General features: G+C 41.7%; 2 protein-coding genes across 5 annotated transcripts in view; one reads left to right on the top strand and one right to left on the bottom strand.

Annotated features, from left to right (window-relative positions):
- Window positions 1–12270: 12270 nt before the first annotated feature.
- ttc1 (tetratricopeptide repeat domain 1) lies at window positions 12271–55049 on the top strand. Of its 4 annotated transcripts, none has more exons than XM_033029659.1 (8): window positions 12271–12338; window positions 13758–14171; window positions 15273–15333; window positions 17306–17418; window positions 29032–29068; window positions 31034–31182; window positions 48121–48175; window positions 54421–55049. In XM_033029659.1, the coding sequence occupies exons 2-8, from the start codon at window positions 13773–13775 to the stop codon at window positions 54555–54557; spliced, it is 951 nt and encodes a 316-aa protein (XP_032885550.1). In that variant the 5' UTR covers window positions 12271–12338; window positions 13758–13772; the 3' UTR covers window positions 54558–55049. The 4 variants fall into 4 exon arrangements, with proteins under 4 accessions (XP_032885550.1, XP_032885549.1, XP_032885552.1 ...); XM_033029658.1 differs by having other exon boundaries at window positions 13682–14171; XM_033029661.1 differs by having other exon boundaries at window positions 12332–12348.
- Window positions 55050–65387: 10338 nt separating this feature from the next.
- The window catches only part of pwwp2a (PWWP domain containing 2A), a 13223-nt gene continuing 9085 nt past the window's right edge, over window positions 65388–69525 (bottom strand). The window contains exon 3 of the mRNA XM_033029656.1: window positions 65388–66101. The gene's annotated coding sequence lies outside the window, so the exon portion shown is untranslated. The remainder of the gene's footprint in view (window positions 66102–69525) is intronic.

Raw genomic sequence — 69525 nt, 5'->3', positions numbered from 1 at the left:
TAGTTTCTGTACAAATTATTTACATACACAAACGATAAAAGTTAACCACCCACTTTTACTAGAGTACATACTGTATGTCTGCATGTCCAACCCTTCTTTAGTTTAAGGAACACCAGTTTATTCTAATTCATATTTCCTGTCCCTCCTCAAACTTGAACTGAAGCTACACTCTTAATCAGATACCTGCTTTTTTTTAACAGGCATGTCCTGAAATTCAATCCAATCTAATTAGCTGCCTTTACCAAAAATATCCCATATTATGAATTATATGTTTTTTAAGAAAAATGGTTTGTTGCCCTAAATAAATCCATCCATTTCTAAACAATTGACATTTTATCCAAAATTTGTTGTCTGCAAATGAATCTTCACTTATGAAAATTGTACATTCATAGCTATGTTTTCTAGAAGGGAAAACAGGATTCTTATCTACCCACACAGAAGCAGAGAAACAATATAAAGGACATCACCCATATGGATCACTGGTGCCTTTAAACTTTTCCAATAAATTTATTGTTTCTAAGGGTAGTCTGTGTCAATTCTGTGCACATTGCACGAATAACTAACACTAAAAGCTAATTTTCAAAAACAAATTAAGAAGTACCTTATTTAAAGATCTTCTGTTTGTCATTTTGGAAACCACACTAGCAGTCAGCCACCTGCAACAAGGTACAGGTGCTCCAATGATCCTATTCAAAGGGAAGAGGTAGCAATGTCAAGAAATTGATTTGCAGTAGCTTTCTGGATTACTGTGCAAATGCTAAAGCAGCAAAATAAATAACACAACAGCTCTACAAATAGTTATGAGGCAAATATTCATAGAGCTCTTCCCTAAATTTGTGGAAATAATTGAGAACTTCTCCAAGAAGTTGTTGTGGCTGTGGTCTTGTAATTTGCACTTTGCTTTCGCTGGTCATGTAAAATAGTAAGATTAAACGAGAACTTACCAGTTTGAAGTTTGATCTTTATTTTATGAGGAGTAATGTTGAGGGATTACGTGAAGATCCCGCCAGTACGCATGCGTGTCAATCTTCAAAGCAACGGTGTGAAATCACAGACAACAGTTATTGAACTGAACATAGTAAGATAAGAGAACCATAATACCAGTTGATCTTTATGATAGAGGGCTGGGAGCGGAGGGCACGTAATCCCTCAACGTTACTCCTCATAAAATAAAGATCAAACTTCAAACTGGTAAGTTCTCGATTAATCTTACTATTTTACTTCGGAGTCATGTGAGTGACTACGTGAAGATTTTAAAGCTCTGTGATTTCATGCCGTGGAAAACGAGTCCAGGCGTCATACACTGCATCAGTAGGCCAATGATGAGTGAACATTAATATTGCATTCAGACATGACATTGATATAGACATGTTGATGCTATTAATGAACAATAGCGCAATAATAACCTCCCTCAACCGGGAGGAAACATACCTAACATAGAGTTGGCAAATACCCCCAATCTGGCAATGAGTTTGATCTGAATATTTGGACAGATCAATAGTTTGACCATCCTGCAGCCGCTAGGATGTGGTCTATAACCCTGCTGCTGAGGTATAGCGGTCCTGGTGGAGTGAGACTCAAAATGTCAATGTTCACTCCAGTATATGCCAGACCCATTTAATCCTCTGGAGAAGGTTTGTAGTGATTCCTTCTAATGAGGTTTATGTAACTAACAATATAGCTAGTCAGAGTCTATAAGACTCTTAAGGACCTTGACATACTGGTGTAGATGCGTGATTACACGCAACCCAAGGTCCATGGGATATGCAACATCTAGTTTGGTCTTATGTCCCTGTCTACTCTGCTTGACTAATCATGAACAAAACATGTTTATTATAGCCCACAGATATGATCATCCTATCCAGTGCAGCAATGACTGGACCCGTAGCGCTGTACTCAGCACCATGGCATAACCACTAGTAAGTGAGTTTGACCAAGGACAGGGATGTTGCTGGTGCCCATCGGCGAAGTGACGTAGCACAATGTTAACAACCCATATCTCTGCGTCCCTAGACCTGGGAGGTTTTAAGTTGATGATACCATTCATAATCTAGATGTCAGAGAGTGAGACCGAACAGAGTGGTTTATGTTCACCACAGCCCAATGATGAGGAGGTGCTTCAGGCGCAGTAAATGGAATATTAACTTAATGTTATAATCCCATAAGACTGAATTTCAAGATGTCAGTCGTTCGTGCCGAGTTAAACATAAAGAAGCATAAACAATACTTCCCATCTCCTATGAGGAATGTTGCTCTTTGATGCTATTCCTGCAATCTGCCGTGAGCACTCCCAATCTTTAGGTTTGACAACCCGAGCCGCAGGAACGGTCTCTCAGAGTCTGTAAGTCAATGAATTGATTATATCATGCAGAGGATGGTTTCAACACCACAACTGAACCAGCGTCTTTGTGTCCAGAAATAACTATGTAAGGTTTTATGCTCATTCCCCACATTAGCAGGAACCATGGGTAAATCACCCAGGCAGGCACAATGAAAAGCCGGAAGCGGGAATTTTGCATGACCCGTCCTATGAGGCCAAATGGAGGAAGACATAAAAGACCATTCCTCACTTGTGTAGCGAGAATGCACCCTTCGTCACTGATATGCCTCGTATTTTTGCTACTGGTGATTGAGCCTGGATGCAAGCATTTCGATCGTTAGTGTTCCATCGCTTCACAATGTCATTAAATACCTTGTGATTGCACATTCATTCTGTGTTGTCATTGATTTGTATGATAATACACCAGTGCTAAATGCGGTTAGGTAAAACTATCACCGGATACTTTGATTTGATTGTACCTTAGTGCTTAACATATTCCACCACCAAAGTGTATCACCTAGGACTTGTGCATGCAGATTATGCATATTCACACACCCTTTAATGCACAGAACGCACCTGGTGTCCATTGGCAGTTGATACCATGACTGAACAATTGATAACTCGTGCTAATCCCATCTGCCTCCGTAACTAGAGATGGTATTAGTAAATTCCTCATCTTTGTGGAATAGCATCAGTTTGTGAATGACTGAAGATTTACGGATGAGAGGTTTAGTGGAGCAACGCTGAATACTGTTCGTCCACCATTGTGACTTTGATAGTTTCAGCTGCGAATAGCAGATGTCTAATCTTTTGTCTCAGAGCCGAATCCCAGACAAATAGATGGATTGATTGTATTCCAATAATCAATAGTTTCAGTTGGTATCAGCTTGATTTAAATTTAACTGAACGGTTAGAACCCCAATTTATCAAATATAGCTATGTGGCTGATAGGCTAATTTAGTAAAATTCAGTATGTTCAATATCATCCAGATTGGCCATAACATTTATTTGTTAGCTCTGTGCAGTCAAAGCACTGATTGTAGTGATTTGGTAAATAATCTGGAAACTGAAGTTAGCCCATTTTGCAACGCTACTGAGTGTCTCATTGCCTCATCCAGTTAAATTTCAATTATCTCCGAACCCTGTGAGCGGAAATGATCACATGGAAGTTACTCAGAAATGTCTATACTGCACTTGCGGTTTGAGGCTGTTGACAATGATCAGTCCACATCTCCATAATTGTGAGCCTGCCTTGAAAGGCTACTCCAACCATACCTGTTGTGCAGTATAAACTAATCTTATGTTATCCCAAACCAGGGTAAATATTCAAACCAGTGTTAATATTACCAACTTGTATCCGTGACAGGAGACATCATGATGTGCCTCCTACCTTCACACCGCCGGATGGGGAACTTCCAGGAGTTGCCTCAATCAGCTTCATCCTTCCACATCCGAATGGGAGGACTTATCCAACCCGACCCAGGAGCTGCCTCAACCATGTGTGCATGATTTTTCACTTCTGCTCCTGGGAGATAGAGGAGCTCGAGTACGGGGTTGGCGCATCTTCCAGGAAGGCCGTTCTGGGCTGTGGCCTAAAAAGACCTTTGTCCTGGTTGTACGGCCTTCAAGCTTTCACCAGCTTCAGTGTATCGTGGTTTGCTAGTGGGTGCTTAGGGGTGCTGCTGCTGGAGATGTGAGGTCTTGCGTGATGATGTGGCCTTCATGAACCCAACGGCCCTTGTCAAGCTTCTTGACTTGTTTCATCAGGTTGCCCAAATGGCAGTATCCCCCTGATAGCTGTTCACTGCAGGGACACTGAGCGAAATACAGTTCCCTGGTGCTGGGTATTTGGTAGTTGTTATTCACAGCCTTCTCCTACTGCTGGTTGTGTTGTTCCTGCACCCCGAGCACACTTGTGGTATCTTCAGCCAAACCCCTGTCTTCAGAGTCAGCCCAGAAGTGACTCCTAATGCTCCCCTCTGTCGAGGGAGATGCATTATGCAGCCCTCGATAAGGTGCTGCCATGGGCGTCCTAGGACCCCCATGGTGACTAGAACTCCATATACCGGAGCATGTCACATTGGAGCATCAGCTCCATCAACCGCTCCATGCGGGATATGCGATCATAGTCACTCCCGCCGGCAGTGAGTCTTCACAGCCCGACTCGTCCGAGTCTTCGGGCCTGTCCGACTTCTGCTTGGCCTTCCTGCCAGTCTGTGGCGTCGATTCCGACTGTGCAGATGCCAGGTCAGAGACTGCTGATCAATAGCGATCCAGGTGCAGCCTACCACTGCTGACTGCCCGCAATTCCGCGGTCCTCCTCAGTCAGTCTGGATGCGGTCCATTCCTGTAACATTCTCATAAAATAGCACAAAACAACCTTTGAGTTAGGATTTTACCTGCATGTCCTGTTTTAAACCTTCTGCTGCAGGGGCAACACTCCTCCCGAGCCTGGTCTCCTGGTCTTAGTTGTTGCAGCTGGGGTTCCCTCTGTGGTCCTTGTTGAAAGGCTTCCATTGTCGGGTATTTCTCCCCCGAGCTTTACCTCCGTGGTCCCTATAGCAGGGCTTTTCCGCGATGTTCTCCTGTCGGGGTTTACCCCCCCGGCACCAATATGAAGCCGCTGGTTCCACCGCCAGCGGCTCGGTAGGCGAATCCACCGCCGCCCGCTCCCCGCGTTCCGCGGTCTCCCGAGCGGGTTCTCCACCTATATGAAGCTGCTGGCTCCACCACCAGCGGCTCGAAAGGCGAATCCACCTTCACTCGCTACCCGCATTCTGCGGTCTCCCGAGCGACTTGGTCCGTGGGCAGGCATCCCCGTGACCGAGGTTCCCTGGAAGTTCGTGACTGGGGTCCCCCCTAGTCCCGACTTTGCCCCGGACTTTTAGCAGGACCTCTAAGTGGAGGTCCCTGCAAGAAGATGAAAAACCTGAAAAAGTTTTTTAAAAACTTACCTCAGGTCTGTTGCTGGCAGGAGAACCACGTCCATCCTGCCAGTCGTCACGCAATGCGATAGACGATATGACACGCATGCGTACTGGCGGGGTCTTCACGTAGTCACTCACGTGACTCCGAAGTAAAATGATATTTAAGTCGACTATATGGAAGTTTCTGTTGGACTTGATTTTGGTAAATGCTGTGTGGATGGTAACAAGTTTATTTACGCAGCTGAATCTCAAGACTTGGCACATGCAATACGGAAAAGAAATCTGATGACTGGTAGGGATTGCACAGCCTTAATTGCAAACCTCACCAGAAAAAAATACAACCAAATGTAGATATGTGGAGGTTTCGGGGTTCCATTGAACTGCTGATGAGCCTGTTTTAATGGCAACATAATCTGTACCTATTTTTTGATGGCTCAATAAAATTAAAAGAACAAATAAATAAATAAATAAATAAATAGATAAACAGATAAATAAATAACTGAATAAAGTTTTTTTTTTTAAAGCTAAATATTGGAAATTCCAGGTGTTGAACGTTTGTTTTTTTTTATAACCTTCTTATGATCTATATCGGCTCATGAAACTCTTCACAATGGTGGTTCACATACCAAAATCTTTCCTCTATTGCCCATTATTCTTTGTGAGTATTGGAACTCCAAATAGCTGTAAGTGAAATGGCATTAGATTTGCAATATTCCTACATATTTATTTCTTCCTTCATTTCATTTGTGTTCCATAGCCTGAATGTGAACCAACTTACTGTTACACACTTACTGTCAACTTCCTGTTGTACCGGCACATGCTTCCTTCCGTTGCTTGTCACAAACACATATACAGTATTTTTAAGGTAGACAAAAATGCTGGAGAAACTCAGCTGGTGAGACAGCATCTATGGAGCGAAGGAAATTGGCAACGTTTCAGGTCGAAACCCTTCTTCAGACTGATGTGAGGGTTTGGGGGGGGGGGGGGCGGGAAGAAGAAAGGAAGAGGTGGAGCCAGTGGGCTGAGGGAGAGCTGAGGAGGGGAGGAGAAAGTAGGGACTACCTGAAATTAGAGAAGTCAATGTTCACACCTCTGGGGTGCAAACTGCCCAAGCGAAATATGAGGTGCTGCTCCTCCAATTTATGGTGGTCCTCCCTCTGGCCATGGATGAGGCCCAGGACAGAAAGGTCGGATTCGTAATGGGAGGGGGAGTTGAAGTGCTGAGCCACCGGGAAGCTTGACATGAGTGTTACTATGCTTTCTTGATTGACTGGGGAAAGCATCGCATTTGTGCATGATCCATCTTTGGCTAAAGTACTAGTTTCTTGCGCACTTCTCTCAGATATTGCTTACTAACAATTTAAGGAGAGAGTCCTGGAATATCTGCCTTGTTCAATAGAGGAATCCTAACCACCCATACCATTGAATCCACGCTGAATGAGAACTGCCATCTCACAAAGATTAGATACAAATTCGAGGAAGTTTTCTGCATTGACAATTCAGTCAAATTTACTCCACAACCATAGTACCTGATTAATTTCAACTGCCCTGGAGCACTGAAACACCATAGAATTTGTGTGCGTATTTTTCAATCTTCCTTTCATATCGTAGGATAATGGGGTGTGAAGGAAAATATATTTTTGTTGGTCAGAAAATGTTGTGGTTCTCACAGGTGAGGGATGATTGAACTGGACTTTCTGCTCTCATCTCTTTGAAGCAGCTGCTAACTTTCATGAGTTTTGATGTTTCCACATGCAATATTTAAGATTATGTAATATACAGTAGCTTAATTTTTGTACACGTTAGACTCGTGTCACAATTGGATTTCCAAGTTAATACTTTGTGAGAATATAAATTAATAAAACCAAAACAGATCTTTGAACTCAAACAAAGAAACATTTAAAACATAATCGTGAAATTGACATGCACTTCAAACTGAAATTAGTTTGCTCAGTGGGTTTGTACCATGCTGTCAAATGATTTATTACTTGTCATTTATGATCTAACAGAGGTTCAAGAATGAACTCAATGGCATATCAATGCTGTGATGCCAGATGTTTCAACCATTGCCAACAAAAGGACTTCAACCTTAATTACATCATCAAAAAATCTCTCTTCTGGTAAGGATGAAACTAAACTAATGAGAAGGCAGTTTAAATGGTGACTGAACTTCTTGTGATGGCATCGAATAGCATTAGCAGTCACCCGTTGACAAAATTGCTGGCTCTCTGGCTGGGATATTGCACAAAATAAGATTTTTTGAAATGTTAAACTATAAAGTTATAAAGCATTAAGATGTTTCAAGATGAACTACATCTTATTTGTTGTTGAGAAAACTTCCTAACCCACATCCCAAAGTTCTAGTGTTCCCAATAACAATGACAATGAATAGAATGTTAAGTTTTTCCCCACAGCTTGTAAGATTCACTAATTTTCAATCTATCCTCAGGTACCTGCTCACTGCAGCCCATCAGCAGCTGTTGCAGAAGTCTCTATTCAATGTTGTTTTCCACGGAGATATGAGCACATGCTGTGGTGGAGAGGAGGAGGTTAAAGAAGGCCTGAAATAAGGTTTTTGAGATTATGCTGCGGGCAATTATTGTTCCTTTTTCGAGCTACCATTGCCCATGGGTAATCTTTTTGTTCTTGGAAAATGTTGAACAGATGAAGGTGTAAGAAGCTTGAGTATAGAAGCTGGGATGTAATGTTAAAATTGTACAAGGCATTGATGAGACCAAATCTGGAGCATGGTGTACAATTTTGGTCGCCCAATTATAGGAAGGATGTCAACAAAATAGAGAGAGTGCAGAGGAGATTTACTAGAATGTTGCCTGGGTTTTAACAACTAAGTTACAGAGATAGGTTGAATAAGTTAGGTCTTTATTCTCTGGAGCGCAGAAGGTTAAGGGGAGCCTTGATAGAGGTCTTTAAAATGATGAGCGGGATAGACAGAGTTGATGTGATCAAGCTTTTCCCTTTGAGAATAGGGAAGATTCAAACAAGAGGACATGACTTCAGAATTAAGGGACAGAAGTTTAGGGGTAACATGAGGGGGAACTTCTTTACTCAGAGAGTGGTAGCGGTGTGGAATGAGCTTCCAGTGGAAGTGGTGGCGGCAGGTTCGTTGGTATCATTTAAAAATAAATTGGATAGGCATATGGATGAGAAGGGAATGGAGGGTTATGGTATGAGTGCAGGCAGGTGTGACTAAGGGAAAAAAGTTGTTCGGCACGGACTTGTAGGGCCGAGATGGCCTGTTTCCAGTGCTGTAATTGTTATATGGTTATATGGTTATATGGTAAACTACTTGCAAAAGTGGTCAATTGAAAGGACTTAAATTTTCAATTTCTCGAACATATAATTTCAGAAACACAGAAGTGTCATCATTCCCAGCACATAATTTAATGTCAAGGAAACATCGAAAGATAGAAAATAGGTGCAGCAGTAGGCCATTCAGCCATTCAGCCATTCGAGCCATTCAATATGATCATGGCTGATCATCCAAAATCAGTACCCCGTTCCTGCATTTTCCCCATATCCCTTTATTCCGTTAGCCCCTAAGAGCTATATCTAATTCTCTCTTGAAAATATCCAGTGAATTGGCCTCCACTGCCTTCAGTGGCAGAGAATTCTACAGATTCACAACTGTGTTCGCAAAAGTGTTCAATTGCAAGGCCCTTGATTTTCAATAACTTCTAGAACATATAATTTCAGAAACATAGAAGTGTCATCATTCCCACCTTCCCTCATAATTTAATGTCAAGGAATATCACTTTTTCAAATACTTTAGTGAAATCCCACTACATTCTCATGCTTTCAGTCTCTGCATACGTTGACTGAACTCTGCAAGTTTTCTCTGAGATGAGAAAAATCATTATTCAATTCTCTTCCTTGATGACCCAAACTGCACACTACTCTTCTGACATGTTTCATCAAACTCCATCAGTATCGTTGCATCTTGACTGGACAACAATTGTGACATTTACTTCCATGGAAAGTTCTTTCTCCCAGCCACCTTTTTTCCTCCCAGATATCCCTTCTGTGTGTGGTCATGAGCCAGAGATTTCCATAAGTCAGTTGGGATCCTATGTTTCATAAAGGAGGCTTTGAGCACATCCTTGAATCTTTTGTTTGTATTCTTGGTAATATCTTCCCATAACAGAGATCAGAATAGAGTACCTGCATTTGTAATCTAAGTTTGGATATGCAAACAATGTGAAGTGCCCAATGGAACCAATTCCATGCACCTAGGGCCTTAAAATTAGAGATGTCGGCCTGAGATAGTTTGCTTACCCTTTTTGTGAATTTATAAGATTTCGCAGAAATAATGTTTTTCAATTGTTGAGATAGGTAGCCCAGGTCTCAGAAGATTAAAGAAAGGAAGGGAACACTGCTGCCCATAGACTAATAAGTTTGAGCCATGTCATTGGTTTTAATCTTTTTTCTCTAACAACCAAATGCCACAAAGACAGTTGAAAATTGGTAACTCTACCAACCTGTTGATAGCATGTCACTTTTTGCATATTGATTAAGTCTATTACAGAAGAAGTTACTTCCTCTGCAGGTGTATTGCAAATTGCATTGAATATGCTCAATTGCATGTTGTTTGCATGGAGTATATGGATGATTCTACTCTCTTGTCCCCATTTTGAGAGGTAGCTGCTGAGCAGTTTAGCAGTCTGAGAAACGACTACTGGAGTTTTCAACAAAACTTTATTCGAAAGCTCAAGTTGCAGCATACAGGTTAATCAGACACGTCTGCCCACATCAGTGATCAGCGCTGAACTAACGCACGCAAAGGAAAAACGCGCGAAAACAACAGCCCCTCCCGAGTCACTTGACTGCGGCTTCCGAACGCCGGGTTCGATATCTGCGTGCGCTACAGCAGTCTCTTTTTGGACTTTGATTATAAGAAATTGCATTATGCAACACGAATAGAGTGGTGGAGGACATTTTTTATTTTGTGGATGTCTAGTATGCAGTCTCTTCTCTCGTACATTTAGTAAAATGAGTCGACAGTGCTTTGGAGTATGGCCTCTGCGGGTACAGAAACTAAATAGCTGTCTTTATGACTGAGGTTGGAATGTCTCCTATTCCAGTTTGGAGGAAAAGAAAGTTGAAAGATTTCTCATTTTCCTGTAGATTAACATCAATCCAATAGGGGAATTCGAATGTGAGGATATTGCGGGGGAAATAACGATTGAGAAGAGGGTTGGAGTGATGACACTGTCTTGCTTGTGCCCACTCTGGTTTAGGATTGAGTGAAATTATTATGTAGCATAAAACTGAGACAAATTTCTGAAGGAAACCAAATTTGAGGATTCTCCACAATCCCTCTCAATTGAAGTCAATGGCTTTTGTATAGTGGATAGTTTATAGCTTTTTGCATTTGTTGTAATCCTTGCTTCCCCTTTCTCTCCGTCCTTCTCCCACCCTAGTTCGCCGACTAGTTTCATTGTCCTTCTGATTAATGTTACCGATTGTATGCCTCGTCACCTTCCCCTCAGCTAACAATGAACCATTCTACATTTCCTAACCATTGTCTGCTTTGATCCCTCCCTATCTCTAGATTCCCCAGCCCCTCAGTCTGAAGAAGGGTCTCGACCCATGCCTTTTCTCCACAGATGCTGCCTCCAGCATTCCTTCCACTGCCAATTTACAACGGTTTGCAGACAATAGACCCGAGACTCAGCGCTCCCGCGCAAACCTTCGGAAGCACCTTGAAGGTAAGGCAGTGATATTACTGCCTAAATACTGTGACGAGTAATATCTATCTTCGTTGTGGTTCTGGATCCTGGTGAAGGGTCAGGAACCAAAGATCTTATAGCGGAGCAAGATAGGCTACTCCTGCGAAATGCAATGGACTGACGTGTAGTACGCTATGGAGGGGATCATGGGCATTTTTCCACGCCCATTTTAGTAACCTGAGCCTACCTGACCCGACCCGACTCGCAGTGTAATCAATGTTGTGGGGCAACAGTTTGTGTGGGTTAGATTCATAAATCTGTCAGTTCATACTTCTTGTCAACAATAACATTTGATTCTGGTAATTGTCTTTTTTTAATGTTTTTTAAATCATTTCTTTTTAAATGGTTCACAAGCAGTGTTTGAGTTGATTTTGTAGTAACCGGAACCGACCCGCAAGGTGATTGACATTGCGGAACTTTTTGTGCGTGATATAGGGTTAGATTCATAATTCTGTTAGTTCATAATTCTGTTAATTCTTGTTAAAGAATAAAATGTTTATAAACACACATACATGAAAATTATATAAATGTATATAATCATATAACACACACAATTATATTTCTTCTGATCCAATAATGAACTTTATTTCAGACTAGACAAGGGACATTAAATAAGAAACATTGTAAATAAGAAACATTGTAAACCTCCCCGCAACTTCACACACACTAGGCCTTATCCCCCCCGGCACTCCCTCGCTGCCCCCTCACTACAATGTCTCCCCCCCCCCCCCCCCCCCCCCCCCTCCCCCCCTCCTATGCCCCTCTCCCCGCACTCTCTCTCCCCGCTGCCCCGGGCCGCGCACTCCCTCTCCCCGCACTCTCTCTCCCCGCTACCCCAGGCCCCACACTCCCAGGCCCCACTCCCAGGCCCCACACTCCCTCTCCCCGCACTCTCTCTCCCCGCTGCCCCGGGCCCCGCACTCCTTCTCCCCGCTGCCCCGGGCCCCGCACTCCCTTCTCCCCCGGGCCCCGCACTCTCTCTCCTCGCTGCCCCGGGCCCCACACTCCTTCTCCTCGCTGCCCCGGGCCCCGCACTCCTTCTCCCCGCTGCGGATCCAATCTTTGGCCGGAAGCAAGGGGGCGGAGCAAAATGGCGGAACAAGATGGCGGGGGCAGGTTGCTAAAATGAGTCATAAAATCGCCCATGAATCCGCCCATGAGCGTACTACACGTTTGCGTGAGAGTAACCCATCTTGCTCCGCTATAGGATCTTTGTCAAGAACTGCAATTCCCGGCATGCCACAGCTTTTTGCGTCGACTGGCTGAATGGGCGGAAGCGAAGGGAGGATTTCCGTCGAGCGGTTTGTGCGCAATCACTGGGAGGATTCGGGGGTGAAGGAGCAGGTGAGTTGTGGTGAGCGGCTGTTGGGGGCTCAGGGCGATTGTGGCGCTCGCTGCGTTCCGGCACCTTGACCGTTCGGTTCAGGCCTCTGGGGGGAATGTCGCCTACGACTGGACGCGGTGGTGACAGGCGGCCCCCGCATGTCAAGTGTGGTCAGTCTCGGTGTTTTCCCTTCACAACCGGGCCGGGAACTCTGAAGAAGGGTCTCGACCTGGAACGTCACCCATTCCTTCTCTCCAGAGATGCTGCCTGTCCCGCTGAGTTACTCCAGCATTTTGTGTCTACCTCCGGCAGCTCATAACCCCTGGCTTGAACACTACCTCGACCCCCGCCCGAACCTGCAGCGCAGTTCCAGAATCTTCTATTTTTATCTCGCTGTCTTGGCTGGATTGTCACCACTTCTCCCAACAGGGTCGTAGGTCTCCTTTAACATTTAAAGCTGATAGCAACCGAAGTCTCGCTTCTTCCTGGATGCTTCCCTAGAATAACAGTCCAAACACAGTGATTTGGATTAGGCCTGGGAACAAATGCCAGTTTACCAGGCGAGGCACGAAATACAGTGAAATGAACCGCTACACTTTTGTAACCTCTGTACAGTGACGACCTCGCAAGTGCGTGATCGATTTTTGTTTACAAGTTACCATATTGTTGTTTGGGACTATTAGTTTATGGCAGCAAATTTAACGCCCAGTAGAATCAAAATCTTGTAGATGCTGGAAATCTGAAACGAATAAGGAAAGTGAAACTACTTGGCTGGTGAAGCAGCTACGGGAGTGAGACTCTGTGGAGTGTTTCAGCATTGTGCAATCATAAAATAGAAAGATAAATGGAATCTTCTCAAAATATTTTCAGTAATAGTTTTTACATCTCTTGTAGGCTTCATACAAAAACTTTACAATTTAAAGTGTAGTCAGGGTTTCAGTGCATTTAACACATCTTCCTAAATTGTGCTACCAGTAATGCAATGTTGATTGGATCTGGTTAATAATTTCATTTGGGAGATAGGTTTTAGCTATTACTTTTTAAAATAATATACTTTGACATGATGCCATCACAGACCTGTGATAGCAGTTGATAACTTAGTTTAATGCACATTATAAAACATGACCTTTTAATAGCTCTTGAACAAAAGTTGATATCTATATGCACCCCTGCAAAACTGACTTTTTCAAAAATGATTTCTGTGTATTTCAACAATTATAGGAGACAGTATGAGTTAACAGAAAGAAAGATTCACTTGCTGTTGAAATGTTTTTTTGCTTGTTGAAAAATGATATTGTGAACAGTTTCAAGAATGTTTCTATTATTTGAGTGTAGTTACATTTTCAATTATTCTACCTTTCAGGTTCAGAGCTACATTGAATATGTTATTGAGCAATATAATTGGTTATTGTGACCTTCGTTTTCCTTTCTAATTTAAGAAATTTGACTTGCAAATGGATAGAGAATCAGAAGAGAGAAAGATTCTTGAAAAACTGGGGACTTGTTTAAACATTTCAGTTGATGAGACAGAGAAGCAGAATGTATTTGCTGACCAATTAAGTTGCAAAACAACTTCGTGCATGCTATCCACGGTGGATAGTGATGTTTCGGGAGCCGATGGTAATGTTGAGAAGCCACAATTAGATAATAGTGCTAATGATCAAGAGTTAGCAGAAGAACATTTCTTTGAATGCAAAGAATCACTTGAGACTGATGGATTTGCAGACGTGGAAGAAGATGAGACAAATGGGGAACAAGAGAATGATTCTGAAATAAAGGAAACCAAGAAGCTTGAATTTGATGAAGAATATTTGCGAGAATTGGAAAAAGATCTGCCTGAAGAAGAGAAAAAGGTAAGCAATGTGACTTTCCTTATATCATGGCAAGATTTGTTTTGGATTTGAATTTGTTTTTTAAAGCCTGTGATTGTCTTCTGCATTTTGCATTGAAGTACTGAATCAAAATCTAACTGATAACTAAGCTTTCGTTTCTGAGTATCAAATAGGCCAATTAATAACCTAAAAAACCCGCACGTCTTTGGAGTGTGGGAGGACATCAGAGCACCCAGAGGCAACCCATGCAGCCATGGGAAGAACATGCAAACTACACACAGCACCCGAGGTCAAGATTGAGCCCGTAACCCTGGTGCTGTGAGACAGCAGCTACCAGTTGCACCACTGTTGCTGGAAGCGCTGCTACTTGGGAGGAAATCTTTTTTTAGTCTTCCATTTGGAGTTTTGAGCCCTCAATTGTACTGTTAATCATTAATTTTATTACGAATATGTACAAGTCTTGGCTAAGAATCGAATCTCCACAATGTTTATTCTCAGGGCATTAATCAATAATTTAAACAAGAACTTATTTGAACAAAAATATTTGTCCAACAGTTTTGTTATACCTGTAAGCTTTGACATGATCTTGTCCATTCTTCCATAAATCCATTCCAGCATGCCTTGGTGCTTTTGACATAATAGTAATAGTAATAATAATAATAATAATATGTACATATTTCAGGCTACTTTAATATTAAAATTTGCCGTTACCTACTGGGTAACCATTATCGTGTCACTGACCAGAGCATCATTCAAATGTTATGGAATTTATTCGTAGTCTACATGCACTGTGACATCCATAAAGCAAAGTGAATGAAGTGTAAATTTTAGTTAATATATTTTATTGGTAGAGGACAAAGACCAATCAAGTAGGCCTTGCAGTATTTTTTTGAGTTTGCATGAGGAAAGTTCTGGAAATTGGAGCGCTGAAGCCACATTTCATGATTTGACATTTTATATTTGGGGGTGATCACATGCATTGATCTCTCAGATGTCTGTCTTAACAATTTACGCAATGTCTGGTAAAGTTTGTCAAAAATCAACGGCCAGTCTGAATTTGTTGAATCTTACAATAACTTGAGAAATGATTTTTTATAGTTTGACAACATTTCTGTTTTGCAGCGAAGAGAAATTGAGAGTTTGACGCTAAAAGAAGTCGGCAATGGGCAATTTAAAAAAGCAGGTAGGTGTTTCAGAATTTAATCCAAGTCTGATGGCATTAGACAAATATTAAAGGATCATTCATGTTCTTCGGCATGATAATTTCGAAAAATAGGGCACTGCAGATGCTGGTTTACAAAAGAGATACAAAGTGCTGGAATAGCTCAGCTGGTCGGGCAGCATCTCTTAAGGAACGTGGATAGGTGACGTTTAGGTTCGTGCCGGATCCCCTTCTACGTACATTCCTTCCTCTAGCATCACAATTTGCAACTTCATTCCTTTTGACTCATACCTTCTGTCTTTTCATCTCTGGCCTTTATTCTGGCCAATCAAAAAAACATATTTTCTGTAATCACCCGTTATTTGCCAGCGTTCTTCCCCCTTCTCTCGTCTAGCTTTCTTTCCTTACCACCCCCGCCCCACTGCAATCAGACTGAAGAAGGGTCCCGACCCAAAATGTCACCTGCCCATGCTCTCCACAGATGTTACCTGACCTGCTGAGTTACTCCTGCACTCTGTGTCTTTTTATGGTAACTTGAAATAGTTTTTAACTTAATCATCTATGCATTAGCCAATCCTGCGTTGCTGGTCTTGCCTTTTGTAGGTAGTAGCTATTCTGTTCTGAAATGTTAGCCATGTGCATGTAAAAACAGAAAATGCTGTAAATATTGAGCAGGTCCAGTAACACGTGGAGAGTGAAAGAATTAAAATTTAAGGTTGATTGTTCTTCATCTAAATTGGGTAAAGAGTGAAACCAAGCATGTTTTGATGTGCAGAGAATGTCATAGGGACATAGTCTGTCCATTCACTCAACATTCCACTAACACTGTTTTGCTGAAGTACAGAGAGACCTTGCTGTTGTTGTGCATGAATCTCTATAACTATCGGGACGGTGCAGCAGGTAGATAGATAGGAAAATTGTATATTGGCCTTTATTACATGCAGGTTAGAGTTTAAAAATGCGGAAATATTGTTAGAATTGTAAATTAGGCTACATCTGGAGAGCTGTGCAGTTTTGGTCCTCTTATTTAAGAAAGAATGTACTAGCTTTGGAGACGGTCCAAAAGTAATTTGTGGAATTGGCTACTAAAGAAGTTGTTCTTTGGGGTTCAGAAGAATGTGTGGTATTGTTATGCAAGCTCGTAAAAGGCCAGACAGTATAAATGATCAGACGTTTACACTAGTGGAAGAGTCTCGAATGAGGAGAGAAGGGAACAGCCATTTAAACCGGAGATACATATGAATCACTGCATAAAATATGGTGAATCTCGGGAATTCTCTAGCCTGGAGGTTTGTGAAAGGGTTAGTTAGGTATTTGGAGAGGAGATAAATGAATGTTTAAAATAATTAGGGGATGGCACAGAGTAAGATTTAAAACCTAGGGCAGATCAATTATGACGTTAAATTTTTGTGTAGGATACGGTGGGGACGCCAAGTGTCTGCATTTGATTTGCGCTCTTATTCATTCTTTGTAGAGGGGACCACATGTTGAACACTGAATGCAATATACGACAGGTCCACCACCGATTTTCCGGCATCTCTGGTTCCAGAGCCGTGCCAAATTTTCCGTTTTGCTGGACAAATAGAGGTCACGTAATAATGATAAAACAACACACCTCTGACCTACTAATTATGCTGTCTGTACATAGTCTGCCCATTCTTCCTGTGACCGCATGGGTTTTCTCCGGGTACTCCAGTTTCGTCCCTCACTCCAAAGACGTACAGGTTTGTAGATTAATTGGTTTTGGTAAATTTAAATTGTCCCAAGTGTGTAGGATAGTGCTAGTGTATGGGGTGATTGCTGGTCTTGGTGGGCCGAAGGGCCTGATTTTGGGCTGTATCTCTAAAGTCTAGTGGATGCAAGAGAGCCAGAGAAAGTTGGGAAATGATCAACGTGATGCAAGACTGCAAAACATTCGTTATTTTTTTTCTACACATTCATTATGCAGAAAGATTAGTCGTACCTAATCTTTGATCTGTTTTCATTTACTTAGAGTATCCAGAGGCTGAGAGCTCATACACAGAAGCTCTTGGTATTTGCCCGGCCTGCAACCAGAAGGATAGATCTATTCTCTATTCCAATAGAGCTGCTGCTAGAATTAAACTGGTAAGCATTTCTCACTTGTGGCTTCAAGTCTTCAAATGGATTTTTAAACGAATGGGTCAGCATAGATTAACTGTTTAAAAGATAACCAAAAAGACAATACGGGGAGAAAAGATGAGGTACGAAGGTAAGCTAGCCAAGAATATAAAGCAGGATAGTAAAAGCTTCTTTAGGTATGTGAAGAGGAAAAAATTAGTTAAGACCAAAGTTGGACCCTTGAAGACCGAAAAAGTTGAATTTATTATGGGGAACAAGGAAATGGCAGATGAGTTGAACAGGTACTTTGGATCTGTCCTCACTAAGGAGGACACAAACAATCTTCCTGATATAGCAGTGGCCAGAGGAACTGAAGGAAATCCACATTAGGCAGGAAATGGTATTAGATAGACTGATGGGACTGAAGGCTGATAAATCCCCAGGGCCTGATGGTCTGCATCCCAGGGTACTTAAGGAAGTGGCTCGAGAAATCGTGGATGTATTGGTGATAATTTTCCAATGTTCTATAGACTCGGGATCAGTTCCTGTGGATTGGAGGGTAGCTAATATTATCCCACCTTTTAAGAAAGGCAGGAGAGAGAAAGCAGGGAATTATAGACCAGTTAGCCTGACATCGGTGGTGGGGAAGGTGCTGGAGTCAATTATAAAAGATGAGATAGCCGCATATTTGGATAGCAGTAACAGGATCGGTCTGAGTCAGCATGGATTTACGAAGGGGACATCACGCTTGACTAATCTTCTGGAATTTTTTGAAGATGTAACTAGGAAAATGGACAAGGGAGAGCCAGTGGATGTAGTGTATCTGGACTTTCAGAAAGCATTTGATAAGGTCCCACACAGTAGATTAGTGGGCAAAATTAGGGCACATGGTATTGGGGGTAGAGTGCTGACATGAATAGAGAAGTGGTTGGCAGACAGGAAACAAAGAGTAGGGATTAACGGGTCCCTTTCAGAATGGCAGGCAGTGACTAGTGGGGTACCGCAAGGCTCGGTGCTGGGACCACAGCTATTTACAATATACATCAATGATTTTGATGAAGGGATCAAAGTAACATTAGCAAATTTGCAGCTGACACAAAGCTGGGTGGCATTGTGAACTGTGAGAAGGATGCTATGAGAATGCAGGGTGACTTGGACAGGTTGGGGGAGTGGGCAGATGCATGGCAGATGAAGTTTAATGCAGATAAATGTGAGGTTATCCACTTTGGTAGCAAAAACAGGAAGGCAGATTACTATCTAAATGGCGTCAAGTTGGGAAAAGGGGAAGTACAACGGGATCTGGGGGTCCTTGTACATCAGTCTATGAAGGTAAGCATGCAAGTCAGGGCTCGCTTAACCTTTTTTCCCTGTTGCCAGCCGGGCAACCTTGACAGCTTTTTAGGTTGCCAAATGACAGTTTAGGTGGTCATTTAAGACGGTTTGCATGACGCGTGCAATAATGTGCTCGGACGAAGTGCGTAGTTACCAGTCGGAATTCTGCTCAATGAAGCATTCACATATTATGTTCAAGAAAGAACTGCAGATGCTGGAAAATCGAAGGTAGACAAAAGTGCTGGAGAAACTCAGCGGGTGCAGCAGCATCTATGGAGCGAAGGAAATAGGCAACGTTTCAGGCCGAAACCCATCAGTCTGAAGAAGGGTTTTGGCCTGAAACTTTGCCTATTTCCTTTGCTCCATAGATGCTGCCGCAACCGCTGAGTTTCTCCAGCACTTTTGTCTACATTCACATATTATTTCTGCTTCAAATAACTCGCAAACTAAACATATTCACCAATCAAGACATGATATATACCACAATGACATGCAGCAAAATTAGAAATTAATATCTCAACTCTTTTTACACATTGCAATTAATGTAATTTCTATTAGTTCTTTCCACTACCAAACAAAAATGTGGTTGGATTATTCAGCATATGATCAACCTGTGTCAATAAATCCTGGACCATGGTAACATATATGCTTAACCATACACACAACAGATTGATGCAAGCATGTTTTCTGTGAAGGACCGAAAATTACCATGACATGGCCAAAGCATGGGTCTTTATTGCTATTGGCACAGAAACACTCTCGCTTCCCACATAATTTATCCATAACAAAATATACAGGTTGCAAGGAAATTTCTAAAGGCATTTTATGATAATAGCTGTTAAAACCGACTATACCCATCTGACAGTTTAAACATGACACTAACTGACAAGAGATGGCCAAATGTTCTTTTGGTAATATGTTTAAAAGTGTCAAAACAAATAATAAAATTGGGAATTAAAACACATTTGATTGCATTCCGTTATCAAACATAGTCAATGTTCGCTCTGAAGACCATGAAGCACAATAGGGTCAGGGGATGTGTGAATCAGTGCAGGGTGGATAGATGGCGGGGGGTTAAGAAGGCAATCGGTGCGGGATGGATGGATTGAGGCAGGTGAATTAGTACGTGTTGGTTGGAGTATGTAAAATTGTGAGGGGAGAGCACGGAGGATGTCAGTGGTGTTGAATGGGGGGATCAGTACGGGATGGATGGGGGGGGGGATCAGTACAGGATGAATGGGGGGGTTCAGTACAGGATGAATGGAGGTAGACAAAAATGCTGGAGAAATTCAGCGGGTGAGGCAGCATCTATGGAGCTAAGGAAATAGGCAACGTTTCGGGTCGAGACCCTTCAGATTGTTCCCCCCATTCTTCTTGAATGGGGGGTTCAGTACAGGATGGATGGGGGGGGGGGGGGGTCAGCACAGGATGAATGGGGGGGATCAGTACAGGATGAATGGGGGGAGGGGGGGGTCAGGACAGTGGATCGGAGGGCCTGTGCAGGATGAATGGGAGATCACTATAGAATGAATGGGGGATCAGTACGGGATGAATGAGGGGATCAGTACAGGATGCATGAGGGGATCAGTACAGGATGCATGAGGGGATCAGTACAGGATGCATGAGGGGATCAGTACAGGATGCATGAGGGGATCAGTACAGGATGAATGGTGAATCAGTAAAAGATGAATGGGAAGATCACTACAGGATTGGTGCAGGGTAAATGGAGGGTGGGTCAGTACGAATGAATGGGAGGATCAGTGCAGTATGAATGGGGGGAGAAGTGCAGGATGGATGGGGGGGGGGGGGGGGCTGGCAGGAAAATCAATGCGAGGTGGGTAAGGTGATGAATAGATTGGGGGGGGGGGGTAGATGGGGAGGGGAGCACAGGGGATGTCAGTGAGGACTGAATAGAAGAGGGAATGGGGATCAGTGCGGGATGGAGAGGAGGGGTCCCAGGATAAGAGGGGTGGAGGTGGGCGCACTAGAGAGAGCAAGAGAGAGAGGGGGTTGGGGTAAGGGGCAGAGGAGGTGGGGAGGAAGGAAGGTCAGCGCTCCTTGGACAACATTGCCCCGCTGCCTTGGCCGTTCCTGTCCAATGCCAAAGTGCCGCCGCCTCCACGCCACCGCCTCCCCTCCGCCAGCCGACAGGAAGGTGCGGGGCCGAGCGGTGCAGCTCAAAGATCCTATAGCCATATGCTTCAGACGGTGGAATGAGACCCTCTCCCTCTCCCTCTCCCTCTCCCTCTCCCTCTCCCCCTCCCTCTCCCTCTCCCCCTCCCGGCCTCGGCGTGCGAGAGGGGTTGTTTTGAAAGCGCCGTTGGTGGATTTGCAGGCAGCGGCCGTTATCAGGGCGATAGCGGCCGCTGCTTGCAAATCCGACAACGGCGCTTTCAAAACAACCCCTCTCGCATGCCGAGGCCGGGAGGAGGGAGAGAGAGAGAGGGAGGGAGGCCTCCTTCCGCTGGGCGGGGTGCGGGAGGAGGAGGCGGTGGAGCCGCTGTCGCGGCCACTGTTGCCGCTGTTCGGGGCCCGTCATTCGCCCCGACCCTTCATCACCCTGCACCCAGTATCTTTGCCCCGCAATCAAAGATGCTAGAGGAATACAGCCGCCGACACGAAACGTCACGTTCCTATTCTCCAGAGATGCTGCCTGACCCACGGAGTTACTCCAGTTTTTGTGTCTATCGGTATAAACCAGTATTTTCTTGCCAAGCCGGGCAAAATGAGTCTGCGTTTAGGTTGCCCGGCAGCACTTTGGGTGGTCAATGGCACCCGGGCAACCGCTAATTTCGAGCCCTGCAGGTACAGCAGGCAGTGAAGAAAGCGAATGGCATGTTGGCCTTTATAACAAGAGGAATCGAATATAGAAGCAAAGAGGTCCTTCTGCAGTTGTACAGAGCCCTAGTGAGACCACACCTGGAGTATTGTGTGCAGTTTTGGTCCCCTAATTTGAGGAAGGACATTCTTGCTATTGAGGGAGTGCAGCGTGGGTTTATAAGGTTAATTCCCAGGATGGCGGGACTGTCATATGCTGAGAGAATGGAGCAGCTGGGCTTGTACACTCTGGAGTTCAATTCCCCTCAATTCAATTCAATTCAATTTATTGTCATTTGGACCCCTTGAGGTCCAAACGAAATGTCGTTTCTGCAGCCATACATTACAAACAAATAGACCCAAGACACAACATAATTTACATAAACATCCATCACATTGCTGTGATGGAAGGCCAAAAAAACGTATCTCCACTGCACTCTCCCCCCCGATGTCAGAGTCAAAGCCAAAGCCCCCGGCGGGCGATGCGATTGTCCCGTGTCCATTAAAGCCACGCCGGGTCTTGGTGTTAGAGCCCCCGGCGGGCGCTCGCAGTCCCGCGGCCTTTCCAAGCCGCGCGGGGCGGTGCTGTAAGGCCCCGCTCCAGGAGCTCTTCAACCCCGCAACTCGGGCGGGAGAAGTCGCCGTTGCGGAAGCCCCGAAAAGCGGTCTCCCCCCAGGGACCCGCGGGCTCCCGGTGTCACTGTCCGCCAAACCCGCAGTTGCAGCCACCGAAGCTCCGGAGGTCGGGCCGCAGCAGCGTCCACCACAGCTCCACCCGCTCTGGACTCGGCCAGCTTCGCGACGGTGAGGTGAGTAGTCGGCACCAGAGCCCCCGGTCTTCCTGTTGGAGGCCGCTCCTCGTTGCAGCCCCAACGACAACGGAGACCCGACAAAGAAAAGGTCGGGTCTCCCGTGCAGGGAGAGATTTAAAAGTTACCCCCTCCCCCCCACACCACCCCCACCCCCCCACACACATACCCCAACAAAAAATAACAAAAACTACATAAAAACATAGACATAAAATAATAAAAACGCAGTTGGACTGCAGAGGCCGCTGCTGACGAAAGTCGCGCCGCCCACCGAGTTTAGAAGGATGAGAGGATCTCATTGAAACATGTAAGATTGTTAAGGGCTTGGACATGCTAGAGGCAGGAAACATGTTCCCGATGTTGGGGGAGTCCAGAACCAGGGGCCACAGTTTAAGAATAAGGAGTAAGCCATTTAGAACGGAGACGAGGAAACATTTATTCTCACAGAGAGTGGTGAGTGTGGAATTCTCTGGAGGCAGGTTCTCTGGATGCTTTCAAGAGAGAGCTAGATAGGGCTCTTAAAAATAGAGGAGTCAGGGGATATGGGGAGAAGGCAGGAACGGGGTACTGATTGGGGATGATCAGCCATGATCACATTGAATGGCGGTGCTGGATCGAAGGGCCAAATGGCCTACTCCTGCACCTATTGTCTATTGTTTCTTATGAAGGATTTATCTGATGGTAACAGGTTGAATGATTGAATAAATTGCTTTAACAGCCAACAACAATGAGCAAATAAATGATTAGGCAAGATTTGAAAATATACTGTTTGGCATGGTCATTTACATTCTCATTACAGTTCTCCTTCAAGTAAAATAGAGATACAAGACTGTAGATGCTGGAATCTTGAGCAAAATACAAACTACTCAAAAGGTCATGCAGCATCTGTAGGGGGGAATGAATGGACAATGTATTGGAACTCCCCCCACTTCAGACTGATGGAGTGGAAATGCGATAGCTAGTAGAAATGGGAAAGGGTGAGTAAGTGCTTGCAGTTTATGTGGATTAGTTAGAGGGGTGGATTAGTTGGAGAGTGGTTGATTGGCAGATGGGTCAGGTGAGGGAGAGAAGGGTGGAGATGGAAATTAAAGCTAAGGTGACAAGTGAACCATAGAATATAGAAAAGTGCAGCACAGGTACAGCCCCTTCAGTCCAAATGTCTGTGACGCACTTGATGCTAAGACCAACTGCCATCTGCCTGCACATAATCCATATCCTTGCTTATCACTATACCTATCCAAAAGTCTCTTGAATGCCATTTTCATATTTGCCTCAATCGCCACCCCTGACAGTGTCTTTCAAGCACTCGCCACCCTCTGTGGGGGGAAAAAAAGAAATCAGTAAATATATTATGTGCATGGATTTTATGTTCTACGTATCACCCACGGCTTTGGTTTCCATCTTTACTCTTCTCCTCCACCTGACAACCCCTCCTTACCTGGCTCAGTCTTTCACTTACCTGGTATTGTCCTATCATTTCCGCCAGGCACATGCTGTCAAGGTAGGCAGTGCCAAATTATAAAAAGGTAATTATTAAATATAAATAGTAAAGATTTCCAATTCATTTACTAAATTCAGTATTTATTATTAAATGGTTATTATTTTAATAATTGATCTTAGGTAGGCATAATTCTCCCGTGCCTTTCATCCGACTATGTTCAACTCGTGTGCCGTGGACGCTGCTTCATGCCTTCACTTACAATGGGCAATAAAGGCAGCTGAAATTCTGCCTGCACTGTGGACTGCTCGAAAGGTGCGCATGCCCACAGGAGAGACCAATCTGCGCATGCGCGTTTTTTAAGATTTTTAAAAGTCGACTGACTGCCTACAGGACCGATCTGCGCATGCGCGGTGTTTACGATTTTTCTGAGCACACACAGTTTGCACGATTTTCTGCGCCTGCGCAGATTTTTACGAATTCTAAAAGTCGGCTGACTGCCTCGGCATGTACCTGATTTCCACATACCTCTTTCTACCCGCTATCTCTCCTCTACTGCATCCGTGTGAAGAACAGTCCTGATCCAAACTGGCCATTTCCCTCCACACATGCTATATGACCCACTGTCTTTCCCCCAGCTCTTTTTTGCTTAAGATTCCAGCAACTGCTTTGAACTTGTTTGAACTTTTCATTCAGTGAAATACAGCAACCCCTTTGCCAGAGTTTGTAAAAGCTACCGCAGGAATAAATAGTAATTACTAGACCATGTGCAGACCCGTTGGGTCTGTTCCCCCAACGTGCGGTTGTGGGGTGGGGGGGGGGGGGGAAGGCGGCATGCAGCGTCACACACACTAACTGTCCCCCCGCACACACGCTAATTACCCCCCTTGATATTATATTAATAATATTAATTTGCTCATTTTACTCCATAACCACCCTATCTACTGACGCGTAACCCCCAACTTGCAGTCACATCTAGAGAGGGGGGGCGGGGGTAGAGAGTGAGGGCAGAGAGAGAGGGGCATGAGGGAGAGGGGTGGAGGGGAGGAGAAGAGGGAGGGTGGGTGAGGGGGGAAAGGAGGGGAGGAGAGGGGTGAGAGTGAGGGGGAGAGAGAGGGGGTGCTGAGAGGGGGGTGTGGGGAGCAGGGAGGGGGAGGGGAGGGGGGTTTAGGGGAGGGAGGGTGGGGAAGGGGATGGAGGGGAGGAGGGGGAGAGAGAGGGGGGTAGAGAGGGTGCTGAGTGAGGGGGTGCTGAGAGAGGGACGTGAGGGGAGGGTGTAGTGAAGGGGGTAGGGGGGTGTGGAGGGGAGGGTGGGTTTAGGGGAGGAGGGGGAGAGGTGGGGAGAGAGAGAGAGTGCCTTTTTACTTCAACCCAAACCCCCCAAACAACCATTTGCAGGCAGTGCCTTTTTACTTCAAACCAACCATATTTTCATTTTCAAACCGCATTAAGGGCACTCACAGTTGAGTAGACATGTGTTCAGTGTTATTCAGAGCTCAGAGAGACGTGACCTCCATCTTGCAGAGACTGAGTGAGGTTCAACACTTCCTAGTTTTATAATCCCACCCCCTCCCTCCAGCAGGGGCAGCAGAAAGAATGGTGATTTTTTTAAAAACATTAATGTGTCTCTGATTTTTCATCGATGGGAAAAATCCTCTGGTCCAGGAAGGCAGACGTGGGCTCTGAGCGAGGTGGACAAAAATGACGGCCGTAGGTGGCGGCGTTCTCTCGGAAATCGCAGCACAGTGGGCCAAAAGTGGTCAAGATCAGACTTTTAGTAATATAGATAGTAATATTTAAAATATATATTCTAATTGCATCAGCTTTATTAAACAATGTATAATGCCTAACCTAGTAAATTCCTGATTGCCTCACTGTTCCATTGTTTTGTACATTGGGCTCTAGGATAATCCATCGTGATGAGTATTGATAAGTGATGTCAAAGAAGGTTATGACAGTCAATCTTATTCAATTGGAAAGACTTAAAATCCTCCTTGGGTGCAAATTCGTTCTAACTGAGATTCTAATACCATTAGCATACAAATGAATATGATCAGTGATTGTTGTGTCTGTAATATAAACATTTGCATTATTTGTTATATTGAATAAATTGAACAAGCCTGATACTGTATCATGTGATTCCCTTTTTAGCCCCGAGTAAGGTAAGACTTGAAGAAATAAATTTAAGTTACCTGAAATGTTTTATTTTTGGAGGGCAACATATTTACTTACGAAAGACCAATGAGCTCTGATTGCATTTTGAGGGTTACTACAAAGCAAGTAGAGGAGTTATTATTTTGTCAAACATTGGATGCTGCAATCTCATTTTGAAATTTCGATGAGTTTGTCCATTTTCACTTAGAATTTTATCAACTTACTAGACCGTTGGCCTTGTGCCCCAAGGCAATATTCCAACACTGACCCATAGCCCCCAACTGCGCAGGCGCGGTTGATGGGTTCCCGTTGTGACGCCAGAGATCCCCGTTGTGACGCGAGTGAAGGCAACCCTCCCCAAACTGCGCTTGCGCGGCCAGCAAGTGGGAGCGCGACGGCAACGTTTTTAAAGTTCAAAATGGCAATAACCTGTAAAATATAAGATCAATGTGAATTCATCTCACTCTCCCTCTTCAGTCCCCTATTCCCCTCCTTCATTATCCTCCCTCTCCCACCCTCCACCAATCCTCATCTGCTTCCTCCTCTCACACCCTCCCTCCCCTCCTCCCTCTTCCTCCTCCGCTCTTCCATTACCTCGCCATCCCTCTTCCTACCCCTATTCTCCATTCCCCCTCATCCCCCAAGACTCCCTCCCCCTCCTCTTCACCCTCCCTCTTCTTTCCCCTCTACTCCTTCCCTCCCTCACCTCTCCCTCCCTCCCTCTCCTTTCCCATACCCTCAGTCACTCCCTCCCTCCCTACATAACCCCTCTCCCTCCCTACCCCCTCCTCTCCCTCCATCCCCCTGCTCCCCCACTCCTCACCTCCCCCTATACCACCCCCCACTCTCCCTCCCCACCTTCCCCTCCTCTTCTTCTATCCTCCACTCCTCACCTCCCTCCTATCCTCCCCCCCCCCCCCCCCCACAATGAAAGTCGCGATAAAAACAATTCTCAATGAAAATCATGTTTTTTCTTTAAAATAACCTAAACACAATGTTAGCTGTTAATGAAAACGGAAGAATTTGATTAAAACGTAGTTTTATTGAAAATTGCGCTTTTTTATGTAAATGGGATTCGGGATCCTATTTTGACGTCATTGTAACGCGGCTGACGGGCAGGTCAAGTGGAAAAGTGGTTTGAAAAGTGATTTATGTAATGTTTAAGCTAGACTAAAATGCTGGAGAAACTCAGCGGGTGAGGCAGCATCGATGGAGCGAAGGAATGGGTGATGTTTCGGGTCAAAACCTTCAGACTGATGAGGAGATGGGGGGGGCGGTAAGAAGAAAGGAAGAGGCAGAAACAATGGGCTGTGGGAGAGCTGGGAAGGGGAGGGGAAAGAGGGAGAAAGCAAGGAATACCTGAAATTGTAGAAGTCAATGTTCATACCGCTAGGAAATGAAATACGAGGTGCTGCTCCTCCAATTTACGGTGGGTCTTACTCTGGCCATGGAGGAGGCACAGGACAGAAAGGTCGGATTCGGAATGGGAGGGGGAGTTGAAGTGCTGAGCCACCAGGAGATCAGGTTGGTTATTGTGAACTGAGTGGAGGTATTGGGCGAAGCGATCGCCAAGCCTACGCTTGGTCTCACCGATGCTGAGCAGCTGACACCTAGAGCAGCGGATGCAATAGATGAGGTTGGAGGAGGTGCAGATGAACCTCTGCCGCACCTGGAAAGACTGCTTAGGTCCTTGGATGGAGTCAAGGGAGGAGATAGAGTGATAAGCGTAGCATTTCCTGTGGTTGCAAGGGAAAGTATCAGGGGAAGGGGTGGTTTGGGTGGGAAGGGAAGAATTGACCAGGGAGTTACGGAGGGAGCAGTCACTGCGGAAAGCCGACAGAGGAGGAGATGGGAAGATGTGGCCAGCAGTGGGATCCCATTGGAGGTGGCAAAAATGTCGGAGGATTATCTATGTATGTGACGGGTGGAAGGTGAGGACAAGGGGGACTCTGCCCTTGTTACGAGTGGAGGGGGATGGGGAGTGAGAGCACAGTTACGGGGTATACAAGAGACTCTGGTGAGAGCCTCATCTATAGTCGAAGAGGGGAACCTCCGTTCCCTGAAGAATGAGGACATCTCCGATGCCCTGGTTTGGAACACCTCATCCTGGGTGCATATGCGGCGTAGATGGACGAATTAGGAGTAGGGGATAGAGTCCTTACAGGAGGCAGGGTGGGAAGAAGTGTAGTCCAGATAGCCATGGGAGTCGATAGGTTTATACTAGATGTCGGTCAGAAGTCTGTTGCCTGCGATGGAGAGAGTGAGGTCTAGAATCGTTAGGGAGATGTCGGAAATGGTCCAGGTGAATTTGAATGCCGGATGGAAGTTCGTAGTGAAATGGATGAAGTCAGTGAGTTCTGCATGGGCGCGGGAGGTAGCACCAATGCAGTCGTCGATGTAGCGGAGGTAGAGTTCGGATATAGGGCCACGGTACACCTCGAACAAGGATTGTTCGACGTACCCTACAAAGAGGCAGGCATAGCTGGGGCCTATGCGCGTGCCTTGGATTTGGAGGAAATGGGAGGAGTTAAACGAAAAGTTGTTGAGGGTGAGGAGAACTATCGGTAGATGGGGTTGGTTCTGCGGTCGAGGAAGAGTATCGGTAGTTGGTTCTGCGGTCGAGGAAGAAACGGAGGGCTTTAAGACCCTCCTGGTGGGGGATGGAGGTGTAGAGTGACTGGGCATCCATGGTGAAGATGAGGGAATGGAGGCCTAGAAAACGGAAGTCATGGAGGAGACGAAGGGCATGTGAAATGTTTAAAATGTCAATAATGTAAAATATACCATCAATCTGAACGAAATGTGGCCATTGCACACCCCAGGACAATGATCAGTAAGGTGGGCCAAAAATTGTACCGTTTTGGCGGAGTTTCCAGGATTCACTCACATATAAACAAACAAGATGAGAGTTTTAATAATATAAATATAATAATATGATAGATGGATGTATGTTTGTATGTATGTCAGGATGTCAAATCTGTTTGAAATTTGCAAACTATCTTCTAAATTGTAGATCCTGTGCTGGATGTTGAATAATTATGTTGTAAAAGCTGATTAAAATATTATTTGACATTTTGTTTTCCTGCTCAGGATAATACAGAAGATGCCATATCTGATTGTACCAAAGGTAAGTTTTATAGAAAATAGGTGCAGGAGTAGGCCATTCGGCCCTTCGAGCCTGAACCGCCATTCAATACGATCATGGCTGATCATCCAACTCAGTATCCTGTACCTGCCTTCTTTCCATGCCCCCTGATCCCTTTAGCCACAAGGGCCACATCTAACTCCCTCTTAAATATAGCCAATGAACTGGCCTCAACTACTTTCTGTGGCAGAGAATTCCACAGATTCACCACTCTCTGTGTGAAAAAAATGTTTCTCATCTTGTTCCTAAAAGACTTCCGCCTTATCCTTAAACTGTGACCCCTTGTTCTGGACTTCCCCAACATTGGGAACAATCTTCTTGCATCTAGCCTGTCCAACCCCCCCCCCCCCCTTAAGAATTTTGTAAGTTTCTATAATGACTCCCCTCAATCTTCTAAATTCTAGCGAGTACAAGACGAGTCTATCCAGTCTTTCTTCATATGAAAGTCCTGCCATCCCAGGAATCAGTCTGGTGAACCTTCTCTGTACTCCCTCTATGGCAAGAATGTCTTTCCTCAGATTAGGAGACCAAAACTGTACGCAATACTCCAGGTGTGGTCTCACCAAGGCCCTGTACAACTGCAGTAGATCCTCCCTGCTCCTATACGCAAATCCTTTTGCTATGAATGCTAACAGACAATTCGCTTTCTTCACTGCTTGCTGCACCTGCATGCCTACTTTCAATGACTGGTGTACCATGACACCCAGGTCTCATTGCATCTCCCCTTTTCCTAATCAGCCACCATTCAGATAATAGTCTACTTTCCTGTTCTTGCCACCAAAGTGGATAACCTCACATTTATCCACATTATACTGCATTTGCCATGCATTTGCCCACTCACCCAACCTATCCAAGTCACCTTGCAGCCATCTAGCATCCTCCTCACAGCTAACACTGCCCCTCAGCTTTGTGTCATCCGCAAACTTGGAGATGTTGCATTGAATTCCCTCGTCCAAATCATTAATATATATTGTAAATAGCTGGGGTCCCAGCACTGAGCCTTGCGGTACCCCATGAGTCACTGCCTGCCATTCTGAAAAGGACCCGTTTACTCTTACTCTTTGCTTCCTGTCTGCCAGCCAGTTCTCTATCCACATCAATACTGAACGCCCAATACCGTGTGCTTTAAATTTGCATACTAATCTCTTATGTGGGACCTTGTCGAAAGCCTTCTGAAAGTCCAGATATAACACATCCATTGGTTCTCCCGTATCCACTCTACTAGTTACATCCTCGAGAAATGCTATAAGATTCGTCAGACATGATTTACCTTTCGTAAATCCATGCTGACTTCGTCCAATGATTTCACCACTTTCCAAATGTGCTGCTATCCCATCTTTAATAACTGACTAGCATTTTTCCCACTACCGATGTTAGACTAACTGGTCTGTAATTCCCTGTTTTCTCTCTCCCTCCCTTTTTAAAAAGTGGGGTTACATTAGCTACCCTCCAATCCTCAGGAACTACTCCAGAATCTAAAGAGTTTTGAAAAATTATCACTAATGCATCCACTATTTCTGGGGCTACTTTCTTAAGCACTCTGGGATGCAGCCTATCTGGCCCAGGGGATTTATCGGCCTTTAATCCATTCAATTTACCTAACACCACTTACCGACTACCCTGGATTTCACTCAGTTCCTCCATCTCATTTGACTCCCGGTCCCCTGCTATTTCCGGCAGATTATTTATGTCTTAGTGAAGACAGAACCAAAGTAGTTATCCAATTGGTCTGCCATGTCCTTGTTCCCCATGATCAATTCACCTGTTTCTGACTGGTTTTATCTTTAGTACCCAACAAAGTATTATAGAAATTAGCTTCTGTATCTGAAATACACATCCTATGTTTAATTATTGACATTTTCATATTGTAATATAGTACTAATTTCAGAGAAAATTGATATTTTGAATAGTGGTTTACACTGTCATGGGACTTTTTTCAATTTGCAGCTATTGAATTAAATCCCTGTTATATGCGTGCTATACTGAGGAGGGCAGAGGTGTATGAGAAAACAGAAAAACTTGATGAAGCTCTACAGGATTATAAAACTATTGTAGAGAAAGATCCATCAATAGTTCAAGCCAGAGAAGCCTGCATGGTAAGTATGATGTAACTGGATTCGTATTGTGGCAGAAAATTAAATGATCAACTGCTGTCAATTGATCCAATTTGCATGATATTTAAGGATAATGTGACGAGTTTCTTTTATGTGACGAGTTTCTTATTTCAAATTTGATTTCCACTTTGGCTTTACTGCATTTGGTGTTTAAAGTTATATCAATATATTAGAATGTCTGTCTTCATGCCTTGTATGGTAGGGAAATGAGGAACTACTCCCTGAGGATCAATCATAGAGCTGAGGAGGTTGAATCATTGAATTTATTAAGGGGCAAAGCTGTCCTGTCAGCAGCAGTCCAGAATGGGTTGGTTGTGCTCTCATTGCTAGCAAGGCAAGGCATTTATTGTCCAATTACTGCATTCCCATGAGTTCTCCGCTTTTTTATAGTAATACTTCTAACAATGAGTTTTGCGTAAAAGCTGTAGTTACAGTCTTTGGCAGCTGAGTGGCACTATATTTGCCTCAAATGCTTTATATATATTTTTATTTATATTTTTATTTATATATATATTTATATGTATGTGTATATATAAATATATATATATATAGATATATAGATATATAGATATAGATATATATATATATATATATATAGATATATATATTCTTTTATTTATATATTTTCCAATACCTTGATTTGCTAATTTAAACCCTGTAGGTTCCTTAGCCATCTGATGGACTTTTTAAATTATTTTTAAAAATTAAATGATTAAAAAATATGTAGAACTGGATTTGAAATAAAGCTAAAAATACATCTACTGTGCTCATCGAGAGCATTCATATGTAATAGTGTAAAGGCAATGGCTGGAAGGGAAGTCCATTTGTTCCCCTGCTCAGGATATCAATGCTCAGCAACAGAAGAGATCAGAAACATGGGCAGAGAAGTTAGTCAGATCGGCTAATTCTCAGCAGCCAACTGGCAGCTCACTATGGAACCTCCAACTAAAGAAAAGTACATTGGGGCTCAATGCTTTTCATCACGATGGTCTAAATTCTCTTTTAAAGGAAATCTGAATGTTTGAAACAAATTGTCTTAGCTGTTTTGTTAACAGTTTGAAGAGATAAATGTTAGTAGTGACAAGGCACAATTTTATTCTGGCATGATCTTGTTAACGCATACTGCATTTTTAAAGTTGTTAATTCTGTTTTTGTGAAACAGTGATGCTTTGCTATTGAATTGTAAATAATATCAAATGTATCACTAAGATATACAAACGTATTATTTTAGTAATCTTGAGGAAATTGGATAAAAGAGATGGTGGGAGAGGTGAGTGAAATTGAGAAATTGGACCATAGGCACTTTTAGTGCAAACTGATTTTAGTGCAAACTGATTTTCAAACTGATTTCCAAAGTGGAAACTTGCAGTATGTTTGGAAAGTTAAGAGTGCATTTAGTGTTGGAGAGTTGCGAGAAGGAGTGTGAGTGTATGTTCCTAGAGGTCATTGGTAATAGGTTGGGAAAAGAGGCACTAAAGGTCACATTTTTTTTCGCAGTCCTACCCTAATGCAGCTTAAAAGAAGGAACAGTTAATATCAAGTGTTCTTCACAATCTCACCATATTGCAAATATTTTGCATCCTATAGAAAGCTTAACTATAGGGAAATCTTGAAGTGAAGTGAACCTGCAATCTCTTGTGAGCAGCAATATAATATTAGCTAGATAATCTATTTTAAGATATTAATTGAGGGCTGAATAATACCAGATGTCCAGAGAGCATGTTCTGTTCCTCTTTTAAAATTGTACTGTTGGATCATTTGCTCAACATCAGGGAGAAGGAGACCTTGGTTTCATGTCTCATTCAGAATGTGGTACCTTTGTCAGTGTAACTCTCAGCCCAGATTTTTCTGTTCAAGCCCCTGGCATGAGACTTTTTGAGATAAGGAGTGATGCCAATTGAACGACAGCTGACTGTTTTGACCACAAATAGCTATGATTCGTAGCTATTGATGGCTCCCTTTACTGCTTTATTTAAAAGAACAGTGAAAAAAACAAAGGGGCTACAAGGAGAATTGCAAAAAGGAAAAAAAGCAATTGGATCAACAATGTGACAATACAGATAATGCTAACAGGCACTATATTTACTATATGCTGCAGGATTGGCTTTTATTAAATATCTTTCTTAGATATTTTCTGTTCAAACTCTTGCTTTTTATCATTGTCCCATCTTTACGCAATCAAATTGATTGTGGATATAAAGCTGTAATATCACCCTCCTGCCACTGATGTCGCTGGAACACCTAAATTGTGCCACCCAGCTCCTGAAAGAGAAAGATACAGTGGTTCAGCTATTTCCAACCGTTCCTGATATAATTGTTTGGTTATTTAACTGCAAACGGCATCAAAGTATTATAAATATACAAGCAAAATGTGTGGTTTTAAAATGGAAACTAAATCATCTTGAGGAAAGTGGATTAAAGGGAGTATAATGAGGTGTATTAAATGGATAGAATGATGAAGGACCTGGCATCTTCCTATTTAGTCTGGGAGGGAACAGATGGGAATTACGTCTGCACATTCTGCTCCAATTATTCTTTGCTCTATAACGCATTTCATGAGAAGACTGCCTGTATTTGGTCTTTCTAGCAATGCCACGAGATCCCTGATGTTTTGGATAAATGCACGGAACTAGGGTTTACGAATCATATTGTAATTGATAAGCACGTAAATAATGCATGTCATGAAGCTTAGTTCTTTAAACTTCTATAATTAAAAGTACAGTTTATTTGGGGCGTAGGAATATAGATATTGAGACATTTAAATTTGACATAATTTATAAAACGTTGTTGTCGTTGTTTTGGGCATTTGTGCAGCCAAACATAACCCTCTCTGAATTTCTTTTCCCGTAAATTTGCCTCAAAGGGTAAAAAAGGGATTGCAGGTATGTATATCAGCATTAAATATCAGTGATAGACACAATAAGCTGGAGTAACTCAGCAGGACAGGCAGCATCTCTGGAGAGAAAGAATGAGTGACGTTTCGGGTCAGACTGGTTAGGGATAAGGGAAACGAGAGATATAGATAGTGATGTGGAAAGATAAAGAACAATGAATGAGAAATAGTAACTATGATATTGGAAATAGGCCATTATAAGCTGTTTGTAGGGTGAAAATGAAAATTTAGTGCGACTTGGGTGGGGGGGAGAGAGAGGGAGAGAGAGAGAGAGAAAAAAAAATCAATATTCATACCACTGGACTGCAAACTTCCCAAGCGAAATATGAGATGCCCTTCTTCTAATTTGCGTTTGGCCTCACTCTGACAATGGAGGAGACCGAGGACAGAAGCAGGGCTCTCACTTAACGTTTTTTCCCAGTTGCCAGCCGGGCAACTTTGACAGCATTCACATATGTTCAAGAAGGAACTGCAGATGCTGGAAAATTGAAGGTAGACAAAAGTGCTGGAGAAACTCAGCGGGTGCAGCAGCATATATGGAGCGAAGGAAATGGGCAATGTTTCAGGCCTAAACACATCAGTCTGAAGAAGGGTTTCGGCCCGAAACGTTGCCTATTTCCTTCGCTCCATAGATGCTGCTGCATCCGCTGAGTTTCTCCAGCACTTTTGTCTACATTCACATATTATTTCTGCTTCAAATAACTTACAAACTAAACATATTCACCAATCAAGACATGATATATACCACAATCACATGCAGCAAAATTATAATACAATATCTCAATTCTTTTTACACATTGCAATTAATGCAATTTCTATTAGTTCTTTCCACTTCCAAACAAAAATGTGGTTGGATTATTCAGCGTATGATCAACCTGTGTCAATAAATCCTGGACCATGGTAACATATATACTTAACCATGCACACTACAGATTGATGCAAGCATGTTTTCTGTGAAGGACCGAAAATTACCATGACATGGTCATAGCATGGGTCGTTATTGCTATTGGCACAGAAACACTCTGGCTTCCCACATAATTTACCCATAACAAAATATACAGGTTGCAAGGAAATTTCTAAAGGCATTTTATGATAATATCTGTTAAAACCGACTATACCCATCTGACAGGTTAAACATGACACTAACTGACAAGAGATGGCCAAAGGACATAACTGCAGCAAATGTTCTTTTGGTAATATGTTTAAAGGTGTCAAAACGTCACATTACCGGGCATTCAGATTAAATGTACGTGTTGTGAACAGCAATGAAGATACCCAGTTTGTACGCACCAGATTTTAAAAAAATTATGAAAGAATTAACGTTAAAAAATGTTTAAAGAATTAACGTTAAAATTTAAACTGAAATATCTCCTGACCAAATTTGTGATGTATATGACCGACTGTAGAAGTAAAACCTGGATAAATCCAACGTATACTTATGAATGTTGCTCATTAAATAACTACAGTAATGATACTCCATATTAAGAGCATTGATTTGTCGTTAAAATGAATTCTGTAATAACGTGTCAACGGTAGCAGTGACAATCGAACACCGGTTTTAATGTTTCACGTGTTCACAATTGAATTAATCCATCTTTATGGACTAAAACAAATAACATTGGGAATTAAAACACATTTGATTGCATTCCGTTATCAAACATAGTCAATGTTCGCTCTGAAGACATTTCCAGCACAATAGGGTCAGGGGGTGTGTGAATCAGTGCGGGGTGGATAGATGGCGGGGGTGGGGAGGTGGGGAGGTTGAGAAGGCAATCGGTGCGGAATGGATGGATTGAGGTAGGTGAATTAGTACGTGTTGGTTGGAGTATGTAAAATTGTGAGGGGAGAGCACGGGGGATGCCAGTGGTGTTGAATGGGGGGGATTGGTACGGGATGGATGAGGGGGGGGGGAGATCAGTGCAGGATGAATGGGTTCAGCACAGGATGAATGGGGGTAGACAAAAATGCCGGAAAATTCAGCGGGTGAGGCAGCATCTATGGAGCAAAGGAAATAGGCAACGTTTCGGGTCGAGACCCTTCTTCAGACTGTTCCCCCCATTCTTCTTGAACGGGGGGATCAGTACAGGATGGATGGGGGGGGGGGGGGGGTCAGCACATGATGAATGGGTGGGATCAGCACAGGATGAATGGGGGGGGTATCAGTACAGGATGAATGGGGCGGGGGGGGGGGGGGGTCAGGACAGTGTGGATCGGAGGGTCTGTGCAGGATGAATGACAGATCACTACAGGATGAATGAGGGGATCAGTATAGGATGAATGGGGGATCAGTACGGGATGAATGAGGGGGTCAGTACATGATGCATGAGGGGGTCAGTACAGGATGAATGAGGGGCTCAGTACAGGATGAATGGGAGATCAGTAAAAGATGAATGGGAAGATCACTACAGGATGGATGGGGGATCGGTGCAGGGTAAATGGAGGGTGGATCAGTACGGGATGAATGGGAGGATCAGTGCAGTATGAATGTGGGGAGAAGTGCAGGATGGATGGGAAGGGGGGTCAGTACAGGATGAATTGGGGGACCAGTGTAGGATGGTTGGGGGGGTGGTAGGAGAATCAATGCGAGGTGGGTAGGGTGATGAATAGATTTAGGGGGGGGAGCACAGGGGATGTCAGTGAGGACTGAATAGAGGCGGGAATTGGGATCAGTGCGGGATGGAGAGGAGGGGTCTCAGGATAAGGGGGGGGGCGTACGAGAGAGAGAGGGGAAGGGGCAGAGGAGGTGGGGAGGAAGGAAGGTCAGCGCTCCTCGGACAACATCGCCCCGCTGCCTTGTCCAACGCCAAGTGCTATCGCCAAAGGAGGAGGCGGTTGGGATCTCCTCGCCACTGCCTCCCCTCCAAAAAGGTGTGGGGCCGAGTGGTGCAGCTCAAAGATCCTATAGATATAGGATCTTTGGTGCAGCTGCTTCAGAAGCTGACGGAGGAGGGGAGGCCTCCCCCTCCCTCCCTCCTCCCAGTCTCGGCGTGCAAGAGGAATTGTTTTGAAAGCGCCGTTGACGGATTTGCAAGCAGTGGCCGCTATCAGGGCGTGCGAGAGGAGGAGGAGATGGAGCCGCTGTCGCGGCCGCTGCTGCCGCTGTTCGGGGCCCGTCATTCGCTCCGACCCTTCGTCACCACGCACCTAGTATCTTTGCCCCGGAATACAGCCGCCGCCGACACGAAACGTCACGTTCCTTTTCTCCAGAGATGCTGCCTGACCTGCTGACCACGATGAGTTACTTCAGGTTTTTGTGTCTATCGGTATAAACCAGTATCTGCAGTGCCATGCCGGGCAAAATGACTCGGGATTTAGGTTGCCCGGCGGCACTTTGGGTGGTCAATGGCACCCGGGCAACCGTTAATTTCAAGCCCTGAATGGTCTGTAGGAATGGGAAGGAGAATTAAAGTGTCCAATAACTGGGAGATCCGGTTGGTTCAGGCGGGCTGAGCGAAGGTGTTCCGCGAAACGATCGCCCAGACTGCGTTTGGTCTTGATGTATGAGAGTCCACATCTTGAACCACAGATACAGTAGATGAGGATGGAGGAGGTATAACCTGAAAGAACTGTCAGGGTACACAAAATTGCTGGAGGAACTCAGCGGGTGCAGCAGCATCTATGGAGCGAAGGAAATAGGCGACGTTTCGGGCCGAAACCCTTCTTCCAACTGAAGTCTGAAGAAGGGTTTCGGCCCGAAACGTCGCCTATTTCCTTCGCTCCATAGATGCTGCTGCACCCGCTGAGTTCCTCCAGCAATTTTGTGTACCTTCGATATTCCAGCATCTGCAGTTCCCTTTTGAACACAGAACTGTCAGGGTCCCTGGACAGAGTCGAGGGAGGAGGTATGCGACCGCTGATGGGGTGGAAGGTAAGGACCAGGGGGACTCTGTCTCTGTTGCGACTAAGAGGAGGAGCAAGGGCGGAGCTGCGGGATACCGAGGAGACACGAGTGAGGGCCTCATCTATGATGGGAGAGAGGAACCCCCGTTCCCTAAAGAATGAGGACATCTCGGATGTTCTAGTTTGGAACACCTCATCTTGGGCGCAGATGCGGCGTAGACGGAGGAATTGGGAGTAGGGGATAAAGTCTTTGCAGGAAGCGGGGTTGGAAGAAGTGTAGTCGAGATAGTTGTGGGATCAGTGGGTTTGTAATAGCTTCAGTCAATAGTCTATTTCCTGTGATGGAGACAGATCAAGAAAGGGAAGGGAGGTGTCGGAGATGGTCCAAGTAAATTTGAGTGCAGGATGAAAATTGGTGGTGAAGTTGATGAAGTCCATAAGTTCTGCATAGGTGCAGTAGGTAGCACCGATGCAGTCATCAATGTAATGGAGATACAGTTTGGGGATAGGGCCAGTGTACACCTGGAACAGGGATTGTTCAACGTACCCCACAAAGAGGCAGGCATAGCTGGGGCCCATGCTGGGTGCCCATAGGTGCGCCTTGGACTTGGAGGAAGTGGGAGGAGTCAAAAGAGAAGTTGTTGAGGGCGACAACCAGGTTGAGAAGAGTGTTAGTAGAGGGAAATTGGATGGTTCTGCGGTTGTGGAAGAAACAGGGCTTTAAGGCCTTCCTGGTGGGGGATGGTGGTGTTGAGTGACTGAATGTCACTGACTATCAGTGAGCTATTTCTTCTTATTAAAACGTATTCTGGGAATTGTCAATGCTGCTTTGTATTGGAAGAGTATGATAGGATTGAGATCCGTGCACAATGGAGAGACAAGCCTGCAAATGCTGGAATTTGTGTTCCAATCAAAGTAGAATTGCGAATATCTTCTGTTCTCAATTCCTGGAGAGAACATTTGATATGAATGTAATTTTTGATTATTTCTTAAGCTCATTTTCACATGCAGGCACAAATCATTATTTCTGAAATCTACCGTGCAAATAATGTCAGTCCAGACATATTGTTTCCCAGTAGCAGTTGGTGACACCTTGCTGTTTAGGTGTTACTCTATTCAATTTGCTCAGTAGGATGCTTTAGTTTCAGGCTGAGAAAATGTGTCATTCTTTACAATTGTCAATTGCATTTGGCAGAGCAATATTTTCAAATGATGTGTGTGACTATTGTATCGCCAGCATCAAGGAGAGAGTCATTTATTTTTATTTCAGTACATTTTCCAGTGCATTTTGATTGCTAACCCAGGGACACTGTTTTGACTATGTAGACAAAATATGTAAGAAGGAACTGCAGATGCTGGTTTAAACCAAAGATAGCAAAAAGCTGGAGTAACTCAGCGGGTCAGACAGCATCCCTGGAGAAAAGGAGTAGGTGACGTTTCGGATCGAGTCTGAAGAAGGGTCTCGACCCGAAACGTCACTATTCTTTTTCTCCAGAGATGCTGTTGACTTGCTGAGTTACTCCAGCTTTTTGTATATATTATTGACTACGCAGAAGATAGACACAAAAAGGTGGAGTAACTCGGCGGGACAGGCAGCATCTCTGGAGAGAAGGAATGGGTGACGTTTAGGGTCAAGACCTTTCTTCAGACTGGTTAGGGATAAGGGAAATGAGATATAGACGCTGATGTGGAGAGATAAAGAACAATGAATAAAAGATATGCAAAAAAAAAAGTTACAATGATAAAAGAAACAGGCCATTGTTAGCTGTAGGGTGAAAATGAGAAGCTAGTGTGACTTGTGTGGGGGAGGGATAGAGAGAGAGGGATTACCAGGGCTTCCTGAATTGGGAGAAATCAATATTCATACCACTGGGCTGCAAGCTACCCAAGTGAAATATGAGATGCTGTTCCTCCAATTTGCATTTAGCCTCACTCTGACAATGGAGGAGACCTAGGACAAAGGTATGTGTAGGAATGGGAAGGAGAATTAAAGTGTCCAGCAATCGGGAGATCAGGTGGTTCAGGCGGCCTGAGCGAAGGTGTTCCGCGAAACGATCACCCAGTCTACGTTTGGTCTTGCCGATGTATGAGTCCATATCTTGAACAATGGATACAGTAGATGAGGTTGGAGGAGGTACAGGTGAATCTCCGCCTAACCTGAAAGAACTGGCGGGGTCCCTGGACAGAGCCGAGGGAGGAGTTATAGCGGCAGGTGTTGCAGGGGAAGGTACCTGGGGAGGGAGTCGTTTGGGTGGGAAGAGATAAGTTAACCAGGGAGTTGCGGAGAGGGGTGGAAATGGGAAAATGTGGCTAGTGGTGGGATCCCGTTGGAGATGGTGGAAATTTCGGAGGATTGTGTTGTATGCAATGGCTGCTGGGGTGGAATGTAAGGACTAGGGGGACTCTGTCTCTGTTGCGACAAGGGGAAGGGGGAGCAAGGATACCGATGAGACACGAGTGAGGGCCTCATCTATGATGGGAGAGGGGAACCCCCATTCCCTAAAGAATGAGGACATCACGGATGTCCTGGTATGGAACACGCATATTGGGCGCAGACGGAGGAATTGGAACTCTAGAATCTTTGCAGGAAGCTAGATTCCTAGTCGAGATAGTTGTGGGAGTCAGTGTCTTTGTAATAGATGTCAGTCAATAGTCTATTTCCTGTGCTGGAGACGGATCAAAAAAAGGAGAGGGAGGTGTCGGAGTTGGTCCAAGTAAATTTGAGTGCAGGATGAAAATTGGTGGTGAAGTTGATGAAGTCCATGGGTGCAGGAGGTAGCACAGATGCAGTCATCAGTGTCATGGAGATAGAGTTTGGGGATAGGCCAGTGTACACCTGGAACAGGGATTGTTCAATGTACCCTACAAAGAAGCAGCATATCTGGGGCCCATGCGGGTACCCATAGCTGCGCCTTCGACTTGGAGGTAGTGGGAGGAGTCAAAGGAGAAGTTGTTGAGGGTGAGGACCAGCAGTAGAGTGTTAGTAGAGGGAAATTGGACGGTTCTGCAGTCGAGGAAGACATGGAGGGCAGTAAGGCCTTTCTGTTGGGGGATGGAGGTTTAGAGTGACTGAACGTCCATAGTAAAAATGAGGGAGTGGGAGCTCGGAAAGCAGGTCATTGAAGTGATGAAGGGCAGGTGAGGTATCTTGGACATAGGTCGGGAGAGATTGGACCATGAGGGATAGGATGGAGTCGAGGTACGTGGAAATCATTTCCGTTGGAGAGCAGGCAGAAACATTGGGCCTGCCAGGGCAGTTGTGTTTATGGATTTTGGGGAGAAGGTAAAACCGGGCTGGGAAACGATAAGGTTGGAGGCTGTGGAAGGCAGACAGCCAGAAGTGATTAAATCAGAAATGGTGTGTGAGACTAAGGCCTTGTGCTCGTCTGTGGGATCATAGTCCAAGGATAAGTAGGAGGAGGTGTCTGGGAGTTGTCGTGCCAGACTACCATGGCACTTCCCTTGTCGGCGGGTTTGATTATAATGTCGGGGTTGCTGCAGAGTGAGCGGAGGGCTGTATGTTCAGAGGGGGTGAGATTAGAGTATGTAAGGGGAGTGGAAACGTTGAGACAGTTGATGTCACGCCAGCAGTTAGAAATAGAGGTCTAGAGAGGGCAGAAATACGTTCTGGGGAGTCCAATAGGAGAGGGACCGATGGAGACTGGAGAAGGGGTCATCATTGGGTAGTGAGGACCTCTTCCCATAGAAAAAGACATGGAGGCGACGAAAGAAAAACTCTAGGTCATGGCGGACCCGGAACTGAAGGTGAGGGCAGAGGGGAACGAAGGTGAGGCCTCTGCTGAAGACAGACCATTCCGTATCGGAAAGGGGGATGGTGAAGACACAACAAGGATTGGGGTCAGAGGGGAGCCGGGGAGTGGACAGAGGCTAAGGCGAGGTCTGGTGTGGGGGGGGATGATGGGTGTTCAGAGAGGAGGGGGGGGGGGGGGCGTGAGGACTATTGTATGGGTGGGGTGTGGTCGGGGTAACCTGGTTAAAAGAGGGGGAAGGGGAAGACCCATCACAACTGAGGTTCCCTGTGGGAGCGGTAGGAACCAGCAGAGTCAGACCACGTGCTGCTGGAGTCTGCATCGTAGAGGCTGTGGGTTGCTGAGCCTGGAACGCGGGTGAGGCGGCAACTCCGGCCATGTCGGACTATTGACTATGCAGAGTTGCGTTTAACATGTTGCAGAAAAACATAGCTAGATCACTTTGTTGCTATGTAGTTTTAGGTCTTTTGCTTTAAGAAAATGGCCACTTGTTACCTGCAGACAATTTATACATAAAGTTTTTTACTAATGTCCATAAATTGATTTTGTCAGTAAGTTTGAAATACACAAAAAATACTCTATGGTATATAGTAATGGAAGGTATCAAAAGCACATGTCTAAGTAAGAAAAAATACTGCAAGTGGAAAGAGAGAGGAAACTAGTTCTGCCATTTGTAGGAATGAACTTATGTATGCCAAACTTTTGAATTTTAATATTGTGGGAGCTTACTCGTAAGTAGGGATATCCATGCCAGATGATTGTAACCCAGGGGCGGCTTGCAATTGATGACAAATCTCAACACTGCTTGCATGGTAATATGGGAGAAACCTTTTCAACTTGGAGTGTATAGGGATCTGGAACATTTTGCCTGAAAGTGTGGCAGAGGCAAAAATCCCCATAACATAAAAATACTAGTTGAATGTATACTTAAAGTGCCATGATCTGCATTACTACAGACAGGTCTAGTGCCACGAGGTGAGGCTAAACAGGTAAGTTCTTTCTCGACTGGCATGGACACATTGGGTTCAATCGGCTTTCCATCTAAGTTATACCCCTAATACATGCTGGTAAAGAATCCAAACCCAGTTCCGACCACTTTTTTTAAAAAAATACAAAATCAGCCATTTACTCCTGTTGTTTTCTTCTGTTCTTAATTCACAGAATTTTAATTCCTCTTCTGTCCTTCCTTAATCATTAGTAATCTGAACTATCAGACCCTTTCCTGCAGTTCAAGAAATGCAAATGACAAAGATTGGTGATTGAGTTTGGGGAAGTGTTTGTATAAAATTAATTGACATTATTTTTTTCATTTAGAAGTTGCACCAAAATCTGTTATTTTATTTTGTAAATATGAAAGAATAAATTTACGGGTTTTAATTTTTTTGGTCAGTTACTTGCTTGATGGGCTATTAATTAGAACAATGAAAAAAAATACCACAAAATTTCATTTGCTGTTTCGCTTTTCTGGGTAAATGGGATTTCATTAACATTCATGGTAAATGTCAGGTTTTGGACACTAACCTAGTTTCACACCATATATGGCTTGTGTCATGTTATCCATTCTGACTTCAGATGACAGGAAAAGTGCCTGAAGCAATTTTCATAGGTTGATGAGAGGGCATAACTTGAAATAATGTAACAAGAAAAGTGTTTCACACTGACTGCATTCTGAGGAATGTAATGAATGTTTTATTAATGTAAATCAGAAAACTTGGATTACAGACTGTCCTGTGGGAAGTGTTGCAAAACGTTTTAGTTGTAATGTAATTTATTTAATTTACAAATAGCCTTATAAATGTAATGTAATGTTATGCATATGCATTTTTTTTTCAAACTCCTTCCCTCACCAGCCTTGCTTTCTAAAGTCAGACCCTAATATCTAACCTCTGCTTCATAAAAACAGATGCAGAAATTGAAGGCTATTTGCCCCAGGTTAACTCGTTCAGAATGAGAATATATTGTCGATATTTTAAACTTTCAAGCTTATGCAGGCTAATTCTGTTATTGGGCAGCTGTTGCTTTTCAATGTAGTACACATCTGTACTAATTAGTTGCAACTAAGATATTAGAAGTAATTAAAATCTGTAATAATCTGTAGCTAATTGACCTACCATGCAACTTATTAATGCATTTCGTTGTCTCTGTACTGTACACTGACAATGACAATTAAAATTGAATCTGAATCTGAATCTGAACTTATGCAATCTCAGCCGACAGCTTTTTGACTTTTAGAAATTGGGTTGCAGACAGTTCTTGTAAAGTTGACATGACTGGGAGAGTATCTCTACTTAAAAATAACATTTCTACTTCTCCTGCTCAGAGATTGCGAGGAAGAGAGACAAGGGCAATTTCTGAGGTTTAGATTTTTTTTTAGTTCAGCACTGGTTGGATCCCAAGTGTGCCAGACTAGAGTTTCAACCCACTGAGTTGGCTCCAACTATCAAGCACCCATTTAAACTAATTCCATTTTATTCACCCCACATTCCCATCAACTCTCTGCATATTCTACATAACAGTGGCATTTTACAATGGCCAATTAAGTTAATTAAATGGTAATACTGTATCCCAGTGAATATTACTATTCTATAAATATAGATGCAGACCCTATGTAAATGGATTTGCAGTTTTTGGCTATAAAAATAAAATCATGCTGGAAACTGGTAATCATACCAATCTCATACCAATATGTCATTAAAAAAAACAAAAACAAAAAAAATACTGTGCAATACATTTGTTATTAAATTTGCTTTGCATTATCACTGGAAATGATCCCCTGCGTCATCAAATTACTTGTAAGTGATAGGTGGTTTTCTGATTAAATCACTGGAAGATCACTCATGAGGCCTTTATTTCCGGATATTCATGATGTCAAATGACACCAAGAGAGCTGGATCATACTGTTAATTTGAATAAATCATCTAATTTTAAATAATTTGTCGACGTTGTATCTATCAGTTGTAGAAACACGCTGGATCGTTTGTATCTGTTATCAATAGAAACCTGTCATCGGATCCATACCAATGAGGTTAACTCTTAACTTTGGAATAATCTAGTAAACCACTGACCCTGAGTGCTGTTACGGATGGGCATTAAATATTAATCTTGTTGGTGTCATCCAAATTCTGTGGCTAATTGAATAAATAAAGTATCCAAATCTTTTATTAACCAGTCTTGGGTACTTTAGCCCCAACCAATTTGGAAATCTACTGACATGAGCATTTTTCACATGAGGAATTTCCCAAAATTGACCTCATTCTGTCCCTTTTTAACAAAAATCAAACCATTGACATTCCCTATAAATGTTGCATTATACCGCTAAGAAGCATTCCTATAAAAACCAGAAAGTTCAATTGCCAGTGGCATCTTTTCAAATCTCATTTTGTTCTTTAAAAAAAATGGCTGCAGCTCTTGTGAAATATCAAATCTGCATAAAATGTTGGTATTTTATTCAAACCTGTAGAATATTCGTGGTTTACATATCAATTATTTTGTAACAAAATATCGAATTGGTATTTCAAACAATTTATTAATATATATACATTTAAGAAAGAACTGCAGATGCCGGAAAAATCGAAGGTAGACAAAAATGCTGGCGAAACTCAGCGGGTGAGGCAGCATCTAAGGAGCGAAGGAATAGGTGACGTTTCGGGTCGAGACCCTTCAGAATTATTATTACTATATTATTATTAAATATATAATTCTTCAGAATTATATATACAAATATTTAACTAGTTAGTTAATGTAAAAGGGTTGTGTTTTAATCTAAAGCACAAAAATATAATTTTTGTAAAATAAATCATTGATTTTGCCATGGGACATTTAATGGACTCTATTTCAATGTAAATCTGTTTTTTGGGTCACTCCTGAGTTTATTTTAGGAGCAAGGAAAGCTCTTGGCTGTTCAGAACTTTTCAGTCCTAGTTTTAATCCGTTCTGAAACTCATTGTTGATTTCAGTACCCAATCTTTGTTTAGGCAAACCTGGTGTCAATCTTAAGTACATCCTATCACGCAACTGGCAAGACCATGTTGAGCTCTATGCCTCACTATTTTTAATACTGTCTCTGAAAGTGCCTTGAAGGTGGATCCCATAAATTGTATTTGTATCATTAATAACAATAAAAGGACTTTAGGAACCTCAGCTCCTCTCCAACTGTACAGTAGGCGCTGTTAAATCATCTATGGTGCATCTGATACTTTCTCGTTAACTTTGCTTGATTATTGTTATCCATAAATATCCATCAGCCGTGCAAATTAATTAATTTCTATCCCATTGCCTTGATATTCATGCATTTTTCATAAAACCCAGCACTTGCTTCAAACCCATCTGTACATGGATAATACACATTCAATTACATTTGCATAGGTACCATCATTCCACCCCCCTAGCCAAAGACCCAAATTGAGCCAGAAACCATTGGAATGAGCACGATCCTGTTTGGCTCCAGGTCTGCCATGACTCAGCACTGCATTTGAATCGAAAGGTTTTTGGAGCTGGACCACTATATGATAAAGGCAGATTGCCACCATAAAGGCAAGAATATTGTTGGCTGCAGCAGCACTGCAAGGGTGCAGTTTATCAGCAATCGATTGGTTGGAAATTGATTAGCTCAATAATTAACATACCACCTGTCTTCGCAGCCCCTCAATGTCAAGAAACATGGTGGCAGTTATTCCCATAATTGCTAATATGAGAATGGGACAGTTCAGCATAGCATGTACACTTCAAAGTAAATTGCACCAAAATACAGACATCAGATATCTGCCTGAAATATTGGCCAAAAAAAAACAAATTTCTAGATAGTATACTGATTTGATAATTGGATAGTTAGTTGGTATTTCTTTTCGAGATTCAAGAGTAACTATTTGTCACATGCACTGAAAATGAACCAGAACAACAACAAATAAATATATAATTATTTTTGTTATTCTGAATAAACCAGCTCATAGTGGTACAAAAAAAACAAAATACAGTACATGGAACAATCATCATTGTTTAAAGTTCATAAAGTTTCAGTGGTGAGGTGGTTAGCGTTACGCAAGGTGGTTAAAGTTCTGACGGTTGAATAGAGGAAGATATTCTTGAACCTGGTGGTAACATTTCTTGGGCTACTGCACGGCTTCCCAAAGATAGCGACAAGAGAGCGTGGCCACAGTGGTGTCAGGCTCTGATAATAACTTCCTGCTTGAGGCAGCAAATCCTATAGATTCCACAGCTGGTGGAGAGATCAACACCATTTGATGGACCAGGCAATGTCCAGCATAGAAACAGGCCATCCATGCATAACAGGCCAGCAAGATAATCTCATGGAATGAAATTAGGTAATGCTAAAATAAACTAATTTTATCTCCCTGTACATGATGCATATCCCCCATTCCCTACATATCCATATGCCTCACTCGAAGCTTCTTAAATGTTGCTATCACATCTGCTTCCATCACAACCTCTGACAGCACATACCAGGCACCCACCACTCTCTTTAAAATTAAAAAAAAAAGAAAGAAACTTGCTCTGAACATCTTTAAACTTTGCCCCTCTTTAGAGCTATGCTCTCTAGTCTTTGACATTTATACCCTGGGATAAAGGTTCTTACTGTCTATCCTATCTATGCCTCTAGCTAATATCCCCTAAACAAGGCAGAATTCTGATATACCTCTTCTGCACCCTCACCAAAGCTGTCACATTCTTTGTGTAGCGGGTGACCCAAAGTGCACACAATGCTCGAAATGCATCCTAGCCAAAGTCCTGTAGAGGTGCATCATGACTTTCTGACTTTTATTCAGTGTCCTGATTAATTAAAGCAAGCATACCAGTCAACTTCTTTATCACGCTGCCTGTTTAAATCGCTTTTATACATTTTAATGGTGCCTGCCGCTATCGCTTTCTCTGGAGGCTCATTCCATATGAACTTGCCCCTTGGTTTATCTTTAAAAATTTTACCCACTCGCCTTAAACTCCACTAGTTTTAGACCCCTGTTCCTAAGAAAATGACTGGTCATTCACCTTAGCTATTCCCATTTTTAAAAATATCTCTAGCCTCTCATGCTCCAGGGAAAATGGTTCTAACCTGTCCAGTCACTCCTTATAACTCAAGCAAACCAGTCCAGTACTCAACCATCCAAGAACTGGCACCTACCAAACCTGTGAGCCCTACCTGCACTTGAAGTCATACATCATTGCTGTTCCTTCATTGCCAGTGATTCTAAATCCTGTTACAAAACAGGTCTATTGCGATGGCTCACCATCACTTCAAAGTTGATCGATGATCTAAAAGAGAATTTTTTTAATCTGGTAAATTTTTATGTCTGCTCATTATACCTATCTCATTATAGTGATAAATATTGTTTATATTTGAATGATTGTCAGGAGTGCATGTTATTTGTTAACTTGTTCTTATTTTGTTCTTTTCCACCATAGCGGTTACCGCAGCAAATTGAAGAAAGAAATGAGAAGATGAAAGAAGAGATGCTAGGTATGTATTTTTACCATGCCCAATACTTCTGATATAAATATTTAGTTGAAACTAATATTATGCAAAAATACTTTACCCATGTGTTTTCATGTCAGTGAACAATTGTGGGGAAATGGAAAAGCGTTCCATTTTTAATTCATTGATGTTGTAGCCTGTTTATAAGTTATGTGTTGTAAAACCTCTATATAATGCTTTTACATATTTCTAAAACTGCATGCTCAATAAAGTTCAATTTTAATATTGTCCAGCTGGAGGTTTAAAAGTGACTGCATGCACAGCTCTTGCCATCTTTCCACTGATCCAGCAAATAAACTACAGGTTTTGATTTGTCAAGCTTCCTCTTATAGTTCACGAATACAGTCCAGCTGAATTGGACTACCCTTTCCAAGTTTTGCTCTTACCTAATCATAGCCTGAGCACTTACTGTATGGTTTCAGTTCCCAGCCTCCACTATTGGTTTCAAAGTTGTCTGTTTGGTTTTATTTGCCATCTCCTTGCTTATGATTTAATTTCAAGATTATTTAAAAAAAATATCACCAGATTCGAGGCATGATGTAGACATTATGTCTAAACCACTTCTCGATGCTTCTACAATTTTTAGATGACAATCTAGTTCCTTAATATCTTCTTCAAAATGAGATCCGTTTTCTTCCTTTTAAAGATGGGGAAAATACAGCCACAGCTTTGTTTCCTCACCACAACTTCCATTCGCTCATCCCATGGCCACTATCTTAGCAAACTAATCATCCTATTAACCTTAACTGAGGTTCTAATTCAACACTGAGCATTATAAGAGCTCCATGTTTTTTTAATCCAGATAGGGTCTGACCAAATATAATAAAAAGGAACTGCAGATGATAGTTTATACCAAAGATAGACATAAAATGCTGGAGTTACTCAGCGGGTCAGACAACATCTTTGGAGAAAATGGATTGGTGACATTTCTGGTCAAGACCCTTCTTTGGACTGAAGAAGTTTCCTGACCCAAAATGTCACCTATCCATTTTCTCCAAAGAGGCTGCCTGACCCGCTGAGTTACTCCAGCATTTTGTGTCTATCTATAGCCTGACCAAACCTGTCTGCACCTGAAACATTAATTTATGTCTATTGTTAAGAGGCGTTTGTTTTTCACTTTCCATCCACAACTGATCCAAAACTCTACATTTCCTGTAGTCCAACTTGCATCATAGTTTTGTCTTGTGAGCTTGTTATTAACACGCTCCCCCATTAGGTGCACAATTTATGTGATGGGTGCATTTTAAGGGAAGACCCTGGATTTGATCCTTGATAGCAGATGAGTTAGCAGATCACAGCTGAGGTTGGGGTTGTGAAACAACATTGACTTCAACGTCCTATGGTGAAGAAATAATAAATTGTAATTTTAATCAACATTCCAAAACACTGGATTGTACAGTTAACAGTAGATTGTACAATAGAAAATGTCATAAATATTTGACTGCCTAAGTAGCATTTATAAAGAGAAATAATTAGAAAATGGTTTGGAAGTTGATATTCTGACAACACATTGCACTAGGGTCCTTCAAGTGCTACTTTATGAAATGAGTTGACACTCGCAGCTCTGTCAACATTGAGTCCCCTATTTTCGCAGTCCTTGGATTATCAGTAAGCCCAGTTTTCCTATCAGAATTGGCATATTTAGATGATTATCTGATTTAGTCATTATTTCCTAGCAGCCATTCAGCAGTGGTGTTGGTAGAAGCCTTGAGTCTTCTGATTAAACAAGAATGGAAGCAATTAGTTTGCAACTTTTTTCTAAAATGTATGGTGCATATTATATTTTATTTGATTTAATACCTAAACAACGGCTGCTTTTATCATAAAATTACTTTATCATTGGCTCCACCCATTAAATAAATAAATCAGTTGGCTTCTGGATAATCAATAAAACATTGAGTTAACTGTAAGGTTCAGTCATTGTGGCTAAGGGCAGAGTCATTTTCAGTAAATACAATGTTTATTGTTCCCAAAATGTCCCCTTTTCAATAATAAAATTAGTTTTATTTAAATCTACATTAGTTCAGTTAAATACTATTAAATGACCTAGAGGACCTTAAGATTCTATATATGATCATACTGTGATGCTACGGAAGTTGTGGTTGTCATGTATGTGCATACATAGCTTTGCATGAAGGGTTGGTTTTAATTGCTTATTGTTTTGCGAGTGAAATGTCTGTGAGATGTTCTGTTTCATTGGCTAAATTTAGTTTACGTTTTGACCAGTAATTTAATTTTAATAATGAAAGGGAGATGATTTGTAATATTTCACCACGTTAACTAATCGTAACATTGTGTACACTTTTAAAAAAATACATTTATTATTGTTTTCTTCTTTCCCCCCTCCAGAAATAGTGGATGCATTAGTGATAATTTTTCAAAACTCTTTAGATTCTGGAGTAGTTCCTGAGGATTGGAGGGTAGCAAACGTAACCCCACTTTTTAAGAAGGGAGGGAGAGAGAAAACGGGGAATTACAGACCAGTTAGTCTAACATCGGTAGTGGGGAAACTGCTAGAGTCAGTTATTAAAGATGGGATAGCAGCACATTTGGAAAGTGGTGAAATAATTGGACAAAGTCAGCATGGATTTACGAAAGGTAAATCATGTCTGACGAATCTTATAGAATTTTTCGAGGATGTAACTAGTAGAGTGGATAGGGGAGAACCAGTGGATGTGTTGTATCTGGACTTTCAGAAGGCTTTCGACAAGGTCCCACATAAGAGATTAGTATACAAACTTAAAGCACACGGTATTGGGGGTTCAGTATTGATGTGGATAGAGAACTGGCTGGCAAACAGGAAGCAAAGAGTAGGAGTAAACGGGTCCTTTTCACAATGGCAGGCAGTGACTAGTGGGGTACCACAAGACTCAGTGCTGGGACCCCAGCTATTTACAATTTATATTAATGATCTGGATGAGGGAATTGAAGGCAACATCTCCAAGTTTGCGGATGACACTAAGCTGGGGGGCAGTGTTAGCTGTGAGGAGGATGCTAGGAGACTGCAAGGTGACTTGGATAGGCTGGGTGAGTGGGCAAATGTTTGGCAGATGCAGTATAATGTGGATAAATGTGAGGTTATCCACTTTGGTGGCAAAAACAGGAAAGAAGACTATTATCTAAATGGTGGCCGATTAGGAAAAGGGGAGATGCAGCGAGACCTGGGTGTCATGGTACACCAGTCATTGAAAGTAGGCATGCAGGTGCAGCAGGCAGTGAAGAAAGTGAATGGTATGTTAGCTTTCATAGCAAAAGGATTTGAGTATAGGAGCAGGGATGTTCTACTGCAGTTGTACAGGGTCTTGGTGAGACCACACCTGGAGTATTGCGTACAGTTTTGGTCTCCAAATCTGAGGAAGGACATTATAGCCATAGAGGGAGTGCAGAGAAGGTTCACCAGACTGATTCCTGGGATGTCAGGACTTTCATATGAAGAAAGACTGGATAGACTTGGCTTATACTCGCTAGAATTTAGGAGATTGAGAGGGGATCTTATAGAAACGTACAAAATTCTTATGGGGTTGGACAGGCTAGATGCAGGAAGATTGTTCCCGATGTTGGGGAAGTCCAGGACAAGGGGTCACAGCTTAAGGATAAGGGGGAAATCCTTTAGGACCGAGATGAGAAGAAACTTTTTCACACAGAGAGTGGTGAATCTCTGGAACTCTCTGCCACAGAGGGTAGTTGAGGCCAGTTCATTGGCTATATTTAAGAGGGAGTTAGATGTGGCCCTTGTGGCTAAAGGGATCAGGGGGTATGGAGAGAAGGCAGGTACGGGATACTGAGTTGGATGATCAGCCATGATCATATTGAATGATCATATACTAAGTATAAGTATGTTACCAAAGGTATTGTAAACAAGAATGTTACTTTGATTTTGAGTGAGCTAAAAATAAAGTAACATGCAGGAAAAAATTGCATGACTATGAAGTGGACAATATGTGCTCCTGATTGGATGCATTTTGGGTTGCTGAGGGGATTGAAAGTCTGAGGTACTGCCCCAACATTACAGTTGTCCAAGGATGTAAGGGATATGCCAGAAGGCTGGAAGATTGCATATGCTGCACTCAATTCAGAAATAAAGGAAAATCTATTTCAAAATAATCCAGGGGAAAGCTAACAGACCTGAGGAAAATAAGGGCTAATAAAGGAGAGTTGGCATACTTCTGTTCGGGTGAAATTGACTGAGTTTTTTGATGAGTGAAGTGCACCCGAGGATTAGTGGCATGTACAAATTTGCATATATGGGGATTGAAAGAGCATTAAATAATATATTACATAGAGTAAATGTAGAACAAATCTGTTCAAGAAACGAGATTTGTAATTAAAGTTTATAGATTTATGGTGATTGATGAGCTGAAATGAGGAAAGCATTTCATGAATATCAAGCCTTTGGAATGCACTTCATCAGCCATTGGTAATTTATTAACAAAATGGAAGTCTGTGGAATACAAATGTTTGTAACAGTGTGTATGCAACATTGGCTATGGAAGTTTAAAATAAAAAGCTTGTGGTTAATGCCTGTTTTGATCAGTTCATGACTTGGATGATGGTATTTAATATCATTGAGGGGCTAACTTAAAAAAGCAACATGTTTATGATGGCTGAAGAATTAATAATCAGAGACAACATGGGAAAGTGCAATTTTTTACCAAATGGGTAGAATTATTGTACTTGAGTTAGAGTGACAGCGTTAAACTAACTGGGTAAAGTTTCATTCATCCATGCTTTATGATTTTATGATCAATCTAGTGAGCAGCACATTTAGATTGTTAAATTCTTTATATGGTTGTCAGCCTTTTAAATTCTTTATATGGTTGTCAGCCTTTTAATATGCCTTTAATTCTCATAGAAAACCAGCATGTTTGATTTTTCTGCTATGTCACGTTGGCCATTTTCCTGAAACAAATTGTTATCCAATTGCATTAAGTTCACATCCTCTGCTAATCATATTTCACATAGTATTTTATAGTTGAAGGCAGAAGGTATAGTAGATTTGAATTTAGATTCTTAAAAATGAAAAAAAAGTTTCCCTTGTCATAACTTCAAGTCTTTTCACCAGTACAATTGTTATGGAAAATGGGTTCATGAATGGTGACAATATTTTAGGACCATGGGCAAATATGTTTCACCACATATTCACCAAAATGATGCAAACCTGCATATTATATGACCTGAGAGGAGGTTATGTTTAATTTTGTACTCTTATTTCCTGACAAGAATGTCTAGCAAAATTAATCAGAAGCAAAAACCTGGCTATTTTTAATCCATTTGTCATGCGACATTGCTATGACTGAGAAAACTAACTGCGTGTATGTCCATATTCTTGGGTTACACTTGAGATCTTCCTGGTTTGTATGACTTGGTTCTATGCTGAACAGTGTATTTACCTTCAGAGTTATTCCGGTAGTTGATAGTATTTTAACAAGAATGTCACCAGTTTGTTGCTTTTTGTGAATCATTTAAAAGTAACTTAATAAATTGCATAGTGTAATTTCTTTGAACAGGCGTTATGGTACCAATGAACCTTAATTTCTGGCACACATAGTGTTAAGCCACTACATTGTAGAGCTATCGCTTCAAGCTCAGGTATATATATTTCTGCACTGGTTATGTACCATAACTTATAAAAAGCCAATATGATTTTTGACTTTTAAGCCATTATTTCATTGAAATCATTAAGTTTATCTCAGAAGAATGAGTAGTTCATGTCAGATCATTGATTTCCTTTGAAAAATATCAGACCTTGTGGAGGATCAGAAATGCATGGAGCAGATTTTGGACTTGCACATTAAGTGATACGTGCGTACATGTTACTGTCAATACAACTGTAAAATACAGGGTGAGAGTTTCTATGTCTAAAATGTTTCATAATCTTCAGGCCGAGTCACTTGCCTGTTTTCACATACAAGCATGATGTAAGTTGATTGCACTGAACCTTTGTACGCAATCCACCTTTTATGGAAAATTGGATCAGTGCATTGGTTGCTTACGTATTGTACAGCATCATCTCAAGATGATTATCTACCTGTGGACAGTTTGTTGCAGAATGATTTTATAGCAGTGCTAGCTTGTCCATTAGCAGAGGAATTATTTGTTCATGCAAATATGCAGCGATCGGGGGGGGGGGGGGGGGGGGCCTTGTGAATGACTTTATTTTAATTGTCTGCAGACTATCTCCTTTGATATCTTGAAGAATCACGCTACAGATTATTTTCTTTTTATTGTAGGCAAGCTGAAAGATCTTGGCAACATGGTTCTGCGACCTTTTGGCCTGTCCACTGACAACTTCCTGTTAAACAAGGATACAAACTCCGGCTCATACTCTGTCAACTTTGTGCAAAACCCAAATAACAATAATAGATAATGCTTATTACTGGTAATAGCTCAGTCTAAGGGTGTGCATGGAACAAAATTTAGTTGTTAAATTATAAAATACTGCTTTTCTATTCTCCCAGCAAACAGATTTGTTCCAATTATTGCTGCATTTTTGCAGGTACTTGTATAGTTTTAAGACACTTGATTTGAGCTGCTCTTTGGAAGTAAAGGCAACAGTTGCAGCTCTAAGATATATTTGTCGTTAAATTTGGATGTATTAAACAAAGTATGGCGTTTGGAAACAAATTTCTTCATTTTCGTTAAATGCAGATGAAAATCACCATGTAACACAGGGTAGATTTTTGTTTGAGATCTGCAAACAACTGATGAGATGTCTAGTTATATACTGTTGATCATGTTGAATAACTCCTTGTTTTAAACTTCCTTGTTTTCTGTGAACTTAAAAAATAAAGTTAGAATATACTTTCATGATTCAGAGAACTTACTGGAAATAAAATATTAAAGCTGTACTTCATTTTGATGGAACTTACATTGCTTCAGTATGCAAATAGAACAAACTTATCTAGGTCTAAATAGGACAGCGATCTTTTTTTATTCAAACATATTTTTGAAACAGCACCAAAAAAACATCCAGTTAGCCTAACAGATCCACACCATGGTTTGAACTGCATCTGTACTTCCTCTGACTTCCTCTTATTTGCATCTGTGCTGTTTACTTCAACTGTCCTTTGTGATAGTTCCACATTTTTGCCCACAAAATAATGACATTGTCTTTACATCTATGGGTCAACTTGTTTCACAATCATCCAGATCCCTTAGAAGGACAGAGAAGGTAGCAATTTGATCCAGCGAATACATGTTGGCTCAGAGCATTCCAATCAATCTTATTCCCCCCTTATTTCCTGTAACAATAGAATAGTTATTCTTTTGCACATACTAATTAACCACCTCAACCCCTCCCAATTCGTCCATCATCCACCTACACAATAGGTAATATGCAGAACAATAAGAATCAATACATGTTTTGGTGTGGGAGGAAACCCACATGTTCACAGGGAGAATGTGCAAACTCAATATAGACAGCAGAGGAGTTCAGAATTTAGTCCAAGCTACTGGAGCTGTGAGGCAGCTGCACTACTTGCTCAGTGAGGCAGCTGCACTACTTGCAGTACCACCGTACCACACAGAGGACTATCCATTCTGGCCTTTTGTTTTTGAACACATTAGAGCTTTGTTTTCCATCATTCTTTCCTTTATAGATATCTTCTCAATTCTGAAATAATTCCAATGCCTCTGCTTTGATTTTATATGGTGTCTGTCTTTTTCCTGACAGTGGAGGGATCAGGACAATTTACAGAACTGCACACAGAATGCACACGAGAACCAATGAACTGGAAAGGTTTTGCATCATTTTTTTTGCGTTTCAATAGTATTCCTCTTGAATTGAAGCCAAGGCTGTTTTTTATATCCTGATATTCTGATTCACTATTAGTGATTTTCCATTTTATATACCAGCAGATTCTTCCTCTACTTCTAGAAAAATACGATGTTTATGGCTTCCTTATTATTGCAATAAGAATGTGAAACCACAGATATCTGGTTCAATTTGCCAAATAGTTGCTCAGTTTGCAAGACTGTTAGTGATTTCCTGTAATTTGTCACATTTCCCTGTGTTGAACCACATACACCACCCTCCCCACTACCCAGTACTTCAATTCCATTCAATTCACTCAACAACAGTTATCCCAGAAGCAATAACTGAGGAGTGCTTCTTCCCACCTTTTATCAGTTTGAATAATCACTTTTAATCCTGGTTTGTGATATAACTGGTATCTGATTTGCAACTGGTTTGTTATTCATTTTGCTACATATGTGCTGCTTGTATGCACAGCTTCTTTTGGAAATACAAATTTTAGAAAACTAACTAACTGCATTGTCTCCTCTATTGCCCTTCCACCTCTACACCTTGAGGTTGATCAAGCATGACCTTCCCTATTGAAATCGCTTCTTCATAATAATTTCAATTTCAGTGTGTTTTTCCATTATGTTTGAGTGCCTGGTATCTTTTCTAACGTTGATGTTAAACTAATTGACACAAAGTTTGGTGGATTTATTCTCATATTTCTAAAAAAACTCATGGTTTCAGTCCTCTTCAACTGAAATATAGGAAAGACATTTAGTTGGTCGTTTGAATTGGTTATTCTTTGTTTTTGCTTACAAGTTTTTATTATAATCAACATGTACCATGATGTTTCCTCAGTTGGACTGATACTGATTGATCTCACTATGCAGGCATAAGTGCATGGGAATTCATGCTTGCAGATGTCACATTCTTTCTTGCAACTGATTCTGGACCTGTTCCTCCAGTCAGGCACTGTTGCACAATGATGAAGTGTGTAAACCAGAAGGCAGTGCTAAAAGCCTGGGAACCATCATGTGTTGCAATACCTTTCATTAGAAAATGCTTTAGGATGGGGAAGCACAAAAAACACTTCAGATGCAAGGTCTCTACTGTGTAGATTTACTAGCTTGTCATTTCTCTCATATTAAGCTTAACTTATAGTTATTGAAAGCACTGTAAAAGTTGGAAAACACACTGAGGGAAATCATTTTATATGTTCATTATAGGTGTATTTATTTGCAGTAAATTGCTAGGGTTTTGAAGAGCAGTCTTTGCCTTTTATTACTTTAGCTTTTAAAAGACCTGGAGAAGCTACACTGCACATGCAGATCTTTAGCTGTGCCGTGATTAAGACAAGCAGTTAAGATGAGAATTTGGCTTACTTATCTGTTTGAATCATTAGCCATTGTGGAAGGAATTAGCCGTATATTCTTACTGTATCTTCCATTCTCAATACTAAATGAAATAGCACTGTTACATGATTTTTGAATCTATTGCATCTAACGTTTTTATATTTTCAAATATTTGTGCCTTAAGTGTTGTTTGAGAACTACTTAAGAAGCTAAATTGCTCTTTTGCAATTAGCGCATATATTAGAATGTTATTGAATACGAGTTTATGCAAAATAAACGTTTAATTAATTTCTGCAAATTTTTGGTTATAGTAATACAAAACCAGTTCCAGAGAATATCAGAGACCAAGTGTTTAAGAATAGCATGCTGACAATGTTGGGTAATGAATAAGTAATAAAATGCAAAACTGAGGATGTTGCGAAGATGGGGAAGGACAAGACTATTCAGGGGGCTGGGAAAATGTATTATAATTTGTTTATAATTTAGATGTTGCTACTCTTGTAGTCAATATAGATCAGCAAGCACAAGACAAATGAACAGACCTAAGTGTGAGATAGTATATATTCATCAGAATTTGGATACTCGCCTTTTCACATGGGATGGAAAATTAAATGCTTGCCTTGACAGCATAAAAATGGTAATTTCTAAAAGTAATAGACATGGTTAAGGATGTAGCAGGCGATGTCTAGAGAGAGGGTCTACATCTTTAAAGTACTATATTTTCATTTTTTAAACTCTGTTAAAATTGTAAAATACTCCAAGAAGCTTTAAGAATATTAAAGGCTGATGCCAAGCTACACCACAAGATATCGAGACTACGGCACAATTAATGTGGGAGGACAGAAATTGAGAAGTGCTAATGTGGCTTTCTGGGGCTGTGGGAGATATTAGGCGAGGGGGAAGCTGTCGAGGGACATAAAAACACAGGTGAGACATTTGTAATATAGATATTGCTACTCCAGGTATCAATATACGTCAGCAAGCACCAGAGACAAATGAATACACCTTGGTGAATCAGGATGTATTCACCAAAATTTGGATAACTGCTAAACAGAAAAATTGTCAAGCCTAAATAGAGCAAAGGCTTTTGGCAGATAATGTATGGAGGCAGGGATAAAATTGGATAATGCATTTGAACGTGCAGGTATGCAGCCTTAATGGTGTAAAAAAAAAATTAAGGACAGAATATATAATTGTGGTCACGCACATCATTTAGTGCCCTTTCCTGATTTCCATTAAAGGGGTTTAAAACCCAAAATGTTTTTCAATGTGTCTTGACAGGCATTTCATACCATTGGACACTACTGTGCATGCCTGGGATCAGAAACACTGTTCTATGCAATTTGCAGTAAGTCCTGGTGTTCTAATGCAATGCATTATTTTGCTGAAATTGAATTGGGACTGCCACTTGCAAAAGTATGTTGACATGATGATTGAGAATAAATGGAATCATAAGAAGTGTGCTAACTTAGCTGGAGCCTGGCATCTTTTCTGGAAATCGCAGGAGGAGGCTGAGATGCATCATCAAATTTTTGGCAATGTTATGCTGTTTCTGCTGCTTAGCACATACAGAGTCCTCTGAAAGCTTCAGTAAGATAAAAACTCATTGTTAAGTAAGGCTATTGCTGTTCCAGGATATCTATATGTACTCTTAGACCAAGGAAAGATTCCTTAATTGAACAATCATGGTAAAGTATAAAATATCGCAAGCCATGAAATATAGGTACAATACAATTTTTTTGTTAATAATTAACCTACAAAGCATCAAGGGTATTTTGAATCGAGTCCACATAACACATTGGAAGAACAACACATAAGATGGATGATATCCATAGTGAGATAAACAGTCTCCAGGAGGAAGACAAAATGGTGCATCCTACAGCGGAGACTGTAAATTGTCATTGCCAGCTCAGATTTTCTTCCATCCCTATGGCCATTTGACCATTTAAGCAATTTATAATGGCAACTGCAAAAACTGTAGATAGATCTGACTGGGAAAGAGATATTACTCTCCATGTGATTAATGGTTCTGAGAATATACCAATCTGATCTTTAGGGGATAATAACAGGTTCTTTCTAATTTTGCAACATTGAAACCAGACTAACCTTGGTTTTAATTACAGCCAACAAATGTTCCCTTTGTGTTGTGTCTGACTCATCCTCCATCGTCTGCTAACTTTCCAAAGTCTGTCTTTTGACCGGTCTGTAATCCTTTAGTACTCTGATTACGAAAAGCAATCTATTTTGTCCCATTCACGATAGGCAGCATGGTCATTATTTGAAGATCCAGAATTTTGAAGCAATGTTCCAAGAAAAATTATTGGGGTAGATGAAATGAGTTTCTCATCTTGACACCAAGTGTGCTGTGCTTGATATTGTCATGGAAATGAGCTATTGGTAATTTTGGCTGATATGCTAATTATCACAACTGCTGTAACCCACACATGAAATGAAACTTTTTGAACTTCAGTAGAGTAAAAAAGCATGAAACTGATGCTTTGCCAATGTCCATATATTTTCCAGTCATTTTATAATGCAATGGTACTCTGGTCAACAGCCAGATCATCTTTGCTCCTGTAATTAATTCTGTCTTTAAATTGAACTGTAACTAATCAGAAAGGTTGAATTTTTTCACTACAGTAATACTACCTTGTTTACACTCATGACATTTTAGCTTAGTTTATAACAGTCACTGAGGTACAGTGAAAAGCTTTTGTTTGCGTGCTCTCCAGTCAAATGAAAGACTATACATTAATATAATCAAGCTGCCCACAGTGCATAGATATAGGGAATAACATTTAGTGCAAGATATAAGTGCAATTCATCTGACTATCGGGGTACAAATGTTGCCCTCCTCTATCACACATACTGATTCTAAATACACGAATGCCAGATTAGTGTACTTAAAAACTAAAGTGGATCACATGTTCAGGCTGATAAGTTTGCGTACAACTCAATTTGAAATGAGTTTCAATTCTAGAAGAACGGTTCGAGGTAGAACGCAGAAACAGCTACTTTTGCTCATGAGTCTGCCGATCATCAAGTACCCATTTTTACACTACTCCTAGCCTAGACTATTTTATTCTCCACACATGCCCATTAGCTCCCACTGGATTCTTTATCTGGCTTACAAACTAGGAGCAAATTATACTAGACAATCAAATGACTAACCAACATATTCTTGGGATGAGGAAACCACAGCATTTAGAGGAAATCCATATGCTCACTAGGGGAACATGCAAACTTCACACATACAGTGCAGGAGAGCATTAACTCCAGATCACTGGAACCATGAGACCACGAATCTACTAGAACCTTACTACAATAACTATTTCCACACAAGTTCTTTGAAATTTAGTATGATTTCCAGGCATGAGTATTAATCATCTGTGCAATTGCTTCGATCAACACTTGTGCAATGATGGACACAAAGTGCTGGAGTAACTCAGCAGGTTAGGCAGCATCTCTGGAAAACACGGATAGGTGACGTTGCAGGTCAAGACCCAACGCGGGATAGTGCTGCGCACCTGACTGCCACCAAGCTAAGATCCCCTCTTATTTTAACATTGCTCAAAAATGTGTGCCAAAAATATAATTCCAATGTTGGATACTTAATTGATAATGTGTTAGACTGAACACCATCAGCTAAATCATTAATGATTTAGATGAAGAGATTACATGTAACATTAGCAAATTTGCAGATGACACAAAGCTGGGTGGCAGTGTGAACTGTGAGGAGGATGCTATGAGACTGCAGGGTGACTTAGACAGGTTGGGTGAGTGGGCAAATGCATGGCAGATGCAGTTTAATGTGGATGTGAGGTTATCCACTTTGGTAGCAAAAACAGGAAGGAAGATTATTATCTAAATTGTGTCAAGTTGGGAAAAGGGGAAGTACAACGGGATCTGGGGGTCCTTGTTCATCAGTCAATGAAAGTAAGCATGCAGATACAGCAGGCAGTGAAGAAAGCGAATGGCATGTTGGCCTTCATAACAAAAGTTGAGTATAAGAGCAAAGAGGTCTTTCTGCAGTTGTACAGGGCCCTAGTTAGACCACACCTGGAGTATTGCGTGCAGTTTTGGTCTCCAAATTTGAGGAAGGACATGCTTGCTATTGAGAGAGTGCAGCGTAGGTTCACAAGGTTAATTCTCGGGATGGCGGGACTGTCCTATGGTGTGAGAATGGAGCAGCTGGGCTTGTATACTCTGGAATTTAGAAGGATGAGAGGGCATCTTATTGAAACATATAAGATTATTAAGCATTTAGACATGCTAGAGGCAGGAAACATGTTCCCGATGTTGCGGAAGTCCAGAACCAGGGGCCACAGTTTTTATTTTATGTTTTTTTTAATTTCATTTTTATTAGAAGCAGTGTACCAAAGTATAAACCGCAGCATATGACATAATACATGTATTGTACAACTTCAATTTTAATTTTTAGCAAAGATGAAATAGAAAAAGGGAGCAAGAAAGAAAGAAAATGAAAGAAAAAGTGAATGTGTAAGAATAGAACCCCTAAACTACCAAATGAGTGCAGTCGAAGAGTGAGTAAGTAAAAGAAATAGGAAAAACGTAAAGAAATAAAAAGACAAAAACGGAAAAAGAAAAAAAAAAGTGTTGATATACCTGCTTCATTTCTCTTCCCCACCCATCACCCAGTCCGTAAATCGGTTTAATTCCAAAGTTGTTTTGCACCATACTATCCTTGTAATGAATCAATGAAAGGAATCCATGCCTTTGTTTGTAATCCACATTTTAAGAGTAGGGGCAGATGTATTTTTCCAAAATTTAAGTATAAGTTTTTTTGCCATTATCAGGCCATAATTAAGGAAACATCTTTGAAATATTGATAGCTCAGGGCAGGCTTCTGCTGTTCTGAAAATAAGCAGTTCCGTATGGGGGTCCAGTTTTGTTTTTAATGCTTTTGAGAAAATGTCAAAGATTCCTCTCCAAAAGTTATGTAGTCTGGGGATATGGGGAAATGAGCCGCGCCTGCTCAGTTAGGGGCTATGAGTAGTAGTAGGCCCCCTCCGGTCATGACTGACCATGGGTGATACATCCTAGTTTGCAGGTGATGTGTGGTCGGATGCAAGCCTGGGCGATGTCATATGGAGGACAGGCAGTTGCGCATGCAGCACGTCCCCCCTCTCCACGTTGCTGATTGATCCAAAGGAACAGCAGGGCCGTTACAGTTTGGCACCAGCGCCGTCGCAGGAGCTGCCAGAGCGAGGTTGTAGACAACGACAAACTGCCTTAGGGGTTCCGACTCCGGATTTTCTTGAGGTTTACTCTAGGAGCCTTTTCCATGACTGGATATTGCCACAAGGCAGTGGAGGTTTTAAATCAGTGTTCCCTCTCCTAGATGGACTGCCTTCCCAGGCAGATGAGCCCCATCTGCCCGAGACTCATGGGGGCGGGAGCGTCTACCTTCCCGTGCAGGTCTATAGCACCTGCCCACTGCCCAGTGGGGCTATGAGTGAGTGGTGGAATATTGCGTTGGGGGAACGGGTGAGTGGTGGAATATTGCGTTGGAGGAGCGATGGTTTAAATGGCAGCATGATCCACTAGAGGGTAACAGTGTAGTGACATGCTCCAAGATAATGAAATCAAGCATGTCTGCTGCCAAGTGACACTTAATATGATTTTTTTTTAAAGGCTCTTTTTTGACATTCATGAGACTTTTAGTTAGTCTTCCTAAAAAAACATTTCCACGTTATATTACAAGGCAACTGAAATACTTATTATTAAATATCATGTTATCAAAATGTTGCTAGAAGCAAGTTTAGCTTTAAACTGTGTACATCGAAGCGTGTGCAATAACTTTCAAAATGTGAATCAGTGTTGAAACGCAATGTAGTGCTGGTGCAAATGATTTTCTTGGAATGTATGTTATTAACCGAAGTGTGGATGATGAACAGAGCCATGTTATTTTGTCATAAAAATTTGAATCAAATATAGGAGAACATAGAAACAATTATTTGAGAACGTAAACATGGATTGTTTTGCAATATCTTTGAAGCTAAAACTAATTTCAGCTTATTTTCATTTCTAAAGAGACTTTTTTAGAGATTATTTTACTTGTTTAAGATTCTTAAGGTACAGTAAGCCCTCGTTATAACAAACCATGTGTGGGGGGGGGGGGGATGGTGTACGTTATTGACGATTTGTTTGTTATAACCGAGTAAGGGACTACCGAGAAATAGAGCATCATTGCACAAGTTGTAGAAACAAAGAAATGCAGATGCTGATGAATACACAAAAGTGCTGGAATAACTCAGCTGATCAGGCAGCATCTCTGGAGAACATGGATAGGTGACGTTTCAGGTCTTGACCCTTCTTCAGACTCTTGGTCCGGAACTGGGCCTGGAATCCAGATGACCAGATAGATCAATTACAAATGGGGCAGCGAAATGGCATATTGTGTTTAATCCTGGGAAGTTTGAGGTTTGGCACTTTCGGAGATCAAATATTAAGGGAAAGTATATTGTTAATGGTAGGACCTTTAATAGCACTGCTGTACAGAGATCTTGGAATCCTAGTACAAAGCTCCCTGAAAGCAGCAACACAAGATGAGTGGTAACAAAAAGGTGTATGATATGCATGACTTCATAGGCTGGGGCATTCTATATGTCAGGAAGTCATGTTGCAGCTTTATAGTTTGGTTAGGCCACATTTGGAGTATTGTGTACAATTGGTTTCCCAATTATACGAAGGTTGTGGATGGTTTGGTGAGGGTACAACACCAAACTCGTGGAACTTGGATTTCATCACCAATCACATGTAATTTGGAGTCAGCACTCATTTCTGAAACTGCATTCTCAACTTCCTGACCAATAGACCACAATCAGTGAGGATAGGGGACAAATCATCCTCCATGATAATCTACAACACTGATGCTCCATCAGGATCCATTCTCAGCCCCCTGTTTTGCTCCTTATACCATCATCGAAACGAGTATGACTGTCCTCTCCTCTCCATAGGGCCGTCTACTTGTGGGTCTGCAGATGTCTGTAGAGGCCGATCCGCGATCCACACACCTTCTACACCCACATACAAATCCAACTCAATTTACAAATTTGCGGACGACACCACCCTTGGTGGACTGGATATCAAATAACGACAAGACGAAGTACAAGAATGAGATTGAGAACATTTGTAACCTGATGTCAAGACAATAACCTTTCTCTCAATGTCAGCAAGATGAAGGAGATAGTCATCGACTTCAGGAAGCGAAGTGGTACATTGACGCCGCCAAAGTAAGGATGGTTGAAAGCATTAAGTTCCCAGGAGTAAATATCAGCAGCACCTTGTCCCTGACTAATCATATCGAAGCAATGGCCAAGAAAGCACACCAACTTTTCATGACTGACCATGAGTGAAGCATTCTAGTTGTTGGCTGCTTGCTCCAAACTTCAGCTAGAGCAGCGTTGCTTGTGGCTGAAGAGACCAATGCGGGAGGGACAGTCTCTGTGGCAAAGGTCACATTTGTGTGCGGTCTCTGGTTTGTTGAAGTTCCTGCGCTCCTTTCTGCGTGCCCGCTTGTCTGCCGCTGTGTTCAAGTTTCTCTTCCCCCTTTTTGAGATGTTGGTTCAGGGTACCTCTCCACCTCATGTGGTCAGCTGCAAGGCTCTCCCAGGACTCCACATCGATGTCGAGCGCCTTCATATCTCTCTTGCAGACATCCTTGTATTTTTGCGTACAAGTTTTTAATTTATCACACTTGTTTAATTATTTTACATCCTTCAGTTTTCCCCAACACTTGTGGTATCTTAAGCACAATTTATTTGTGTTCATTGCCTCACTGTTTTAGAACTCATAACAGTATTTTCTTTTGAAACTCACTTCATCCCACTGATTAATTTGAAATCCTGGTGATCACTCTTTGCATCTTCTCCAATGGGACAGGGATCCCTGCTGAGTTGAAGGAGAACCCTTACCATATAATATAATGCACCAAGCATTAAATTGCATCACTATTTTAAATAACTACAAAAGCATGCATAAACTTGATGGCAGCGTCTGGGTTGAGTGAACCATGATATCATCCCCATCAGAAATAAATATTTAGGTAACACTGGCTGAAGGAAATTAGAGACATCTACTATCATAATACAATCTAAATTTTAATTTCTTTGAACTGTTGTACACCACATTCGTAAAACATTCAATTTTATGCAATCTTTAAAGCTGAATCACATAATTATGTATTCAAGTTCGACAATGACATTGGGCTCCTTTAGATATGAAGACAAAAACTAAAATATGGACCATAGCTTAAATATTAAGCAACCAAGCAAAAGCCAGTAGAGAGCAAATACAGTACTACATGTAAAAAAAATCCCTGACACAATTTCTAAAAATGAATTCATAATTAAAATCCAATGCATAGGATTTATTTTTAAAAAGGCTACAGTACTGGATTCATTAAAGGTGGGTTAATCCATTTGAAAGAGGGAACATCACATGAAAAGAATTTCTAAGAAAGAACTCGCATTTCAAGTGGGTCATATATAGTGAATATGTGTCAGAAAAATCTTAACATGCATTAAGTATTGTAAAATCTTTTTTTAAAAATATCTTCCATTTTCCATGTGAGAAAGCAATGTACAGTAAGTACAAGTGTCAGGTTTATTTTGAAGAATAAAAAGTCACTGATTTTCTTAATTTTCTCCCTCTCCAACAACTTCCCAAAATTTGAACTCTGGACAAGATAATGTATCGTGTAGCTGCATGTTTGATTGCCACGTAGTGCAGCTCAATGAATGGCAGTGTAGTGGACATCATCGGAAAGTGCAGCCAGAGCCTTAGTGTCGCCGAGCTAAAATAAAAGGGAAAATATACAAATTAAAACTGAACAGTATAAAGGTGATTCCATTCAATCACAGCAAGCATCTGATGTTAAGAAATGGTATTGCTGTCACTTGAGTAGAAGCCAGCTATTTTGTGCTTGATTGGTTAGTAATCACTGCAGTTGAAATTGAAGTCACTTGCAGCAGATGTGCATACAAGATTGGAGGAACAATTTTCAGTAATAATTTAATGTTTTTGTAAATAACAATGTAAACACCTTGTCTTTCTTTGAGGCATGGCGTTTAATTACAAGATAGGTAAAAGTTACCATCAATTCAATGGTACAAAGAGAAAAAAAAAAAGCTTCACTTAACAATTCCACTACTTAACACCTGTAGGATGTATAACACTTATGCCAAACTATTCATTATTATTTGACATCAGGAAAAAGTGATGAAATAAAAACAATATTAATTAATGTTCTCACACCGTAACATAAAGGAGAGTCAAATTGTTTTCACTTTTAAAAGAAAGTCTGACTGCATATGTAAGAGTGCTCTATGAATGCAAGTCAGATTCACCTGCACTAACAAACTAGCTGCAGTGTTAAAATCTGCACTGTTTGCAAATCTGACAATATCTCCCTCCTAGATTACAAACTGCTATTTTCTCAGTTGTCAGGCTTTAACAAACAGGAAAAGAACATTGAACTAAAATCCATTATTTGTTGGAAAGCAATAAAATATTGTAGATTTAATATAGGTTCAAGTATCATTTCAGTGACGAGCACAAAAATCTAGGCTAATGTTCCTGGAAGAATATAGAAACATAGAAAGTAGGTGCAGGAGGAGGCCATTCGGCCCTTCGAGCCAGCACCGCCATTCATTGCGATCAAGGCTGATCGTCCCCAATCAATAACCCGTGCCTGCCTTCTCCCCATATCCCTTGATTCCACTAGTCCCTAGAGCTCTATCTAACTCTCTCCTAAATCCATCCAGTGATTTGGCCTCCACTGCCCTCTGTGCCAGGGAATTCCACAAATATAGTGAGAATTGTATTGTTGAAGGAGCCAGCTTTCTGAAACACTTACAACTGAGACAACAGAAAAGCTTATATATCGATCAAATCACTATTTTGGAGAGTTTTGGACATCAATCCTTTTCGGTATTACCTCTTAATTCTACATTTCTGTTTGTGTATGCATGATGGGTGCAGATATGCAGTGGCACAGCTGGTAGAGCTGCTGCCTCAGTGCCAGAGACCCAGTTTCGATTCTGACCTCGAGTGCTGTTTGGAGTGTGCACGTTTTCCCTATGATTGCATGGGTTTCATCCGGGTTCTCTGGTTTCAACCCACATCCCAAAGACAAACAGATTCAAGGATTAATTGGACTCTAAATTGCCCCGTAGTGCATACAAAAGTGGGATAACATAGAACTAACATGAATGGGTCATGGACTTGTTGGGCGAAGATCCTGTTTCCACACTATGACTATCAACTACTATCTGATGATGAGTGTACATATAGATCTATTTATATTGGTTTGCTTTCTACTTTCGGGAGAAATAAAATGAGCTTTGTCAGATAGACATGGTCTCAGGCATATCAATGCTTTTTTTATTAAGTAAAAACATCTTACAGATGAAAGAAAAAGTAATTGAAAAAACTAAATATCTGTACCTTGCTGTTGAGCCTACCAGATTTACGAGAATAGTTGATCATTTTTAGACTAAGCTAGAAATAAGAACTCATCCTTCCTCATATATGTTAAAACATGTAAGGCAAATCATGCAATTGGTCAGGTCACTGGCCTAGAACCTTGCTTATTTCTTCCAGCATGATCCTAGAAGCAGTATTTGATGATAAACATTGTCACTTAAGGGTTGGCTGTACCGACAAAGACTTTGATGGCAGCATTGATGACCTCCACGTCATGTTCATTGACCAGCTAAGGAGTCTCTGTTACTGCATGCTTCTGTACATCGTTCAAATTTAAAATCACTGGTGACCCATATTCAGAATTAGACGACGAGTACACACACATAACTAAGAACATTGCAAATATCTTAATTAAATAAAAAGTACATGTAATGTTCTATCAACAGCTACTGATTCTGATGGGATTACTGTTCTGGTACATGGGACATGTTCAGCAGGCAGATTTCCGATCTGAACAACTGAGCAATCTGTGGAAGCTGGCAGTGCTGTGGATGAATCCATGAGTAGTTTATACTCAAGAAAAGATCAGATACAGGTTAATCTCAACAAATCTTAATGGAAGTTGGCCCCATTTATTTTAGCCTTCAATCCTTATTTTTTTTTAAACTCTATTAACGTGTTAGTTGGCTGTATCTGTGATCATTTTTACATGAACTCAAATTATGAATACCAGGGTGATATTTTATCATTCAAATCCTTACCATTTTGCCTTATTGTATTTGTGGATGTTAAGTGAATAGAAGTTGTAGAAAGCTAAAAAAAAAAATGCATTAAATAAATACATTCCTCACCCAAATATAATTTAAATAAAAATGTATGTTTATCTTAAATAAGTGTAAAGAAAATATTATGAATAAATGTGAAAATTTTCAACATCTGAGCAGTAACTTTGCATTCTCCTTTATGCCAATTTATTTTGTATCACCAAAATACCCATTTTGATCCTTCGTAATTTCTGCCTCGCAGATGTTATGCAATTCTGTTCATGTTCTTATATAAATTGTGCACATATTGTTCACTAGTTACCAAAACAAGATTTTTGTTTTGTTGTAATCATTTTATTTTGTATAAACCTGATGCAACTGAACTATCCAAAGCCCAGTTTTATTTTCTTTGTGCTGATTTCTAAATGTATTCATTTTACTTTGTAAATGTTGTTTATAACTTAATATTCTATCAACATTGCTCAATTGGCAGCACTAAGAAAATTCTGACCTTAAATCACACACCAGGACTCGAGCACAGAAAGTCTTGGGTGGCATTGGCAGATCTGAGGAAGTGCTACAATGTTAAAGTTGTCACCTTTAATGATACAGAAATTTATTTGGCATTAATCTGTCACTCAAAATTACTTCAGTTTAGAAAAAATATTGGTTCAGATCTTGCAGCTGCTAATGGTGAATTTCTTCACCGTTGTCTACTTATAGACAATAGGTTACTCTAGATATTGGGGAAAGCGCTCAGATTTTCCAAATCTTGCTACAGAACATTTGTCTTGCACATGTTGCATACTAGGCCCACACATTCCCTCATGCTTCCATTAAACCAACAAAAGTGGCTTGGAGTTTAGATTTTAAAATGCACACAAATGCATGTGCTCTTTCATCCACAAAAATATGAAGCTAAATTGCAGCCTTCTACTACTATTTGGGGCAGGCGTATGGACATCTGTAATGTGCCGATGAACTTCCTTTGGATCCAACGAAGCAGTAGATTTCTACAGATTTTCCAGG

This window comes from Amblyraja radiata, chromosome 11 (genome assembly GCF_010909765.2).
Source record: "Amblyraja radiata isolate CabotCenter1 chromosome 11, sAmbRad1.1.pri, whole genome shotgun sequence".
NCBI classification, from domain to species: Eukaryota; Metazoa; Chordata; class Chondrichthyes; order Rajiformes; family Rajidae; genus Amblyraja; species Amblyraja radiata.
The sequence above is the reverse complement of the archived record's forward strand: the minus strand, read 5'-3'. Positions and strand labels throughout refer to the sequence as shown.

Coding starts and splice junctions, on each gene's coding strand:
- ttc1 (XM_033029659.1), top strand. CDS start 13,773: ATGGATAGAGAATCAGAAGAGAGAAAGATTCTTGAAAAACTGGGGACT. Junction 31,183..48,120: donor AAGCCAGAGAAGCCTGCATG/GTAAGTATGATG, acceptor TTTCCACCATAG/CGGTTACCGCAGCAAATTGA. Junction 48,176..54,420: donor GATGAAAGAAGAGATGCTAG/GTATGTATTTTT, acceptor TTTTTATTGTAG/GCAAGCTGAAAGATCTTGGC.